The 72,089-nt window shown below is 44.1% G+C and overlaps 1 protein-coding gene and 1 non-coding gene across 2 annotated transcripts; one reads left to right on the top strand and one right to left on the bottom strand.

The window, feature by feature from the left end:
* Nucleotides 1-2,464: 2,464 nt before the first annotated feature.
* LOC119933875 lies at nucleotides 2,465-2,602 on the bottom strand. The gene has a single exon (XR_005452743.1). It is a non-coding gene; the product is annotated as a small nucleolar RNA SNORA7 (small nucleolar RNA).
* A 24,372-nt stretch (nucleotides 2,603-26,974) lies between these two features.
* Nucleotides 26,975-70,283, top strand: PPP1R3A (protein phosphatase 1 regulatory subunit 3A). Its single transcript, XM_038752899.1, has 4 exons — nucleotides 26,975-27,756; nucleotides 64,431-64,489; nucleotides 64,600-64,706; nucleotides 66,792-70,283. Exons 1-4 carry the CDS (start codon nucleotides 26,975-26,977, stop codon nucleotides 69,387-69,389), a joined length of 3,546 nt encoding a protein of 1,181 aa, XP_038608827.1. The 3' UTR covers nucleotides 69,390-70,283.
* Nucleotides 70,284-72,089: the final 1,806 nt, after the last annotated feature.

Below are 72,089 nucleotides of genomic sequence, written 5' to 3'. Positions count from 1 at the left end.
TGACTGAGTCTGACTTTCCACTTTTACTCCCTTCTGCATCACTCTGACTTGCTCCCTTCATTCTTCCCCCCTCCCAGCCCCACGGTACTTACATACATATCTGTAATTTATTCATTTATACTGATGTCTGTCTTCCCCTCTAGACCATTGTGGGGAGTGTATCTGTTTATTGTTGTATGGTACTCTCCCAGGTGCCTAGTACAGAACTCTGCACACAGTAAGCACTCAATAAATATGATTGACAGGCAAGAGAGCAAGAGCAGCCCCTTGCTCCCCCCACCTTATTCACAGGCTGCCTTCATGCCCCACATGTCTCACACTGAGAAACCCCTTAGCATCCATTTGAAAGTACTCCAAAAGCTCACCAAACACTCCTTACCTCACTGTCCTCCTACTACATCCCAGACTACATACTTCCCTCCTCAAATGCTCACTGTTCCCCGATCTCGTCTATCTCACCACCAACTCCTTTATCACATCCTCCCTCTGGCGTGGCACTCCCTCTCCCTTCCTATTCACCAGACCACAACTCTTCCCCACCTCAAAGCCTTATTAAGATTACATCTCTTCCAAGAAGCCTTCCCTGATTAAACCTTCTTTTCCCTAACTTTTTCTTCTGTCACCTAGTCACTTGGGTCTGTTCCCTTTAAGCACTTGTTATTCATCCCACTCTCAGCCCCGCAGCATTTATGTACAGATCCATAATTTATTTATTTATGCTAATGTCTGTCTCCCCCTCTAGACTATAAGTACTGTATGTGGACAGAGAACATATCTATCAACTTCGTTATATCATGCTCTCCCAAGCACTTAATACAGTGCCCTGCATGCAGTAAATGCTCAATAAAGACCATTGATTGGTTGGCTGAAAAGCAGCCCTGGTAACCTTTGCCTTCTCTCAGGCAACTCCTTCCCCACCAAGACTTTGAGCCTATTTTGTATATTTGTGTTGTGTTTTAATGTTTCATCACTCCTGATAAGTCTGTCTCCAATACTTTCTCCCTACTTCTACTCTTAGTTTGTGAACTCCCTAAGGGACAAGGACCATCTCTAATTTTTACGTGTGTATTCTCTCCCAGTACTTAGTACAGTGCTATGCCTAATGGTGATGATGATGATGATGGTATTTGTTAAGCTTTTACTAAGTACTGGGGTGGATATAAGCGAATTGAGTTGGACACAGTCCCTGACCCAAGTGAGGCTCACAGTCTCAATCCACCTCTTACAAATGAGGTAACTGAGGCCAGAGAAGTGAAATGACTTGCCCAAGGCCACACAGCAGACAAGTGGTGGAGCCACTATTAGAACCCAGGACCTTCCGACTTCTAGGCCCATGCTCTATCCACTACAACTTGCTGCTTCTCTGAAAACCGAAGTCCTTTGAGCCAGAACCAAAACAGTGACCTAAGGCATGCCTCCTGGTTAAAATGAAAAAAGAGTATGACAGTCAGCATGTCTGGACTTAACATTCCTTAAATTCATTATTGGTTTCCCAGCCTTTCTCTGTTTGCCTGTGGCAACTGCTTTAGCAAGCCTCTTGGAATTGCCAAAGTTGTGTACATTGAAATTGAGAATCTCATTGGAGAATACTCCTCAAACTGGATCTGGGCAACAGGAAAGTTGTAAGCCATCTCTCTTTCTATGTGTCCTTCCAGTGGCCCGACTCCTAAAAGTGTCTTCTGGGGATTCAGGTTTCTTCTGCTCCTGGCTTCTTAGTGTGTCACAGAAGGGGTTAACATTTCTCATCCTGCTTCTTCACTTTGAGAAGCAGTGTGGTTCAATGGCAAGAGCCCGGGCTTTGGAGTCAGAGGTCAGGCGTTCAAATCCCGACTCCACCGCTGGTCGGCTGTGTGACCTTGGGTAAGTCACTTCACTTCTCTGGGCCTCAGTTCCATCTGTAAAATGGGGATGAAGACTGTGAGCCCCGCGGGGGGCAACCTGATCACCTTGTAACCCCCCAGCGCTTAGAACAGTGCTTTGCACATAGGAAGCGCTTACTAAATGCCATTATTAGTATTATTATCATTATTCTTTTAGACTGTGAGCCCACTGCTGGGTAGGGACTGTCTCTATGTGTTGCCAATTTGTACTTCCCAAGCGCTTAGTACAGTGCTCTGCACATAGTAAGCGCTCAATAAATACGATTGATTGATTGATTGATTCACTATTTGCAAGTGTCGCTTTCATAGTCTATCCTCTTCTGACTGGGCCACAGTGTAGTCATGAGCATGTGTTTTGTCTTATGCTGTTGAGTTGTTTCCTACACATAGCAGACTCCATGGAAACATCTCTCCCAGAACACCCCACCTCACCTCCTCCTGCAATCATTCTGGTAGCGTATCCATAGAGTTTTCTTGGTAAAAATTCAGAAGTGGTTTATCATTGCCTCCATTGGTGCAGTATACTTGAGTCTCCGCCCTCATCTCTCTTCCATGCCACTGCTGCCCAGCACAGGTGAGTTTTGACTTGTAGCATATTGCCTTCCATTGGCTAGCCACTGCCCAAGCTAGGAATGGAATGGGTATGCCTCTGTTTGACTCTCCCTCCCATAGCCGAAACTAGGGGAGTACTGGAAACTCTCCAGGTATGATCCTGAGAGGGTACATCAATCAATCAATCAATCAATTGTACTTATTGAGTGCTTACTGTGTGCTGAGCACTGTACTAAGCACTTGGGAAGTACAAGTTGGCAACACATAGAGACGGTCCCTACCAAACAGTGGGCTCACAGTCTAGAAGGTGGACTGACCATGGTGGCATCTGTAGCTAGTGAATTGACCAGGCATGGATTTGGTACAGCAGTGGACATGGGATCTGGATGGGCTTGGCTTTGGAGAAGACATATCCCATCTTATTTTCCTCACTAATGCCACTTCAACACTTCCTGTTTATACACTTGAGTCCCCACCCTTTAAGCACTTGTTTTTTTGTGGCATTTGTTAAACGCTTAAAATATATCAAGTACTATTCTAAGCACTGGGGTAAATACAAGTTAATCAAGTTGGATACAGTCCCTGTCCCACACAGGGCTCACAGTCAGAACGGTTGTACTGTACTTTCCCAAGCAGTTAGTACAGTGCCCTGCCCACAGTAAGCACTCAATAAATACAATTGGATGAATAAATGAATGAATGAATCCCCATTTTGCAGTTGAGGAAAGGAGGCACAAAAAAGTCATTCAGCTGGCAAGTGACAGAACCAGAATTAGAATCCATAACCTCTGGCTCCCCAGTCTGTTCTTTGCCCCCAGAGAACTTTTGTGTACTGCACTTCTCTCCGACTCCCGTAACACTTATCGATATACCTTTAAACTTCATTTTAATTTGTTTTAGTGTGTCACCTTTGCTAGATTGTATACTTTGCCCCCAGTTTTGCTCAGTATGATTGATTGAATGAATGAATGTCTATCAAGCTGATTTGCCTGCCTGACCATGTCTCAATAATCCACTGCTATGTCACATTTTTTGAGATGATGCTGCAATATCATTAAATCCATCTTCCTTCTCCCACCCTGCAATTGTCCTGTTTCAGCTTACCATATAGAGGGGGAAGACCAAGAAGTCAGTATATTTCCTATTTTGTCTTTCAATCGTATTTATTGAGTGCTTACTGTGTGCAGAGCACTGTACTAAGCACTTAGAAAGTACAATTCAGCAATAGAGACAATCTCTGCCCACAATAGGCTTACAGTCTAGAAGGTGGGAAACAGATATCCAAACAAGTAAATAGGCAACCCTGTAAACAGGTAACCAGTGGACATTCTGCGTGTGACCAGGACGGGAGAACTAAAGTGAGGTGCAGGTGGGCATAGGGTAGTTCAGGCAACAAGCTGTTTTATACAGCTTCAGGGTAGCCTACCTGGAATTGGAACCTCCAAGAAGCCTTTCTCTCCTCCAAGAAACCTTCCCTGACTAAGCCCTCCTCTACTTTTCTCCCACTCCATTCTGCATCACCCTGGCTTGCTCCTTCATTCATCCCGCCTCCCAGTCCCACAACACTTATGTATATATTATTTATTTATATATGTATATTAATGTCTGTCCTCCCCTCTAGAATGAACTCACTGTGGGCAAGGAATGTGTCTATTGATTGTTATACTGTACTCATCCCCCTTTCATTTGGGGCCAGGATAGGATGCATTATCATTGTGTGGGTGAAACGGAGCAAGCCCTTGGGGCCCTTTCAAGCTCTGACCCAGGGCTAGAGCTCCTGGAGATTCTGCCTCCAGTCCAGCCCTGGCCACCTTGTTTCCTGCCTGAAGTCTTTTCAGCATTCTGGAAACAGCCCCTTGGGAAACAATTAAGTGACAGCTGGAGAAACCAAGCCAGCTGCAGAGGGATTCAGAAACCAAACCAGCTGCAGAGGGATTCTCTGCTTGAAGAAAGTTTTTGCCAAATTCTGGCTGAGAGCAAGGGGGGAAGTCTGCTCTATTTTAATCCTCCTCAGTCCCTCTTAACAATCCACTTCCTTTTTTTGTTATATTCGTTTGCACTCTTTATTACTTTCAATCTAGCTTACTCACTGTGCATAATTGTCATCTTTCCTCTTCCAACCTCTTGCACCCGCCCTCCTTTCATTCATTCATTCATTCAATCATATTTATTGAGCACTTACTGTGTGCAGAGCAATGTACTAAGAGCTTAGAAAGTACAAGTTGGCAACATATAGAGACAGTCCCTACCCAACAACGGGCTCACAGTCTAGAGGGGGGAGACAGACAACAAAACAAAACATCCTTCTCCCTTAACCACCAGTAGACCACAGCTCTTCAAAGCCCAACTGCCATCACACCTCCTCGAGGAGACCTTCCCAGATTGATTTCTCATCTTCCCACCTTCTATCTCCAACTGTCTTTATAGCACTTCTGTGCACCCTTTATTCACCCCTCCCTCAACCTCACAGCACTGTCATATTTGTAATTTATATCAATGTCTGTCTCCCCCTCTAGACTGTAAATTCGTCATGGGCAGGGAACATATCTACCAACCCTGTTATACTGTAGCCTCCCAAGCGCTTAGGACAGTGTTCTGCATACAGTAAGCCCTCAGCAAATACAACTGATTGATTGATTGCACTAGGCACTCAGACACTCATAGTCACTTTAGCATTTAAGTACAAAAGTTTTATTCTCTAACACTAGCCTCCCATTCTTTCACTGAATCTATTTGTTGAGCACTTACAGTGTGCAAAGCAACCTATCTGAAATTCATTTTAGTGTCTGTCTTCTCCACTAGACTGTAAATTCCTTGTGGGTAGAGATGTCTACTAACTTTATTGTGCTCTTCCAAGTGTTCAGTAAAATCTTTTGTATACAGTAGCTCCTCAATAATTACTACTGATTGATTGCAACAGATCACTTCAATTCTATTTCCTCAATAGAGCAACTAGTTTGGGCAATACTAATTCAATTCAAAGTTTTCGTCTAAAATGTCTCCCATTTCACTATCACCTGAGGTTAGCGTCTATGTTTATCTAAAACTTTCCATTCAATCCACTAATAATAATGATAATAATAATAATGATGGGTTTTTTCAAGTGCTTACTATGTGCCAAGCACTGTTCTAAGCACTGGGGTAGGTACAAGGTAACCAGGTTGTCCCACGTGGTGCTCACAGTCTTAATCTCCATTTTACAGATGAGGTAACTGAAGCACAGACAACTTAAGTGGCTTACCCAAGGTCACACAGCAGACGAGCTGCAGAACCAGGATTAGAACCCACGTCCTCTGACTCCCAAGCCTGTGCTATTGTCACTAAGCCATGCTGCTTCAGTCAGTGATATTTCTTGAGCACTTAATATGTGCAAAGCACTGTACTAAAGACTGGGGAAAGTACAATAAAACAGAGTTGAAGACAGAGAACTTACATCTTCAACTCCCGCACTAACGTAATGTGTCTAAATCTAAGATCTAGGATGAAATCTGAGATCTAGCAGGACTTGGGTTCTAATTTGGCTCTGCAACTTGTCTGCTGTGAAAACTTGGGCAAGTCATTTAACTTCTCTGTGCCTCAGTTACCTATAACTGTAAAATAGGGGTTAACATTGTAAGCCCTGTGGGGACAGGAACTGTGTCCAACCTTATTATCTTGTCTCTACCCTAGTGCTTAGTACAGTACCAGGCACAAAGTAAACATTTAACAAATGCCATGAATAATAATACTGATAATAATAATATTTAAGTGATTACTATGTGCTAAGCACTGAACAAAGGGCTGAGTAGATACAAGATAATCAAGTCAGGCATAGTCCCTATTCTACGTGGAGCTCACAGTCTAAGTAGAAGGGAGACCTGGTATTGAATCTTGATTTTACAGATGAGGAAACTGAGGTAAAGAGAAAATAAATGACTTGCCCAAGATCACATAGCATCATTTTGGTAATAGGCTGTTGTAGTATTCAACCACATGATTCACTTCTATAATTTTCCCTGGTGCTGCTTTTTTCATTTAATTGTTTTTTGTTTATTTGTGGCAGTGAAACAGTAAAAATAATTAAAAGAAGGTAGGGGGAAGGGGAAGGAGAAAGGACAGAAGGGACTGTGAAGGGGAAATGAGGGCTTGGATTTGAGGAAGCAGGAGAGGGGCCTGGAGCACACAGAAGCTGCAGGAAAATGGGGAAAATTATTTTAAAGCCTTTGTGGGAAGGGAAAAAGGAGGGAAAGTTTAAAAGACTATTTGGGGAGGCAAAGCTGATATGGGCAGGAAAAAATGGGTTTTGGGAGAAGATGGGCTTAGCTAGTCACTAGCTGGTGATACCAGAATGGGATGAGACAATTTTACATTTTACAATTTTACTTTAGGGAGAATTAAATGTTGCTGCATTGTCCATCCCCATGTCAATCTCTATCCACATTTCCAGTACAGTGGTCTGTGCAGTCAGTTAGGAGGCAGCCAGTACAGTGGTCTGCTAACAGTAGACTCCAAAAACAGTGTTCTGCATAAAAATGGTGTCCAGTGGTCTGCTAACAGTAGACTCCAAAAACAGTGTTCTGCATAAAAATGGTGTCCAGTGTATCCCCTACAGTTTCCCAGGAGAGTGCCCTGCACACAGAAAGGGGCCAATCTCCACAAAACAGGTGTCCAGTACAGTTCCCTGCAGCCTGTAGGTGCTCAGTAAATGCCGCTGCTGCTGAATACTCTGCTACTCCTTGCTTTTCCAGGGCAAAGGCAAATTCTTGTAGCTTTCAATTGCTCCTCCTACCATTCATCAGTGAGCCTGCCAAAGTTTCAGAGAAGTCAGATTTATCTTGCTATTGTCATCCAGAAGTGGTTTTGCATCTTCTTTTCTTGGACTTCCTTGCCTCTTCTTTTATTTTCTAGCAGTGTTCACATATTTTATGTAAAAATGAAAAATCTGGCAGAAAGAGAAGCGTGTGACCTAGTGGAAAGAGCATGGGCCCAAGTTTCAGAAGACCTGGGTTCTAATCCTTGCTCTGCCACTTGCCATGCTGCGTGAACTTGGGTGAATGACTTAACTTCTCCGAGCCTCAGTTTCCTCATCTGTAAAATAGGGATTAAATTCATTCATTCATTCAATCATATTTATTGAGTGCTTACTGTGTGCAGAGCACTGTACTAAGCGCTTGGGAAGTACAAATCATCAACATATAGAGACAGTCCCTACCCAACAATGGGCTCACAGTCTTGAAGTGGGAGACAGACAACAGAACAAAACAAGTAGACAGGTGTCAGTACCATCAGAATACATAGAATTATGGCCATATGCACATCATTAATAAAATAGAGTAATAAATATGTACAAATAAAATAGAGTAATAAATATGTGCAAATATATACAAGTGCTGTGGGGAAGGGGGTAAGGCTGAGGGTGGGAGGTGGGGAGAAGGAGAGGAAAAAGGTGGGCTCAGCCTGGAAAGGCCTCCTGGAGGAGGTGAGCTCTCAGTAGGGCTTTGAAGGGAGGAAGAGAGCTAGTTTGGCGGATGTGTGGAGGGAGGGCATTCCAGGCCATGGGAAGGATGTAGGCTGGGCATCGATGGTGGAACAGACAAGAACGAGGCACAGGGAGGAGGTTAGTGGCAGAGGAGCGGAGGGTGTGGGCTGGGTTCTAGAAGGAGAGAAGGGAGGTGAGGTAGGAGGGGGGTGTGTACAGTAAGCACTCAATACATACCATCGATTGACTGATTGACTCAATCTCAATTAACAAATACTCTCACCTATATGAGTTCCAGCCAGACTTTCAAGCATGACATAAGCATTTATCGGTCATATATTCTCTCCTGTGTGTGATTAGGATTCTTGCTGGGTAACTTATTTTATTGCATTTCAGAATTGTCCTTTGCATTCAGGTTGGTATTCTGCTATTTCACTTTATCTTATTTTTCCTTTTACTGGGTGGGAGCTATTCAGCTGTCCATCATTACATTCCTTTCCTGATCTCTCTCTGTTCAACCATTTCAGTTATTCTCTTGTTCTCCCGATTATTTTATTCTAACATTCAAGACCACAATGAAAGAGGGCCAGAAGCTTGAATTTCAACCACAGTAGGGTGACTCCTGATCCCCAATTCCATAAAGGGATAATTGTGTCCTCTCTCTGGCTTCAGAACTGTTACGATCAAGGTGAGACTGAAGAAAGGAATCAGTTGATCTGAAATGGCCAAAGAAATCACTGTTTCTGTCACTGTAGCATTCCAAACATTCCTCTTTCCGGATGGGTGGAGGAATCATCAAGGGCGCCTGCAAAGATTCTGCATTCCAGTTCAATCTCACATGAAAAAGTTGCGAACTTTCCCTCAGCTTATTGCAAAGTGACAGCATTTGAGCTACTGGGAAGTATCCTGGTGTAGTTGAAAGAGCATGGGCCTGGGAGTAAGAGGTTCATGGGGTCTAATCAGATGAGGTAGCCGAGGTACAGAGAAGCGAAGTGATTTCCTCATGGCCACACAGCAGAAAAGTGACAGAGTGGGATTAGAACCCGTGAATGTCTGACTTGAGAAAAGTTATGGGACACACCCAGAAGAGTAGCCCTAAGTGTCCTGTTCAGAAGCAATTGTACGCTGCCTGGATTTGAGCACAGAAAGAAAGAAAGAAGACCTGAAAAACATTTTTATTAAAGCAAAAAGTATAATTGGCCATTGTCTGCCTTCACCTTTTCCCGGTATCGGCTCTATTCAAACCAAACCATCTAGAGAGAAGTTGCATGCCAAACGTTTCTTACAGACCTACTTCTCAAACCATGTGAGAGGTGATAAACAAGTTACAAACAAGAGGGTAAACAAGTTCCAGTCCGCGATGGAAAGCCAGGTCCTGCTGCAGACCAGCTTTCTGGAGAGTTGGTGACTATGTATGTCAAAGAGCTTTAAAGAAAAATTAAGGATGTTGGTGATTGGACTTCCCAGTGAAGATGCTTTTTCTCTAAAGATCTGTCAATTCATCACCACGATCTGCCATAGATATACTTTTGCCTGTAAGATATTATCACTGAGCATTTTTATCTATACAGAGTTGTGGCTTAAAACAATTCTGTAGCAATTCTCCATTATTTCCAACCCAGAGTTTTAGGTCCCTAAGACTACAGATGCCCAACTGGAATTTTGTAAAAGATTTTGAAGTATTGTGGAAGGTGACAGCCTGGTTTTGCAATTGCTCTTAATCAATGAAGCAGCTTGGCTCAGTGGAAAGAGTCTGGGCTTGGCAGTCAGAGGTCATGGGTTCTAATCCCGGCTATACCACTTGTCAGCTGTGTGACTTTGGGCAAGTCACTTCATTTCTCGGTGCCTCAGTTACCTCACTTGTAAAATGGGGATTAAGACTGTAAGCCCCATGTGGGACAACCTAATTACCTTGTATTCCCTCCAAAGAACAGTGCTTTGCATATAGTAAGCACTTAACAAATACCAGTATTATAATGGCTTATTAATCAATGAATCAATAGTATTTATTGAGCACTTACTGTGTTCAGAGCACGGACTAAGCACTTAGGAAAGTACAATATAACAAATTTGTTAGATGTGTTTCCTGCCTACAACAAGCTCATCTATCTCCTACCTCTTGTTCAGATCTACCCCACCCTCCATTTCAGAATTACTCCATCATCCATGAAATTATTATTATTCCATAGCATTTGAGCTAGTACTCACAAGCAGCTTTAACAAGCAGCTGAGGGTGAATGGTCAGGTGTCCTGCTTAGTTATGGGTGGAAAAAGCAAGAATATGGTTGCATATTTAGAAAGCCAATCGCTGCTGTCCCTGAAGAAAGGGGTGCTCTCCAGCCCCCTTTGGGGATACCCTTCTCTGTTTCACATGCCATGCCCAGGGTGAAAATGCAGGTTCAGGAGGATGAGGGTTGATTCTGTGTGTGATGTCCTCGGTTTCTAAAAACCTTCTTAGGGTGTGGCCTACATCCAGTGCTGTCTAGCTCAGGTCCAGAAAGCAGGGATACCATGGTAAACTGAGGCCGGCAGTAAACAAAGAGGAACATGTCACCACAGGGGGCAGACACCCTTTCCAAGAACAGATGATGCATCTTTTCTCTGCCCTTTCTGATGGGACGTTTTGTGTTGCCTAAAATCTCCATGGAGAAAATGCTTCTGGCTCTCTGGCTTTATGCTTCAGTATTTCCGCTTCCCATCTTCACACTTTCCCGCTTTGATGAAGCAGTCATTGAGGGAAAGGTTGTGTTTCACACTGTTCCTCTAGCCCTGACCCTGACTCCTGTAGAAAGGAAAGTGGGCCTCGATGTATTGGTAAATAGATGCTAAATTCAGCTTGTTGGAAGGAGAGGAGAGGATGGCTTTGGTGATGAGGACGATGCGAGATAAAGGTGGTTTCTCGGCAAAGCTGTATTTCTTCGGGCTGCAGGAATGACACTGGTTTGTGCAGTGCTGGAATCTCTCTGGATCACCTGCAACTCCTCTCTTTCACCCAAGTTGGAGGCTCTGACCCTGTCTACATATGCAGTTTCAGCCATCATTTTAGCCAGAAGGGTTCTGCAAATACTGGCCACTCCGGGAGCTTATCGTGGACTGTGCAGATAATTGATCCACAGCTTCGAAAAGCTGGCAGAATTCAACATTGAAACTCTCACTGACTTGCTGAAACTAGTGCAGATTCCTTTTCATACCCAGGCTAAGTCAACCAGCTCAACAATAAAGACAGAATGGCCTGTATTTGAAAGAATCAAGGCAGGAATCATAACTGAAAGAAAAAAAAATTAGCAAGAATTACCAGTCACTAAGTACGAAGATAAACAGACCGTGACTGTTGGCCTTTCACTTTGTTACAGTCTTGGAAAACACCCCTCAGAGGGCCCCATTGAAATCTAATGATTAATGAAAAAATGATTGTGGTTAGATAACACCGTGAAAGGACTAAACCCTTCACTGATATGCAGAACAAATTGAAATCATCATCTTGGTCTCTGCATTCTACACCTAGTCAAACATGTTGCATTTAGTACAATAAATGTTTGCTTTAGGCACCAAAAGAAAGCCAGGATGAAATGAATCATCCCATTAGATCACCTAAATGTAGGGTGTCAGATAAACACAAGAGATTGTCTAGTTCATCCTGTTATCTACTTCTTACTGGTGTTGGTAGGTTGATTCTTGAAGTATGAACCCCAGCTGCAATTGCACAACTGCACTCAATGTCAGATAACATTGAAAACTTGAAGAAGACACTGCTGATGGTGAAGTTTGACCTTTGGGTGCATATGTGGCTGAAAAGGCCAACACAGGACCTATAGTCCTGAACACAGTGTATATAAACAGATTCTCCTTTTTATGCTGATGTTTGCTGGTGGAAGTGACCAGCAACAATTTCATTTAGGCCTCCTTGTTTTATGATCCTTTTGCTTCATAAACACAGCAGTGTGGTCCAGTGGAAAAAGCATGGGCCTGGAGTCAGAGAACCTGGGTTCTAATCCTGGCTGACCACTTGCAGACTATGTGACCTTGGGCAAACCACTTAAATTTCCTGTGCCTCAATTTTCTTGACTGCAAGATGGAGATGAAGATTGTGATCGCCATGTGGAACATGGATTATTTCCAACCTGATTAGCTTGTATCTACCCTGGCATTAAGTACAGTGCATGGCACATAGTAAGCGCTTAGCAAATACCATAAAAAAACTCCTCCTTTTTCGATAGGCACTTGTTAGGTTAGTCTGCTTCCACACTTAATCTGATAGTCTTCCCAAGGGATATTTCACCTTCTCAGTTTAATTTTCTACTTCCTCGTCTATCTTTGCATCATTGAGAAGTATGCTGCCTCAGTAACACAGTGACTTGAGCTCCTCTGGGAATTCTTCAGGGTTCCATAAGCTGTGGAAAACCTTGGGTGGTATTTAAACAGTGTGATCCCTCTATGTTTGTAGGTCTCAGTAGGCATATATTATTTACTTTGCCCTTTTTTGTGCTTCTAACTGTAGTCGGGAGCAGTTGAACCTTTGGGACAAGTTTGATGTCTCCACATGCTAGGTTTCTATGCTTTGCAGGGCCTTTGCTTCAGTGGTAGAAATCATATTGAAATGGTACTGTAGAACTGTAGAATCCTCAGAATTTCAAGGTCATGGTCTAACAATGGCCCTCCCTGAAGGTGAGGAACGTGTTGGTGGTCTTGAATTTCCCTTTAGCCAACAATGCTCTCTAAAAAGAGGTGGGAGAAACAAGATTTCATTATCACCCAACTGGGGTATGCCATATGGTCGGCTCTTTTGATCTTTCCCTCCCATTCAATCTTGCCATTGTATTGTACTCTCCCAGGTGCTCAATATAGTGCTCTGCACATAGTAAATGCTCAATAAATATGGTTGATTGATTGATTGCTGTCCTTCCCATAAATGCTTAGCTCCTTCTCAGGGCTCTCTGGAACTTCTCAATCCTGCTGAATAAACTGCCCCATTCTCATCAGGAGTAGGTTGAGAAACATCACCACCCTGTTTTCATGAGGGGAATAGAGCCTTTACTTTGCAGTCCCAAAATAGCCCTGTCCTTTGTGGCTGGCACTTGTCTACCAGGAAACAAATGCTGAGTAAAGGTTAGCTAGGCAAGACGGGCAATGGGAATCAGCTACATTCTGAAGGAATCACTGAAGCTATTAGGGCCTGGCAAGGCTAGACATTGCTCTGACTTTAAATCGAATGAATACCCTATTTTAATAAGGTTCTGACTTTCATTCCTAAAGGTGACAACAAACAATTTTCTCTAGGGAGCAGGAAGAGGTGTGAGAAGCAGTATGGCCTAGAGGAAAAGCCACAAATCTGAGTCAGGGGATCTAAATTCTGATCCTAGCTCTGCTGATTGTCTCCTGGGTGATTTAACTCCTCTGAGCCTCAGTTTTACTCAACTTTTAAATGGGGATGCAATGCCTGTTCTTTCACCTATTTTGACTGTGAGAAAGGGAGTATGTCTGACATGATTATGAATCAATTGCATTTTCTTAACGCTTACTGTGTATACAGCTCTGTACTAAACACTTGGGAGTTCAATATCTCAAAGTTGGTAGACATGTTCCCTGCTCACAAGGAGCTTAGAGTTTAGATGGGGAGAATGACATTACAATAAAGCATGGATGTGTACATAAGTGCTATGGTTGTCGATGGAGGGGTAAGTAAAGGGTGCAAATTCAAGTGCAAGTGTGATGCAGAAGGGAGTGGGAGAAAAGGAAATGAAGGCCTAGTTGGGAAAATCTTCTTGAAGGACATGTGATTTTAATAAGGCTTTGAAGATGGGAAAAGTGATGGTCTTTTGGTTATGAAGAGGGAGAGCGTTTCAGGCCAGAGGCAGGGCGTGGACAAGAAGTTGGTGGTGAGACAGATGAAACTGAGTTTCTGTGAGAAGTTTGAACATTACAGCAGCAAAGTGTGCCAGACAGATTGTAGTAGTAAATCAGCAAGGTGAGGTAGGAGAGGCTAAGGTGATTGGAAGGTGCTTTACAGCCTATGACAAGGAGTTCTGTTTGATTCAGAGATGAATGGGAAGCCTCTAGGGGTTCTTAAGGAGTAAGAAATCACAGACTGAATGGTTTTGTGGAAAAATGATCCAGACAACAGAGTGAAGTGTGGACTTAAGGTGGGGAGAGACAAGAGTCAAAGGAGTCAGCAAGGAGGCTGATGCAGTAATGAAGGTGGAATAGGATAATGGCTTGGATTAATGTGGTAGCAGTTTGGACGTAGAAGAAAGGGCAGATTTTAGTGTTGTTGTGAAGGTTGAATCATCAGGATTTGAATATACAGGTTGAATGAAAGATGTGTCGAGGATAACTACGAGGTATGGACTTGTGAGACAGGGAAGATGGTGTTGTGTACAGTGATGGGAAAGTCAGGTGAAGGACAGGGTTTGGGTGGAAAGATAAGGAGTCTTGCTTGGGGTATGTTAAGTTTTAGGGACATCCATGTAGAAATGTCCTGAAGGCAGGAGGAAATGTGAGAGTGCAGAGGAGGACAGAGATTTGAGAATCATCTATATGAAGATGGTAATTGAAGACATGGGAGCAAATGAGTTTTCCAAGGCAGCGGGTGTAGATGGAAAATAGAAGGGGACCCAGAACTAAGCCATGAGGGACTCCCACAGATAAGGGGTGGGGGGCAGAGGAGGAGCCTGTGAAGAGACTTTATATTCACCCCACCTTCTCCTCCCAAGCACATGTGAATGTATTCATAATTCATTTTAATGTGTCTCTCTCTCTTAACTCTAAGCTCCTTATGGGCAAGGAAGGTGTCTTCCAACTCCGTTGCCCACCCCAAGTTCGTAGAATAGTACTCTGCCCAAAGTAAGCAATGAATAAATACTATTGATTGGGGTACCTACAACATAAGCAGATCTGACAGAGTACTTCATCCACCTGGAACTCCCAGCCTAAGTAAGGTGGAAAACTGATATTGATTCCTATTTCACAGCTGCGGAAACTGAGGCCCAGAGAAGTTAAATGAGTTGGCCAGGATCACACTCAGAAAACTCTACTGGGAACCTACTGTGTTCAGAGTAATTGCATTGGGTTTATTAGGGAAGCAGCATGGCCCAGTGGATAGAGCATGGGCTTGGGAGTTGGAAGAACCTGGGTTCTAATCCTGGCTTTGTCACTTGCCTGCTGTGAGACCTTGGGCCAGTCACTTTGCTTCCCTATGCCTCAGTTACCTCATCTGTAAAATGGGAATGAAGACTGTGAGCCCCATGTGGGATATGGACTGTGACCAACCTGATTAGCTTGTATCTACCCCAGTGCTTAGTATGTTGCCCGGCACATATTAAGTGCTAAATAAATACCATTTTTTAAAAAACCCCAAATAAGGATCCAGCTGGTAAGAACAAGATGATAGAGAATGAAAAAGATGAATAAGTGATGGAAAGAGTAGTGAGTTTTAACTGACATAAACCAGTCAAGAGCCAGCTGAGTTTCTGAAGCACCTGCAGTTGAATAAAGCACATTGCTGGCAAAATCAATTAATCAATCAATTGTATTTATTAAGCACTTACTGTGTACTTGTGAAACTACAGTATAACAGAGTTGGTATACAGTGTCTCTGCCCTCAAAGATTTTACAGTCTACAGGAGAAGCAGATTAGGATAGATTAGGGATGGGGAAACAGTAGAAAAAGCCCAAAATAAGTAAAATCTAGACTTCTTGTTGCATCCTGTTTTTCAGCACCGATCTCTGCCACCTGCCTCACTCCCAATCTAGTCTGCTTCAGGGTCGCAAGCACAGGGCAATGGTCCTACCCCCACTCCCACGCCTTCTTTGCACTGAGACTTTTCTGATCTTCCCAGAATTCCAGCCCAGACCCATGCTCTACACGTGGAGAAAACAGGGTCCCTGTAATTACTTCTATTTTATCACAAAGAAGCAAAAATGCTGAAAAATTAAGCCATTTGTGCAAAGCTATACCAGAAATAAGCATTATTGGTGACAGAGGCAGAAACCTTTAATCAAGAAGAGGTTAGAATGTCATTATTGGACATCAGAAATAGATGGTGTGAAATGGCAGATTCTTAGGAGAGAATAATTAAAGGAACTGATACTTCCATTGTCTCTAAGGCTATCCCTCCCTGTTCTGTTATACTGTCAACTACATAAGCGTTGAGCAGCAAGTTTCAAGCTGATCTTTTGTACACTGAGACAATCCAGGCGGAAGCTTCCTAAGGAGCTGGTGGAAACAGCTCTCGTGCCTGGCCTCCTACCTCCACTGCCCTGAGCAGAGGGGGACCAGTGGCCTTTCAGCTCAGCATAAGCCAATGACTCAGTCGGGTATTTTGAGAAATGCCATTTTGCCTGCCCTGCCCGAGCCGAGATAGATACAGGCCAAACTGAGAAGAACGGTTTGGAACATGGACACAGAGTCTGCCTTTGAGAGCCTGGGTGTCAGGCTGGGCAGATGCTTTGTTTCTCTCTTCTATCTTTATTCAGCCTCGTGTGAAGATTCTGAACATGCTATTTATAAAGACACAGGATCAGACCCTCCTTTCCTCCTGTTTTGTAGGGTCCTTCTAATCTTAGAGCTATGATGAGTGGAGTTAATGCCGTTTTACTAATGGACTTGCAGAATTCACCAATTGTCATCCCTCAGATGTTCCAAATAATCTTACTAATCGGAATCCCCTGTCCCTTCAATTATAACAGTATTTATTTAGTCTCAACTGAACTCAGAGTACTGAACTGGGTGCCCGCTGTGACTATGGCAATGTACAGAGCGCCTTCTGTGTGCAGAAAACGGTATCAGGTACTTGAAGCATACGATAAAAAAAAGACATGATCTCTGCCCTCAAAGTGCTGACAGTCTGATGGGGAATCGGGCAGATATGACTTCAGCCAGATTGGTCATTCAGGAAAGGACATCTACTTCTAAATTTCAATCCATCAATGGTGTGTATTGAGTGATTATTGTGGGCAGAGCACCGTTTAAGTAGTTGGGAGAGCAATTGTACTTATTGAGCACTTACTGTGTGTGGAACACTGTACTAAGCACTTGGACGAATACAATATAACAATAAACATACACATTCCCTGCCCAAATGGATTAGCTATGCAGGATACCTGCCCTATAGGAACTTGCAATCTAGCAGAGGAATTAGCAGTCTACTGGAGGATCCTCTAATCTTACAAACTTTCCAGCAGAGTGGAAGTTCTACCTATGTTAAGAAACACCTTGTAGTTTGACTCTAATTGTAAGGAATCATTGCCGCTTTGTTTCTCACTTTAAGTGGAGCTATGGGAAAAGAAACACCCAACGTAAGGCTGCCAGTAAGGGATTAGCGTTAGGGTTAGAGTAGAAGGGCAGGGGTGGAGCATTAAAAGCAGGGTTGACAGAATTTGGGCCAATAGTTTCATATGGACCTCATTTTCACCTCATTCCTTATTGCTTAAATGACTTTAAAGCATTTTATTTCCTTGGACCTCCAGACAGTAAACTCACCATGGGCAGGGACTGTGTCTACCAACTCTGTGGTATTGTACACTCCCAAATGTTTAGTACAGTGAGTGCTCAATAAATACTACTGATTGATCAATTGCTCCCAACATACATTCCCATCAGTGGTCAATTTTTGTTCTCACTCCCTCCCTTTGAAGGAAGGAGGGAGAGAGGCCCTGGAAAAGTTCTCTACATCTTACCGGCAGGGAGACTGAGACCCGGGCAGGGGAAGTGACTTGTCTGGGATCTCAGAGCTGGGGCCAGACAGGGACAAGAACCCAGATTTTCCCACAGGATCTGAGAGCCTCATGTCTACAGGAATAATGGGTTCTAAGGTCCAGAATCTCCTCAACTCCAGAAGCCCAGGAATGAGGATTGACATTGAAAGCCTTTCTTCCCCCATCTGCCCCTTCCCCCACTGCCACCTGAGAACACCTGTTACCACACAACCAAGGAGACCCCTTAAAGGAGTATTTCTAGCCTGTGAGCCCACTGTTGGGTAGGGACTGTATATGTTGCCAATTTGTACATCCCAAGAGCTTAGTACAGTGCTCTGCACACAGTAAGTGCTTAATAAATACAATTGAATGAATGAATTTCAAAACCTCCCCAACTCCAAGATGTGATCTGGGGGCAGATCAGCATGGCTTAGTGGAAAGAGCACTGGCCTGGGATTCAGAGGATGTAATTCTGTCTCTAGCACTTGCCTGCTGTGTGATCTTGGACAAGTCACTTATCTGTGCCTTAGTTTTCTCATTTGTAAAATGGGGATTAAAGCTTATTCACTCCTACTTGGGCTATGAACCCCAGGGATGGTGTCTGATATTATCTTGTGTTAATCCAGAGCTCAGTACAGAGTTTAGTAGAGAAACAGCATGGTGTAGTGGATAGCGCACAGGCCTGGGAATCAGAAGATCATGGGTTCAAATCCTGGCTCTGTGTGACCTTGGGCAAGTCTCTTCACTTCTCTGTGCCTGTTATCTCACCTGTAAAATGAGGATTGAGACTGTGAGGACCACATGAGACCACATGGGCTATGTCCAACTCGATTTGCTTGTATCCACCCCAGTGCTTAGTGTTCCTGACACATAGTAAGTGCTTAACAAATGTCATAATTATTATTATTATTATTGGCAAATGGAAGCAATCTGGGAGCCAAAGGACTTGGGTTCTAATCCCAGCTCCACCATTTGTCTGCTACGTGATCTGGAAAATGTGTGTTAAGACCTTGAGCCCTACTTAGGACATAGATTATGTCCAACCTGATTAGCTTGTATCTATTCCAGTAATAGTAATAATGATGGTATTTGTTAAGCACCTACTATGTGCAAAGCGCTGTTCTAAGTGCTGGAGGATTACAAGGTAATCAGGTTGCCCCACATGGGGCTCACAGTCTTAATCCCCATTTTACAGATGAAGTAACCGAGGAACAGAGAAATTGTGACTTGCCCAAAGTCACACAGCTGACAAGTGGTGGAGTTGGGATTAGAATCAATCAATCAATCAATCAATCGTATTTATTGAGCGCTTACTATGTGCAGAGCACTGTACTAAGCGCTTGGGAAGTACAAATTGGCATCACATAGAGACAGTCCCTACCCGATAGTGGGCTCACAGTCTAAAAGGGGGAGACAGAGAACAGAACCAAACATACCAACAAAATAAAATAAGTAGGATAGAAATGTACAAGTAAAATAAATAAATAAATAAATAAACAGAGTAATAAATATGTACAACCATATATACATATATACAGGTGCTGTGGGGAGGGGAAGGCGGTAAGGCGGGGGGATGGAGAGGGGGACGAGGGGGAGAGGAAAGAAGGGGCTCAATCTGGGAAGGCCTCCTGGAGGAGGTGAGCTCTCAGCAGGGCCTTGAAGGGAGGAAGAGAGCTAGCTTGGCGGATGGGCAGAGGGAGGGCATTCCAGGCCCGGGGGATGACGTGGGCCGGGGGTCGATGGCGGGACAGGCGAGAGCGAGGTATAGTGAGGAGATTAGTGGTGGAGGAGCGGAGGGTGCGGGCTGGGCAGTAGAAGGAGAGAAGGGAGGTGAGGTAGGAGGGGGCGAGGTGATGGAGAGCCTTGAAGCCCAGGGTGAGGAGTTTCTGCCTGATGCGCAGATTGATCGGTAGCCATTGGAGGTTTTTGAGGAGGGGAGTGATATGTCCAGAGCGTTTCTGGACAAAGATAATCCGGGCAGCAGCATGAAGTATGGATTGAAGTGGAGAGAGACACGAGGATGGGAGATCAGAGAGAAGGCTAGTGCAGTAGTCCAGACGGGATAGGATGAGAGCTTGAATTAGCAGGGTAGCGGTTTGGATGGAGAGGAAAGGGCGGATCTTGGCAATGTTGCGGAGCTGAGACCGGCAGGTTTTGGTGACGGCTTGGATGTGAGGGGTGAATGAGAGAGCGGAGTTGAGGATGACACCAAGGTTGCGGGCTTGTGAGACGGGAAGGATGGTAGTGCCGTCAACAGAGATGGGAAAGTCAGGGAGAGGACAAGGTTTGGGAGGGAAGACAAGGAGCTCAGTCTTCGACATGTTGAGCTTTAGGTGGCGGGCGGACATCCAGATGGAGATGTCCTGAAGGCAGGAGGAGATGCGAGCCTGGAGGGAGGGGGAGAGAGCAGGGGCAGAGATGTAGATCTGGGTGTCATCAGCGTAGAGGTGATAGTTGAAGCCGTGGGAGCGAATGAGGTCACCAAGGGAGTGAGTGTAGATTGAGAACAGAAGGGGACCAAGCACTGAACCTTGGGGAACTCCCACAGTAAGAGGATGGGAGGGGGAGGAGGAGCCTGCAAAAGAGACTGAGAAAGAACGACCGGAGAGATAAGAGGAGAACCAGGAGAGGACGGAGTCTGTGAAGCCAAGGTCAGATAACGTGTTGAGGAGAAGGGGGTGGTCCCGCACCCTCCGCTCCTCCACCACTAATCTCCTCACTGTACCTCGCTCTCGCCTGTCCCGCCATCGACCCCCGGCCCACGTCATCCCCCGGGCCTGGAATGCCCTCCCTCTGCCCATCCGCCAAGCTAGCTCTCTTCCTCCCTTCAAGGCCCTGCTGAGAGCTCACCTCCTCCAGGAGGCCTTCCCAGATTGAGCCCCTTCTTTCCTTTCCCCCTCGTCCCCCTCTCCATCCCCCCGCCTTACCGCCTTCCCCTCCCCACAGCACCTGTATATATGTATATATGGTTGTACATATTTATTACTCTGTTTATTTATTTATTTATTAGAACCCATGACCTCTGACTCCCAAGCCCGTGCTCTTTCCACTGAGCCACGCTGCTTATCCCAGTGTGTAGTATAGTGTCTGGCACCTAGTAAATACTTAACAAATACCATAAAAAATCCCAACAACATAGGGCTTAGCAAATATTATTATTATTACTTTATTATTATTAGTTGTAGTAGTAGTAATAGTATTGTTCTTCCTCTGTCTGAAACAGTGAGCCCCATTTAGGACAGAAACTGTCTGACTTGATTGGCTTCAACCTCAGTATTTAATACAGTAATTGGCACATAGCACTTAACAAATACCACAGCTACTATTATTATTGTCATTATTATTATTAGTTTGGGTAATTGACTAGCCTCAGCAACCCTGTTCGGCTCTAAGCTCCTGGATACCACTTTGCTTATAACCCAGTTGCATCTTCTCTGAATTCTATGTCATCAACAAACACTGATCCTGCTTCTCACCTTGGGTGTCCATTCAATACTCTCTGAGCAGTTAGGGAGGCACTGCTGTTGCTGTGGCCAGCAAAGCTGCAACAGTTCAGCCTGACCTTACTCAAAATGCCAGCCTAGATACCTGCTGCCACTCAAAGGCTGCTTTGACCTTCTGCCCTCAGCTTTCCAGGGACCCGCCCCCTCTTCCCCTCAACCAGCTCCTTTTGGAGAACTTCCTGTTACCCCCAGTTAGAGAGTGGAAGCCTGGTGCTGCACCTCAGAACAGGATAGTGAGGAGGTCTGAGGAATGGAGGCTTCATTCCTGCCACCTGCCACTATCTAAACATCGTTTATGCTACCAAGCAATGCAGTGTGTAGTGATGATATGTGACTGCCATTTTGCACAAGTCCACCAGATATGATCAGAATTGGCCTATAGCTACAACATTTCTCTTGGGGACCCTCACTCTCCCGATCGCTCCAGAGTCATTGTGATCCCCTCCCACATCTTGTTAAACCTGGGTGCTGCAGCTGAGCCATGGCACTCACCACAGGAGTTTCAGGGGAGGGAGGTTTGGGGTTGAAAATAACTATGGTGAATAGAAAAACAGACAGGACTATATTCGTACAAAACTGGGGGCAGTCCTGTTATAAATACAAATGAATGGCCAGCCTAGCTCCAATTGGTCCAGCCTAATAATAATGATGCCATTTATTAAGCGCTTATTATGCGCCAAGCACTGTTCTAAGTGCTGGGGAGGTTACAAGGTGATCAGGTTGTCCCACAGGAGGCTCACATTAATCCCCATTTTACAGATGAGGGAACTGAGGCCCAAAGAAGTTAAGTGACTTGCCCAAAGTCACACAGCTGACAATTGGCGGAGCAGGGATTTGAACCCATGACCTCTGACTCCAAAGCCCGTGCTCTTTCCACTGAGCCACCCTGCTTCTCTGGGCCTAGAGGCCCAGGGGTGCAGCTGAACAGGTGAAGTCCGATTTGTCCAGCCTCCTTTGCTCCAGTGACTCCCAGAACCTGTGCAGAAGGGAATCGGAAACCCAGATTGACTGGGGACAGCTGCAGTTCTAATAGCTAGTCTGGTGAGAGGCTAAAATTAGTCCTCCTGCCTCTTGTAAATCAAGGCTGCAGTAGACACCGGTTCTGGGTTGTGCTCAGAACCCACTTCCCTGGAGAGAAAGAGGCTGTCCAGACTGGTCCAGCCACCTCTGTTCCAGTGGATCGGGCCTGGATGGGTCCAACCTCCTTGTCTGGTTTCTAGACTCTACCTGATCCAGCAGATGGGACTCTGGTTCAGCCATCTCTGTTCCAACAGACAGGCCTTCAGGCCCAATCTCCTTCAATCAATCAATCAACCAATCATATTTAATAATAATATAATAATAATGGCGTTTGTTAAGCGCTTACTATGTGCCATGCACTGAACTAAGCATTGAACTTGTGGATACAAGCAAATCTGGTTGGACGCAGTTCCTGTCCCATATGGAGAACACAGTCTCAATCTCCATTTTACAGATGAGGTCACTGAGGCATACAGAAGTGAAGTGACTTCCCCAGGTCACACAGCAGACAAGTGGCAGAATGAGGATTAGAACCCATGACTTTCTGACTACGCCATACGAATGTTTACTGTGTGCAGAACCCTCTACTAAACCCAATCCTAATCTTAACCCACTAGATTGCAAGTTCCTTGAGGACAAGGATTGTTCCAAGTGCTTAGTACAGTGCTCTGAACAAAGTAAGCACTCAATAAATATGATTGAATGAATGAATATTGTACTTCCTACATTGCTTCCCAGTAGGCACTTCATAAGCATCATTGATTGACTGATTGAATTTTGTCCTTGGGTGCCTCTTCACCTGTTCAGTTTCCACTGCTTCAGACCTGCGAGAGCCTTAATCTGGGGCTGAGGGGCAGCATGAGGTGGTATAAAAAAAAATACTAAGAGAATAAAAAAAAGGCAGCAAGTTTTTTTGGAGAGTTTGGTACAAAGGGGGCTTCAAGCATCCTGCTGGTCTAGTGTCTGGTAGACACCTAGTGTTCTCAAACCTGCTTCTTGCTTGTTTTCCCCCACTACATCACCTGATTTTCTGGGCCAAAAAGCATGGGGGTAGGAAGTCCAGTACGCCCAGGACTTTGGGATGGGAAGGCAAATTTCCTCTGCTCAAACTCTCCTGTTTTCTGGGGTTCTTCAGGCTGCATGATCCACCCGCCCTGCTTCCTCTCTCCCCAAAGTTGTTGAACAGCATTGCCAGGGAGGCTCAGAGGAAAGGGCCCAGCATGCCTGCCACGTCATCAGTTGAACTGATGTCAGTCCCACCCCTAACCTTTCCCAAGGTGGCATGTGCTCCTCACAGATAGTAAAGCAGTGTGGCTTAGTGGATAGAGCACCAGCCTAGAAGTCAGAAGGACCTGAGTTCTAATCCCGGCTCTGCCATGTGTCTTCTGTGCAACCTTGGGCAAGTCACTTCACTTCTCTACGCCTGTTACCTGTAAAATGGGGATTAAGAGTGTGAGCTCCATGGGGGACCGGGACTGTGTCCAACCTGATTAGCTTGTATCTACCCAGTGCTTAGAACAGTGCTTGGCACATAGTAAGTGCTTAACGAGTACCATAGTTATTATTAAGAGGCCTGGGGTTAGACATTGCACATTCAAGGGCCAGCAAGCAGCAAGGTGACATGTTCTCAAAGGAAGAAAAGCAGGCTTTTGACTCTCAGAGCTGTCTGATTTGCGATTGTTTGCTCCAGATTTGGAAAGACTCCAAATATTGATGACTTTGACCCAGAACCCCTATTCCGTACATTCATCCACACTCCTTTATCAGGTGCCCAAATTTGTATTTTGATAACAGCACTGTGGCACGGCATGCTCCTGGGACAGTAGACCTACTTTCTTTTGCACTTGTAGAGAAGTAAATTGCTTGTGGGGTCTATGCATGAATTTCAATTATATATTCAGTGCCTTTTCACCCATAGTGCAGATAATTGAGAGGATACTCTATGGATTGCATATTGCGAAATTATGGAAAAGCTTTTGTTTTTGTTTAATTTGGGGGGTCTAATCTACAAATTATTTTTTGTGTGATTGTTTCTGTAGTTATTCATTTCATTCATTCAATCGTATTTATTGAGCACTTACTGTGGGCAGAGCACTGTACTAAGTGCTTGGGAAGTATAATTTGGCAACATATAGAGACAGTCCCTACCCAACAATGGATGGTTAAAATGAATTTATTTTGAAAAATAAGTTTCATCATCATCAGTAGTATTTATTAAGTACCTAAGGGACACTGTCCTAAGCGTTGAGAGAACATAAAAGAGAGGTATAAGAAGTAAACCCTGCCAGTGAGGAGCTTATAATCCAATGGAGAGCTAGTTGAAGTAAATTGTTGCATAACCCAACAGTTAACAGAGACAGAATAGGTAATAATGATGATAATAATAATAATTGTGCTATCTGTTAAACACCTATGTGCCAGGCGCTATACTGATTGCTGGGGTAGATACAAGGTAATCAGGTGGGACACTGTCTCTGTCCTATATTCATTCCTTCATTCAATCATATTTATTGAGTGCTTACTGTGTACAGAGCACTGTACTAAGCGCTTGGGAAGTACAAGTCGGCAACATATAGAGACAGTCCCTACCCAATAACGGGCTCACAGTCTCAATTACCATTTTACAGTTGAGGTAACTGAGGTGCAGAGAAGTGAAATGACTTGCCCAGGGTCACACAGCAGACAAATGGCAGAGCTGGAAATAGAACCTATGACTTTCTGACTCCCAGGGCTGTGTTCTTCTACTACACCATGCTTCTTCCTTGTACCCAGATAGATAAATCAGTGAACTACAAATGCAAAAAAGAGATGTGCATGCAAGAGGGCTGAGTGGGCTAATACTTATAGTGGTATTTGTCAATTGCCTACTTTATTCCAAGCTCTGCACTAAGCATAGATACAAGAGAAGTAAGTCAACACAGTCCCTGTCCCATGTGGGCTTAAAATCTAGATGGAGGGATAACAGATATTGAATCCCCACTTCACAAATGAGGAAACTCAAGCACAGGGAAGTTGAGACTTGGCCTAGGTCACACTGCAGGCCAGTAGCACAACCGGAATTAGAAGACAGGTCTCCTATCTCCCAGCCCTATGCCCTTTCCACTAGGCTACCCTGCTTCTAGGCATGACCAGAAAGATAACGAGGTTAATCTGGGAAGGCCTCCTAGAAGAGTTGGGTATTGTCAGAGAGTTTGGAGGCGTGAAACTATGTGGTTTTGCACCAAAAAGTAGGAAGGGTATTATACAAGGGAAGAAAAGCCAATTTAGTCAGATGTTCCTTAAAGTCCCCATTGTGGAAGGGACCTGGTTTTGCTAGATGCAGAGTTAGAATAGCAGCATAGTCTAGTGGAAACATCACATGCCTGGGAGTCAGAGGACCTGGGTTCTAATTCTGCTCCACAACTTGCCTGTTGTGTGAATTTGGGCAAGTTACTTCTCTATGCCTCAGTTTTCTTAACCCTAAAAAGGGGATTCAATACCTGTTCTCCCTCCTATTTAGACTGCAAACCCCTTGTGGTACAGTACTATGTCTTGCAATTAATTTGTATCTACCCCAGTGCTTAGAACAGTGCTTGATGCATAACAAGTGCTTAACAAGAAGAAGGAGGAGGAGGAGGAGGAGAAGCAGCAGCATGGCTTAGTGGCAAGATCATTGGCTTGGGAGGCAGAGGACATGTGTTCTAATCCCGGTTCTGCCACTTGTCTGCTGTGTGACCTTGGACAAGCCACTTAACTTCTCTGTGCCTCAGTTACTTCATCTGTAAAATGGGGATTAAAAATGTGAGTCCCACATGGGGCAACCTGATTACTCTGTATCTACCCCAGTGCTTGGAACGATGCTTGGCACATAGTAAGCGCTTAACAAATACCATCATCATTATTATTATTCTTAGAAGAAGAAATAATTTACCTGTGTGCTGTTCATGAGTCACTGAGATTGGGGGTTGGGCGGTAAGGATGCTAGGGCTGGGGGTTGGATAAACATACCATGCCATTAATACTAATACTGCAGGGGCATTATACAATGGGGCAGTCACTGCTCCACAGATTCCCCTCTTCAGGACCCCAACAGGAGTTGGAAGTTTTGATCTGCTTGGTTGGAAGATGGGTGTACGATCCTGGCCCAAACTTCCAAAGTACTCCTGAGCGGGGCCCTAGAGCAGACGGGGACCATGGGAACCAGAAGAGCAGCTAGTCTGTTGCTCTGGCCCCTGGAGAGGTCCCTGACAGTAACCTACGATGGAAGGAAGGTGATAGGGGCCAAAATCTAGCTGTCCCCACCCAGGGGTACGCCAGATACCTCCAGAAGCTACAGTCCTGCTCTCAGACATCCAGGCCGTCCAGACCCTTCTGCTTCAGGGACCTTAATCCTACCCAGGTGAGCTTCCGGGAAGATACAACCTGGCTCTGAGCAGATCTGGTTCTCCTCGGGCTGCAGAACGATCCTGGGATTCGCCCTGCAGGCGGATGTGGAAATCGAGTGCCAACGGTGCTGATGTTTATCCCTCATTGCCCCTTTGTCCCACGGGGAAGGCAGCCTGATGGAACTACCAATATCTTCAGAACTCATAACAAAGCCAAAACAGCACATCAAAAACCTCTGTAAGGCGCTACAAGTACCAAAGAAAGTGAATGTTCCACTGGAAAGTTACACTGAAAGGAGCAGCATTAATGCTATCAGATTTAAGGCCTCTGGAAAGCAGGCCAACATAGTTTACACGCCACTGCTCCTATTAATAGCCCTGACTCCCTTAGCAATGTCAACTGTAACATTAATCCTCGCTTTAAACCTCACTATCTCAAATATCAGCTGCTCCTAGCTGCAAGCCTGGCCCGGCTCTCCCTCTCGGAGGATAGCAGAGAGCCTAATGGAGTCTCTGGAAGAACCCACGCAGATTAGGAAGCCAAACTTGCTAGAAGTTCCCATTTTGTCCGATTCCCTTTTGGAAGATGAGGACGTTAAAGCAAACTTCAAGCCTCGTTTCTCCCCGCAGCCCCGGAGGAGGGGATCGGATTCTGAGGAAGACATGTACATGGAAGCCCCACCTTCCGTGGCAAGGAAGGTTTCATTTGCTGATGCCATGGGGCTCGATCTGGTGTCTGTCAAGGAGTTTGACTGCTGGGACGTTCCGATTCCAGCCCCAAATTTTGACCCAACGAATGAGATTTTATGCCGGGACGAATATATCCTGTGTCCACTGTTTGAGTTACCATCTTCCAAAGAAGATCTAATGCGGCAGGTTCAGATCCAGAAGGCGGTCCTCGAGTCAACCGTGTTCCTGCCTGGGATTACGTGTATGAAGGGTACCATTCGTGTACTTAATGTTTCTTTCGAAAAGTTAGTATATGTTCGCATGTCCTTGGACGCCTGGCACAGCCATTACGATATTCTAGCAGAATACGTCCCTGATTCTTGTGACGGCGAAACTGACCAGTTCTTCTTTAAGATTACATTAGTTCCTCCCTATCAAAAAGACGGTGCCACAGTTGAGTTCTGCATACGCTACGAAACCTCGGTGGGTACGTTTTGGGGGAATAACAATGGAGGAAATTATACTCTGGTATGTCGGAAGAAGGAGCAGGAGCCCGAGAAACCACCGGAGGCTCTTCCCAACAAACAGATCAAAGGCTGCTTGAAGACGAAATCCAGGTGAGGGGCATGCTACATTTAGCTGCCTTGAGGCAGCTGCGAAGGTTTTTGTGTCGGATTTCTTTACTAGTTCCTCAGGCATTTTCCCAGAGAAATGATGGCCAGTATATGAGAACTGTGTTTAGAAAACTCTCTGTACAACTTACTCCCAGAGCAGGTCTATTAACATAACAGTCATTACTCATTATAGCTGGTGTTTCCCTAAAATGGAAATTCAATTAGGTGGGAGTGTGGATGGGGGTGGGGAGGGTAACTTATGTGCTCATTTTTCAGTGGCTTTCTATGCTTGGAAGGGGATCCTCAATCCCTGACCAACTCCAGGAAAAACAGGGAGAATTCTACAGCACAATGGGATGGTGATTCCACCAACAGAGTGAACCCCAGTTTCACGTCATGCTGGAGGACGGTTTATGATCCGAGTGGTGAATTGCAGGCAAACTTGCTGGTGGGCACAGCCACCCTGGAGCCTTGTGACTACCGGGGGTTGGGAGCACCCTCGGCCTAGCCAACTCTTTAACCCTCATTATAGTCCAGAGCGGTGCCGACAACCTGTTGACTGAGCTCTGTGGGTGGAGACCTGACCAGAGGGAGCTGTGAAGGCCATGAGGTTGCGATTAGGGATTTTGCCATAGTTGCTGAGCTATAATGTTCGGTAGTTTTCCGGCAATGCTCTGGCAGATTCTTACCCAAATCCCAACCAATTAAAATCAGAAATGGCAGTTCTAGAATGGTCGAGATGAAAGCTCAGGGTTCAAAAATACTGGGTCTCCTGTCGAGACTCTGGTTAAGCTGTGGCCTAGTGGAGGTTGGAATATCTGCTTTCAGTCACTCCCAAAGCCTGTCATGGGGGCTATGGAAATCCTGTTCAAGATAAACAGAGAAACCACAAGGGAAATAAGTCAAAGACCAAGCCTTCCCTGGGGCTAATCAAGTGTCCATTTGGAAAAAGATACATCCCAAATCCATGTTTCTTAAAACCTGGAAACATTTTTAATCTCATTTTCAGTATGATGTAGGGTACAGTGCTGGGACCTGTTCCAAATCATGCCAAGCTGTGAAATACTCCTGATTTTTCTCTGCGGAGAGCACAAGCCCTCAGTCGTGGCTTCCGGTTGGTCTGGAAGTTCGCCTGACTGCTGACTGCTCTCCAGGACACCCTATGAGAGCCAAAGGTCATCTTGGCCAGGAAACTCACGCAAGGGTTTAAATTAAACTGAGACTTAAATAAAATGGACAGAGCAAAGTGTTCTTCTCAGAGTAAGCGATCAGTGACTCTTGATGATGACGTTGATGATGATGGGTGACAACTGCAGTGATGATGATACAAATGACGATGATCACGGAAAGGATGATGATGGGATCTGATTACAGGCAGCATAGTAAGACACAGAGAAGGGGGCAGAATGGAAGCTTGAAATATTATCAGGCAGATAAACGGACCAACAATGTTCTACCAGGCAGTGAGATAGGGTGGAGGAGAAATGCCTGTACAACAGTTTTTCTTGTCTGCATAGAGTTATTCCAGCAGGACCCGGAAGGTGTATTTTGTCCCAGGCAGATTTGGATCAAAGAATATACATTTTAACTGGGGAGATTACCTCCCAATTTCACTTACCTCATGCAGATTTGATGGACATGTAGAGGAATTGCAGAATAAAACTGAGATTGCAGTCGAGTAAGTGAGCATAGTGAGAATTAATCGCACTATAGAATTTTTTTTAACCAGAAAAACCAGGGAGCAATTTTTAAATTGAATTTTTGTAAACAGAAACAGGAAAATTTGCTATACAGATTTAAGTGGTATTTTATTCTTTAACAGCTGACTACTACTGCTGCAACTACTACTACTACTACTACTAATTACAATAATAATGATAATAACTGATGTTTACTACCTGAGTAGCTGCTAAATCCCTCAAATAAGCAAGGACTAAGATTCCTTCATGGTTCCAAAGTTTCTGTAGCTTGTGGGATCTCTCAGCTTTTTTATTCTTTTAACTCTTAACTCTTTTAACACTTTGAAGTCATTAGAAAAATCGGGGGACCTTATCTTCTCTATCCAGGGAAACTACAATTGTACATAATAATAATAATGATGGCATTTGTTAAGCTCTTACTATGTGCCAAGCACTGTTCTAAGCACTGGAGTAAATACAAGGTAATCAGGTTGTCCCATGAGGGACTCACAGTCTTAATCCCCATTTTACAGATGAGGTAACTGAGGCACAGAGAAATTAAGTGACTTGCCCAAAGTCACACAGCTGATAAGTGGTGGAGCTGGTATTAGAACCCATGTCCTTTGACACCCAAGCCCATGTTCTTTCCACTAAGCCATGCTGCTGCTTCTCATGCTGTAGGGATCCTGGTTTATGTGGAATATATATGTACATATATATTCCAATGTACTCTCTCTCTCTCTCTCTCTCTCTCTCTCTCTCTCTCTATATATATATATATATATATATATAGTGTATTCATATATGGAGACACGGAATTTATAAAACCCATGATTGTGACTCATCACTCATTGCCCTGACCTAACCAGGGCTCGGGGGCAACCAGGGACTTCCCTGGTCCTTCCTAAGTCCTTGTCAGAGACCCTCCCTGTCCCACCCTCCTTTTTCCTTCCTGGCTTGCCCTGCCCTTCCCTCCCTGCCCTGCTTCTCCCAGCCCTGGTTTTCAGCTGTATGACTTGCCCTGGAAAGAGTCTCCCTAGAGCTCCAGGGAGACAATGGGCATTTGATTTGGTAGTCCGAGGCACGTGAGCCCACTAGACAGCTCCTTGTAGGTAGGGAGAGAGTCTACCAGCTATTGTTCACTTCCAAGTGCTTAGTACATTAGTAGGTGAACTGGGAATTTAGATTCTCTTTAAAAACAACTGGTGGACAGAGCAAGCCCAGTTCTGTTGGAAATATCTATCTCACCTAAGAACTTCTAAAGGGTCCTCTCCAGGTAAATCGATTGAACAGTAACAGGGGAATAAGAAGTTACAGGAGCAGAGCAGATTCTCTGAGGGATGTGTCAGTCCCCTCCCTAAGGAAGTGATAGCTTCCTGAAAAAGTTCATCTGAAAAGTAAACAGGGCTTTTCGGGCATCCCTCACAGGTACATTCTGCTAGAAGGGAAGGTGAGAGAGGAAATTGCTTTTGCAGACAAAAATGCTCTTGACATCAAGAGCGAAAACCTGTTTAGGGCCTAGCCCTGCAGGGCTGAAACCTTTCCCCGGGGTAATGTTTTCCCTGTAAAGGAGCAGAAGACTTAGGCCACAATGGATCTCTGTGGAAAACCTGTCTTTGAACTCACTGCGGATGCTATTCAAGTCCCTAAGGGTCTTTGGGGGAAAACTTGAGGAGGACTAAACCACAAAATGGACTGAGAGCCTGTCAAGTTCCCTAATGAGTTATAGAAATGGAAAAAGGCATCTGCTTCCAGCCCAAAGAACACATTTTCTGCACTTCTTCAATGTGCAAGTGACCGACATCATTTAAACCACATTTGGAAAACAGCATTTGCCTCTAGAGGAGGCTTCCTGGTCTGAGTTTCAGCCAAACATGGATTTTTACATATGATTTATATATTTCTCAGGAGCGAGTGTATAAAGGAAATCCTGTTTGAGCTCTAGAAGAGCAAAGGCCGTGATAGACTATTTCTACAGCCTTTCCAAAATAATATTCCTATGCAATCATTCGTCAAATATCCCTCACCTCTACACAGGAGAGACTAGTCAAATTTGTAACTGTAATGTTGCTTTTCCCTGCAAAGATCTTTGACAGAAAAATAATAGACATTTACTTCATGAGTTGTGTCCCCCAAATTATGCAGCCTTAAAATAGAAATCAGATCTGATTATTTCCATCAATACTGCACTGTTTCCTAATATCATTTTAAATTTTCAGAGAAAAAATGTCACTCTAAAACTGCTATTACCTCTTTTTTTTGCATTTAAGTATCACTTTTCCTCAAAGTAACTCAATTTTGAAGTCTTTTTTCTAGAATATGAATACAAGAGATGAATGCATGTGATTTTGACCTCTCATCCACACAGACAGGCTAACAAGCAACAGTTGAAAGGAAAATTAAAATGTGCTGCCACAGACAGTGACATCTTAAGTTCTGTACTGTTAACTACAAGTTAATTTGCTGTTTGGTTCTTTCAAAATGTATCTCAGGAAGATGTCAGTCTCTCCAAAGGGAAGCACCTTCCATTAAGGGAAGCCCGGATTTTGTTTTGCCTACCACCAATCCCCACATGAAACCTGCCTCTCTTGTCCCCTCCCACAGTGACCTCTACCCCTGCTTTAGGCCTCAATTTCTATTTTCTTTTTTGATTCCAGTCTCAGTCTGTAAATCTGAATTTCAGTCTGGATCAGCTAAGGTTTTTGATATCTGCTAAGGTGTCTGCTTTAGAATGAGGAGTGAAATGAAGTGAGAGCAGGATATCGACTCCTGTGCTCTAGTCACTTGACTGGGAGAGTGTCAAAGCTATTTAACAGCAGTGAAAGACATAGGTGTCCCTGCTGTTATTCAATACCATTTTTGAAGTACCTTCTAAATACGTCAGTTGAGAACACATTATGCCGAGGTGCCAAAGGTTCCTGGTTTGATCTCATGTTTCTGAACAAGTGTGGTTACATTTTAGCTGTCCCTAAAGGCCATCTCCTTCAGGAGATTAAACCCTCCACCTTCGCAATCACATCACTCCCTTAATACTCCCAGCAATTTACGATTCAATCAATCAATCAATGGTATTTATTGTTTACTTTGTGCCAACCGCTGTACTAAGAGCTTGGGAGAGCTCAGTACCTCAGAATTATCATTATTTTCATTATTGTCATTATTACCACGGTATTTGTTAAGCACTCACTGTGTGTCAAGTACTGTTCTAAGTGTTGGGGTAGATGCAAGTTAATTAGGTTGGGCACAGTCCCTATCCCAGTTGAGGCTCACAATCTAAATTGGTAGGGTAGGCATGTTCCCTGCCCACAAGGAGTTTTCAGTCTAGAGGAGGATCATCATTTGTTATAAATGTATTTGAACTCTTGGACATGGTCAATTTGTTTTTGTCTGTCTTCCATAATATGCTGTAAATTCCTTGAGGGCAGAGGTCATGTCTTTTATTTCTCTAGATCTATCAAGCATCTACTACAGTGTATAGCCAATTTGAAAATGAGGAGGTGGATGAGGAGAAGAATGGTGTTTGGGTTGGGTAGAGTGGCGGTGATGTGAAAACTTGGCATGGCACTCTGCCATCAAAGCAAGTCAAACCACCTGTATTTCTAAATCAATTCGGGGACAAACCTGATGCCATTATCACAAATGTAACACTCTCAGCTCCATAATAATAGTAGTGATGGCTTTTGTTAAGCACTTACTATATGCAAAGCATTGATCTAAGCGCTGGAGGGATACAAGGTGATCAGGTTGTCCCACGTGGGGCTCACAGTCTTAATCCCCATTTTACAGATGAGGGAACTGAGGTCCAGTGAAGTGACTTGCCCAAGGTCACACAGCCGACATATAGTGGAGCAGGGATTAGAACCCATGACCTCTGACTCCCAAACCCGGGCTCTTTCCACTGAGCCATGCTGCTTCCATGGTGTAGTGGATTGAACACAGGCGTGGGAGCCAGAAGGACCTGGGCTCCAATCCCATATCTGCCACTTGTCTGCTGTGTGACCTTGTGCAAGTCACTTCACTTCTCTGAGCTTCAGTTCCCTCATCTGTAAAATGGGGATTAAGACTGAGCTCCACGTGGTATAGGGACTGTGCCCAACCTAATGACCTTGTGTCTATCCCGGTGCATAGAACAGTGCTTGGCACATAGTATTCACTTAACAGATACCATCACCATCATCGTCATTATCACCAAAATGTTTTTCTCCTCCTCTAGACTGTAAGCTCCTTGTTAGCAGGGACATATCTACCAATTCTGTTATACTGTGCTCTCCCAAGTGCTTAGTATAGTGCTTTGCACACATTGTGTGTAATAAATACCCTTGATTGATTGATAGGTTGAGTCTCAGGTAGCAAGGAGCTGCAACAAGCTCAACAATGACCAGAGCCCCAGTGTAATCATGTGATCCTACTTCCATGGACAATTGTGAGAAGTTCCATGAGAAAATTGCTAAATTTAACATATGGGGAAGGTGGTTGAAATCTTAAAGCTAAACAGTGGTTCTGGATTATCTGTATATATCAATAATCCATGCCTCCCTGACTCTTGTATTGTGGTTAAATGAGAGTTTTTCAGTCTCACCTGGTTCCCTACATACATCCTGGGGATGAAACTATTAAAAGAAGTTAAAATGAGGCTCCTGTCACCTATCTACCAGTTATGCATTTATTTTGAGGCAGGAATAATGCATTTGGGTACTGTAAACTCTTTGTGGGCAGGGAACTTGTCTACCAGTTTTGTTGCATTGTTCGCTCTCAAGCATTTAGTACAGGGCTTTGCGCACAGTAAGGATGCATGAAGTACCATTGAATGATTGGTTGATTCCTCAGCAGATTTAAGGTTCCTTTGTTATCAATGAACAAAAGTTCAGGATGTAATTCTTAAAGTTTAACCACTCCAGATATTTAAACTGCCACTCTAATAACGTCTCCCTGTTTAAACGGCCCTGGAGTGTTATTGTCTATTATATATAATAACTAGTTTTGAAGTCTTAATCATGCCATTCTGCTGTTAAAAGATTTTATGACAAATAGAAATAAGTTGTTAAATTGGACTCACAATCCCTATTGTTTAGTGACAGAGACCAATTGTATATTCAACACACCTGTCAGAGAAAACGTTAATGATCCTTTCTCCGTCACCCCTGCCTCTCCCACCAGGAAATTCCAGAAAAGGTCTCTGTGCACAATGCATCGTTGTTGCTCAGGTTAAAGTAAATATCAATGGACTTTTCAACATGAACATGATATATCACTGTCATAAGTTCACCTATGCATCTGATTTTTTTCTTACTCTTTGTAATTTTGGAGAGCATAAGTGAACAAAGTGTGAAAATGAAATGTGAAGGGCAGCATGCTACATGAATCAGGGATCCAGATAGGCACGCAGGACAGATCTCATTAGCATGTTTAACGCCAATGTTTTTCTGCTTGTTCGGGGTGTGAATGGAGTCATGATCCGCAGAATCCTTTGACCCCAAAGATGAGGAAAGCTGATTTCACCTGCTGCCTGATTATTGTTTTTGACATTACATAGAGAATAATCCTCCTTAATGTCAATTGCTGGTTCCTAGCCCGGACCAACAGGCAAAAACTGGGAAAACAACCTGTGGTTTTATCGGTTTCATCTGGAAATGGATTGTTCTTTAAAAATCATGATCTCAATAGAGACCAAAGTTGCAGAGTTGTTCATTCATTCAGTCGTATTTGTTGAGTGCTTACTGTGTGCAGAGCACTGTAATGGGCACTTGGGAGAGTTCAATACAACAATAAACAGGCACATTCCCTGCCCACAATGAGCTTACAATCTAGAGTATAATTGAGGTATTTGTTAAGTGCTGGGGTGGATACAAGCAAATAAGATTAGAATGAATCAAACCTTCGATTCCCTCTAGATGGTAAACTTGTCATCTAGACTCTAAGCTTGTCTTCCAGATGGTAAGATTGTTGTGGACAGGGAACATTTTTACCAACTCTGTTATTGCACTCTCCCCAGTGCTTAGTACAGTGCTCTATACACAATGAGTGCTCAACAAATTTGACTGATTGGTTGACATGTGCCCAGTTTGTGACTCAAACTCTGAAAGAAGGAAGAAGACTATTGTCCCATTATACAATATAACCACTTTTGCATTTTTAGATTGAATAAGGATGCAACAGTGCAGTGCTCAATTTGGCACTTCCTAATTTCCAGTTTCCTTAGCATCATATGACTGCGTTTTAAGACTTCATCTAATCAAATCTCCTGCCTTCTGCTTGATACATTGTATCACCCCAGACAGATGGGGTACATTCCTCTTGTTCACTATTTCCAGGGAAAGCTATTTCCCTTAGCGGTTAGATCCAGTTCCTAACCAATAGTACTGGTAGTAATTTCAAATTGGGGGCTGCATAACCATAAATAAGGATCAAAACCAGATAATCTGCCTTTAGGACTACCAATCAATTAAGTGCTTCCTGTGTGCAAAGAACTGTATTAAGTACTTGGGAAAATACAATACAACATAGTTGGTAAACATGTTCCCTGCCCACCAGGAGTTTACAGACCAGAGAGGCACTTACAATCTGGAGAGAAGATATGGAATTAGGAACAGTAACCAGGAGATAAGTGAGACTTCTGTGTGGGCCCCAAGGACCACTGCTGGACCCATCCCCAAACAAGTTAATTATTAAAATTGGGATTTAATTAGTAACAAATGGGGGAAAAAATCACAACAGAAAATACCAAAGAAAACACTATGGTTTAGGGCCAAGCTGAAGACTTGATGAACAACAATTTAACAGAAGTATTAACAGAAGAATTAGCAGAGATCACTCTATTGTACACCCCCTAGTACCTGTATTATTGATTGAATAAAGATGTGTGGTCGGGCCATGCAACCTACATGTAAGCTTTGCTTTGGGGAAAACACGAAGAAGCAGGGTTTAGTCTAAAATAACCCTACATTAAGATAATAAGCAGATTACCCACTCTAGCTTCCTTTTCAGTTCAAAGATAGCTTTGATGGAGAGAAATACGTTTACTGCCTGAAGTTCTCTTGTGGATGGGTCTCAGAGAAGCAGAGTAATAGCACTTCAGAGACGAGAGGAAGCTCCAGTGTCTGGCTTTCTCTGGCTTCTCCCTCAGGAGGACTCTTCCCCACCGAGAGAGGTAGGGAGGGGGGATTTCCCATTATTGGCAGGCTTCCCCCAGAATGTTCCAAACAATTCTGGTGGGGAAGATTCTCTTCCTCCCAGGACCATGGCCTTGCTATCTAATGAACGGAAGAACACCTTTTCCTTATATTTCACCTAAATTTCTTCCCTTTCCTTGCTGGAAATGGCGATGAGATATCAATCAATCAATCAATCAATCAATCGTATTTATTGATATGTTTTGATATGTTAATGTTTGATATGTTAAAACATATGAGATATGTTTTATTATTCTTATATCTCTATATCTTTCTATTGATTTGCCTTCGCATTTGGATTTGCACCCCTTATTCTCACCCCTCCCTCAGCCCCATAGTGCTTATGTACATATCAGTAATTAATTTATAGCAATGTCTACCTCTCCCTCTAGATGGTAAATTCTTTAAAAAAATGTATTTAATACTAATGATGGCATTTATTAAGTACTTACTATGTGCAAAGCACTGTTCTAAGCACTGGGGAGGTTACAAGGTGATCAGGTTGTCCCACGTGGGGCTCACAATCTTAATCCCCATTTTACAGATAAGGTAACTGAGGCACAGAGAAGTGAAGTGACTTGTCCAAAGTCACACAGCTGACAATTGGCGGAGCTGGGATTTGAACCCATGACCTCTGACTCCAAAACCCGTGCTCTTTCCACACAGCCACGCTGCTTCTCATTTAAGTGCTTACTATGTTCCAGGCACTGTACTAAGCACTAGGGTAGATATAGGTAATCAGGTTGGACACAGTCCATGTCCCACATGGGGCTCACAGTCTTAATTCCCATTTTACAGATGAGGTAACTGAGGCACAAAGAAGTTAAATGACTTGCTGCAGGTCATACAGCAGACAAATGGGTAAGGACTGTCTCTATATGTTGCCGACTTGTACTTCCCAAGCGCTTAGTACAGTGCTCTGCACATAGTAAGCGCTCAATAAATACGATTGAATGAATGAATGAATGAAGTGGCAGAGCCAATATTAGAACCCAGGCTCTCTAACTTCCTGGCCTGTGCTCTTTCCACCAGGCTATGCTATTTTTTGTTGTAGGCAGGAAGTGTGTCTACCAACTCTGCTATATTGTACTCTCCCAAGTGCTTATTACAGTGAAGCAGTGTGGCTCAGTGGAAAGAGCACGGGCTTTAGAGTCGGAGGTCATGGGTTCGAATCCCGACTCCGCCACATGTCTGCTGTGTGACCTGGGGCAAGTCACTTAACTTCTCTGAGCCTCAGTTACCTCATCTGTAAAATGGGGATTAAGACTGTGAGCCCCACGTGGGACAACTTGATCACCTTGTATCCCGCCCAGTGCTTAGAACAGTGCTCTGCACATAGCAAGCGCTTAACAAATGCCATCATTATTACAGTGCTCAGCGCACATTAAGCATTCAATAAATTTGACTGATATTTGAAAATTTTAACAGTCCCGAAAATCATACCATTTCCCCAACTACATTGCTCCAAAACCTAGGCAGGCCTGGATTTAAGTTTACCCCCCAAAATCTAATGCTTCAGAATGGAAAAATCAATATTATGTAGCACATCACACTATAAAATTTCAAACTATTTAATATTTGATCAATCTTTAACAGTATTTTTGAATGAATTCTAATAAAATATGACATGACTCCTTTACTGTCAAATCCATTGATAGATTTATTCACTCGGTTTCATGGAAAATCATACAGTGCCTTGTCTCTCGCTCATCTACCTTCTATTATGGAATCAACAGCAGCAGCATGAAGATTAGCGATTAGAAGGCAAGGGGGAGGAGCCTGAAGGGGCACAAGGTCACATAGATTGAAAAGGACTGGGAGTGGGGGAGGGAAGGAGATGAACTGTATTAACCACTTGGGAGAGTACAATACAACAGAGTTGGTTGGCACGTTCCCTGTCCATGGTGAGGATAATGATGTTTTGTGATAATGACCATAATGATGAAGTGGGTGGCTACAGGTACCCAAATAAAATTATCTTAAGCAACTATTCAGGGGAACTCCTAGCCTGGATACTTTTGTCAGTGGTAATCCAACCTCATTCCCCACCACCACCTCAATGTCAATCCCCCTAAGAGAAGGGACAGCTCTAAAGTGTTCGAGAGGGAGCCTCAGTGAACAACATTCTATCCCCATTTTTTCTAGGGGCTGAGAAAGAAAATCCACTTTCATATATTCCTTTCCCCAAATCGGCATACACATAGTTCCCAATGTTCTTATAAAAAGCGTTAGGCTGTGTGCAATCTCTGCTTCTAGAATGCACCATCAGGCAACTTTCTAAGGGCTAAAAAGAGCTGGAACTTTGTCAGATTAAATGTGAGTATCGTCTGGTCAGGGAGAGGAACTGGTGACACAAAATTCATCTACCCAAATGAATGGAGGAAGAAAACTTTCCTGTACATCATTTTGAGGCATGTAAACTCTCACTTCTCATGAGACCTGGTTGCTACCGATAATAATGCACGGAATAATGTCTTGGCACTCTCTGACCCTACCTCTAGATCCTATTCCCCCCAAAATAAACTCTTAAGTCAAATTTTTGGGGGTCATTTTATTGCCATGGTTTGTTTTTATTCCTCTGTGAGAGTGGATCTAGTGAAGTATTTATGCTGAACCCTTAATGGCCTGCTCTGTCCCTCAGCTAACTTCAGTTCTTTTTAAAGTGAATTTTAAAATCAGGTACCAGACTTCCTTTGGTTTTTTAGGCAACAGGAACAGGCCTTGCCCAAGGTCTCACGACAAATCCAGGATAAAGCTGGGGTTGCAATACTTGGCTCCTGATTCCTCAGAGCAGGGGTTGCCAAGCAAGAATAGCTGCTGGGTTGATAGGACCCTGTGGTTGGATTTCTTTTTTTTTTCTTTTTGATATTTGTTGAATGCTTACTGTGAGCGAGGGGCTCTTCTAAGTGCTGGGGTAGATGCAAGATAACCAGGTTGGACACAATCCCTGTCCCACAAGGGGCTCACAGTCTTAATCCCCATTTTACAGATGAGGTAACTGAAGAAGAGAGTAGCGAAGTGACATGGCCAAGGTCACACAGTGGGCAAGTGGCTGATCCAGGATTAGGACCCAGGTCCTTCTGACTCCCAGGCTTGTTCTCTATCCACTAGGCAATGCTGCTTCTCAGCATGGTTGGAAATGAGTTGGGTCCATAGAGGGAGATATGGGGACAGAGCAGTCACTGTTGCCCCCTTAGGGTCCATGACATCAAGGCTGATGTTTAGGGCACCATTCTGGACTCCCCTGGACTCAGTCTTCTGAAGGGGTCAGGGGGATCATTCAATCCAACACTAAATCCTGTCAGTCCCACCCTCACAACATCCATCCAAACTACTACCATGTTAAAAAATCATTTATCCTATCCCGCTTGGATTGCTGTATCAGTCTCCTAGCTGACCTATCAGCCTCCTTGCTGACCACCCAGCCTCCTGCCTCTCCCCACTCCAGTTCATACTTCATTCTGCTGCCTGGACCATTGTTCTACAGAAATGATCAGGACATGTCACCCTACTCCTCAAAAAACTCCAGTGGTTGTCCATCCACCTCCACATCTAACAAAAACTCCTCTTCATTGGCTTTAAATCACCTTTCCCCCTCCTACTTCACCTCACAACTCTCCTACTACGACCAGCCCTTGCACTTTGCTCCTCTAATGCTAACCTTCTCACTGTGCTTCCATCTCGCCTATGTCTCCACTGACCCCTCACCCACATCTTGTCTCTGGCCTGGAACACCCTCCCTCCTCAAATCTGACGGACAATTACTCTCCCCACCTTCAAAATCTTATTGAAGGCACAGCTCCTCCAGGAAGTCTTCCCTGACTCAGTCCCCCTTTCATCTTCTCCCACTCCCTTCTGTGTCACCCTGACTCGCTCCCTTTGTTCTTCCCTGCTCTCAGCCCAAGAGTACTTATGTACATATATGTAGTTTATTTATTTACATTAATGCCTGCCCCCACCCCCCCAGACTGTAAGCTCATTATGGGTAGGGAATGTGTCTGTTTATTGTTGTATTGTACTCTCCCAAGAGCTTAGTACTGTGCTCTGCACACAGTAAGCACTCAATACATACAATCAAATGAATTTAATGAATGTATGGTAGGGAATGTCTGCACGCTAGATTTAGGTCCTCTTAGGTCTGGGGCAGAAGAAGCCATTGTTTGCTTTCCCAGATCAAAGATCCTCCTCCCTATTCCTAGCAGCCCTGCCTTCAGGCCAAAGCTCTTGTCCCTGACCCAGCCAGCAGAAGTCTGGCTGGGAGCTGGGGGGTAGACAAGGAAGTGCTTTCATGACAACGTGGAGTTTCCTGGTGGTTTTGAGTGTTCCCAATAATGATGGAAGTTTCCTGCTGTGGGGTAGGGGTATTGGGATCTGCAAGCCTCTTCTGTTCAGTGGTTAATGTAGCCTTTGTTTGGGGGAATGGCATGGGTTTCCAAACCAGTAGTTCCACTGAAACTTCTTGAATCACTGCCAAAGCCAAACTCAAGAAACATTCACTTAATAATGCTTTGAAAAGATGAATGCTGGCACCTAAGTCATGTTGAGGGTGGCCATTTGTCCGGTTCTGTACTAGACAGTCCAGTTTTCAACAGGTCTGTTCTCTGTCTGGAACTTAAATGGCACTAAATACCTTTTTATTTTAAATACTCAACCCCTCTCTGTCACCTCCTACTGTTGAACACCACCTCTAGGATATTCCCCCCACCATGAGGTGGTGAGGGGGCATAATGAGTCTGGAACAAGGTCTTTGTCTACAGATTTATGCAAAACAGACTGCAGCATGGTCTAGTGGAAAGAGCACAGGCCCGGGAATCAGAGGAAGGGCATTCTCATCCCGGCTCTGCCACATGTCTGCTGTTGGACCTTGGGAAAGTCACTTAACTTCTCTGTGCCTCAGTGACCTCATCTGTAAAATGGGGATTGAGACTGTGAGTCCCATGAGGGACAAGGACTGTGCCCAACCTCATTACCCTGTATCTACCCCAGTGCTTAGAACAGTGCTTGGCATATAGTAAGCATTTACAGATACCACAATTATTATTGTTATTATTTTGGAATTAGAATTAGAACCCAGATCTTCTGACTCCCAGGCCTGTGTTCTTTTTATAGGCTATTCGGCTCTTTTGCAACCACTCTATCTATCACAGTTGTCTCCCAGTACCTCAATGTTAAAATCAAGGCCTCTATCAAGCAAGCACTTTACTATAGCTGGAGAAAACCCAGGAAACATCAAATCTAGTGAGTTCCTTCCACAGGCTCAAGATTAGCTTGGAATATTAGGTTGGCATTAGAAGGGCACTCATTCATTGCTGTATTTATTGAGCACTTACTGTTTGCAGAGCACTGTACTAAGCAATTGGGAGAATCCGATATGACAATAAAACAGACACATTTGCCCCCCACAGTGAGTATATAGTCTAGGGGGGAGACAGACATTGATATAAATAAAGTGAGATGTAGATGTACATGGCTGAGACTGCAATCTGCTTACCTGCCTGAAAACCAGACCTGAGGGTCCCTTGTTTCAAAGGGGATGATGAAGATGGTAATGATGAAGGTATTTAAGCACTTACTTTGTGCCAGGCACTGTACTAAGCGATGCGATGTGGAGCACTCTTTCCTCTGCCTACATCTTCCCTCCTGCCTCCTGTCTCTGTCTGGTAGATCATCACTCTAACCATTTAAAAGCCCCATTAAAATCAAGCATCCTACAAGGGGCCTTCCATGACTAAGCCTTAATATCTCCAATCTATTTGCCCTCCCTTCTGCATCACCTAAACACTTTAGTCTATGCTTCGCACTTTGATACTCACCCTACCCTTAGCCCCACAGCACTTATTATATACCCTTATATTCTGCCTTTTCCCTTATCTGTAATTTATTTTAATGTCTGGCTACCCCTCTAGACAGTAAACTCCTTGTGGGCAGGGATCATGTCTTCCAGTTCTCTGGTACTGTACTCTTCCAAAAACTAAGTACAGTGCTCTGCACACAGAAAGTGCTCAGTAAATACCACTGATGGATCTACTGATTGAAGGGATGACCCCAGTGTTAACAAAGTCCTCCTTGTGCTGACTTGAAAGTGTCTGCTCACTGACACACATATGTCTGTGTGAGACTCATTTGTGTCTGGAGGAGAGAGGTTTGGACCTGATTTCAGGCACTTACCCAACTGCACAAATTATCTGACTCAAATCAGGTCCCCAAAATACTCATAAAAAAACAAATAGGGAGATAAAATTGACAAATTCTGGAAAAGGGGGTGAGCAGGAATGCATTCTTGCAAGAACCTGCAATAACCCAACCAATTGAGAAAGAACAGGACAAGAATGGACCAGGCATTTCATATGAAATATTCTCTTACACATGATAAACTCAAAACACATTAAACTATCAGCATTCTCCACAAACCTGCATTTAAACCATTAAACTGCACACTCTGCCTTTTCAATAACTGTCACCTCACTGCTATTATTTTCACCTCAAGACTCTAATTGTTTCTTTTATGGGCGCTAACCTCCCAGTGTCCTTGGCAATCATTTTATGGCTCATGCATTTACAGTAATTGTTTGGGCAATTTGCCATGTAGTAGAACAACGGGAAAATAATTTGCCAGCATGGGTCTAAGTCTTCACAAATACCAATAGTTTTTGTAATTAACGGTATAGTTGTGTAACCTAAAAATAATGGTCAATTCTTATGGCAAACAGAGGGCATATAGGATCATCTTTGGAAAAAATAAAACAAATGTGAAAGCTTTAAAAATATGACAAAGTCATCCCCATGCCAAATGATTATTCATTGTTTGAACACACACGTGGATGTGAGAAAGCAAAACTAAGGAAACGGGAGACAGAGAGATTTGGAAGCCTTCATTTTTAAAGATGATGTGATGTCGTTAACCTAAGCAGAATGAAAGAGTCCATTGGATTCCCTCCCCATTATGATTGGGGTGTGGCAGGCCTCCCTGACAGGTCCTGTCCTGTTCAACCTATTATATGATGCCCTGCTTGAGGGTGCAATAGGGGACTTGGAGACTGGTATCATTGCTTGCTTCCTATCCACTAGGAAACTCTTCCAATGTTTTTTAATGGCATTCGTTAAATGGTATTTAAATGGTATTTGTTAATTGCTTACTATGTGTCAGACACTATACTGAGTGCTGGGGTAGATACAAGCTAACCAGGTTGGATACAGTCCATGTCCCACATGGGGCTCACAATATAAATCTCCATTTTACAGATGAGGAAACTGAGGCACAGAGAAGTTAAGTGACTCACCCAGAGACTCGCAGCAGACAAGTGTCAGAGCCAGAATTAGAACTCTTAATGACTAAGCCACATAGTTTCTCATTTTCCAGTTTCTTCTTCAATTCAACAAGCTTCATGTGCCATCAAAAGATTTCAAGGGAGTCTTTTAGGAATCCCTGGTTTCTCATAACCATACTCTAGAGGCACCTGCATGAGAAGATGTGCAAATTTTCTCAGTAGCTTATCATTCAGCATAGTGATATTGACTAACAATTTAGCAGAAATGAAAAAAAAAAACTTGGAGATAATACCAATTTTTTAAAAAAAATTGTACTTCTTAAGCATTTCCTATGCACCAAGCACTGTTCTAAGAACTGGGGTAGATACAAGGTAATCAGGTTGGACACAGTCCCTGTCCTCCATGGGGCTCACTGTCTTAATCACCATTTTACAGATGAGGCAATTTAGGCACAGAGAAGTGAAGTGACTTGCTCAAGCTCACACAGCAGAAAAGTGGCAGAGCTGGGACTAGAACACATGTCCTTCTGATTCCCGGGCCCGTGCTGTACCCACTAGGCAATGCTGCTTCTCATTGTATTTGTTAAGCCCTTACATTGTGCCAAACATACAAAATAATCAAATTGGACACATCACCCGTCCCACATGGGAGTAACAGTCCAAGGGGGAGGAGAACAGATATTTAATTCTCATTTTACAAATGAGGAAACAGGCACAGAACAGTAAAGTGCCTTACCCAAAGTCACTCAGGGGGCAAATGGAGGAACCAGGATTAGAACAGAGATCCACTGGCTCCCAGACTCATGCTTTCTCCAGTAGGTCATGCTACTTCCCCAGAATATCCAGTACACTCCCAAAGATTTCTGTTGGCAATGCAGAAATGAATGCTGTCACTAAAGTCTCTTACCAAGGCAATGGAGTCTCCCATCACTATTGACAAATGATTCTTGATTCTGGCATTTTGGGATGGAGAACCTCCTCCATGAAGGAACTAATTATATAAACAGTAATCCTCACTCACATTTTCTCTTCCCTGCCGGTCGTATTCCCACTGAGACACAGACTGCCAATGAGCAGGTAGGCAGGCAAAGGTGCAGCATGTTGCAGAGGACCCATAAAGGGTTTTCATGTGCAGAACCCATTTAAGACTGCAGAGAATACAACATCATGCCAATGTTGTGCCATAGCACTATTACCTTGCTGATGAGTGCCTTGGAACCACTGTTGACTTCACTAGCCCTGTTAGCCATCTGTTTTTCAGGATTTCCACCAGTCCTGTCCACCTCATGGTACAGTGTGAATTATTCTTTGATCAGAAACTCCCAGCAGGAAAGACTTCTGATTCCCGGAGCAGGGAGCTTTTCACTGGACCAAGTACAGTGCTTTGTGGCAGGATGGTCGAGAAACATGCACTCATCGTCAAAAAAGTAGGAAACAGAATTAAAAGGGCCAGCATCACTTTTGAGAGATGGACTGATAGCTGATAAAAGAGTAATAGTAAAATACTTGTGGTATTTCTTTAGTGCTTACTTGTACCAAGCACTGGGATGGATTAAAGATAGTCAGGACAAGATGATCTTGGTGATAATTAGTGTTAAGTTTCACACCAATTTGAAAGTATATAAAGGCATAGTGGTGTCCTTCTACATGACTAAAATTTAGACGCACCAGAAAAGGTACATCCAACCTCATGAGCCAATTCACAAGTCACCTAAGAGCCATGCTTTACTTCAAATGGCAGAAAATGTTTGCCAGCAATAATTACCAAAATTCCAACTTTGAAGCAATGCCCCCTGCAACCCACCTCAACTGGGCAAGGTATGCAAGGAGGATGCACTCCAATAGGATAGCTAAGTAACTACTGTATGGTGACCTGAAAGGGAATTGAACAAGCAGAGAGGGCAGAACCCACAATTTAATGACCCAGTCATCATCAATGGTATTTATTGAAGGCTTACCACATTCAGAGCATTCAATCAATCGATCAATTTATTGAGCATTCACTATATGCACTTTATTAAGTGCTTGGGAGAGTTACAATATAACAGAGTTAGTCAACACATTCCCTTAAATTCTAGAAGATCTAGCAGACCTCTGGGAGATAACTTTGACAGACTCAACCATCTGGCATGTGACAGTGAGGAGAATGGTTATTCTCCTCGAGCAAAGGATTCAGAAAGATCAGGAGGCCAAGACATAGGTTAGAATCAATCACAGACTCTGCAATTGGCAAATGTGTTGGCACAACAAAGAACTACCTGTACTTATGTTTTGTATAGGCTTTCACTGTCAATTACAGCTTCTTTGAAAATGAGCAACACATACACACTCACAGGCTATCCCTCTCTCTCTGATGAGTCCATCTGTATGGACATGAGGCTGAAAAAAACATACCAATCAGTCAACTGATCACGTATTTATTGGGCATTTACTGTGTGCAGAGCACTAAACTAAGTGCTTGGGAGGGTACAATACAACAGAGTTGGTAGACACATTCCCTGCCCGCAAGAACCTTACAGCCTAGAGGTGGAGACAGACATGAAGACATAAACTACTTCATCTTTTGTAGCAGCAATGTCAAGGGCAGTGCCTACCATGGTTTTCAAAGAAAAGTCTTCATCTCCCAGTCTTCCAAGGGAAGTGATACATCTGAAATCCACAGTTATTGCTGTTGAAGGCAGTCCAAAACTGAGGTTTTAGAAACAATGCCAAATTCTATTTAGCTCCAGGCAGCATGTCAGTGTTGCCAAGTGGATAGAGCATGGGCCTGAAAGTCAGAAGGGCCTGGGTTCTAATCCTGGCTCTTCCACTTGTCAGTTGGGTGACCTTGGGGAAGTCACTTAACTTCTTTTTGCCTCAATTTGCATCTGTAAAATGGGGATTGTCACTGTGGCTATGGTGTTTCTGATTGTTGATTCTGAACAGCCCTACCTGACCAGCAAGGAGTCTGAAACTCTGTCTCTTTAGTTGGAACAACTTTTTCGGCCTTTTGCTCTTCTTCTATCTATCGTTACCCTTATCTTGGATGTTGCTTTTGTGTTTTCATTGTTTCTCACCTTTCTTCTGTGTGTGTCTATTACTAATCCCCTGTTACCCTTTTACGGTTAGATTGTCAACTCTTTAGTGGCCAGGAGCTGATTTCATCTGTCTTCTTCATCATCATCAGAGGTATTTATTGAGCTCTCACTGTGTGCCCGAACTGCGTGCTTGACAGAGTACAACAGAATTGATAGAAATGTTCCCTTTCCACAGTGAACTTACAGTCTAGAGGAAATACATTATACTTTAATGTACATTATATACAAAGAGGCCACTGATAGTGAAATTCAGCTGAGTTCCTGGCCAGTGAGGTACACAAAGTCCTTTCCACGTTTAACACATGAAAAGATTGTCCCTTGCAATGCAGTTATGTGGCACTGTTTGCTCATTTGCCTCCTTTTTTCTAAATTCTTATGAATCTTCTGGTCAAAAAGAGCCACTCCTTTCTCAATAGCAGTTTACTATGCCTACCTATCACATTGGCAAGAGACTCTCAGTTTTCGGCTGGAAAGTAGCATTGTTCATGCCCCTAAAACGTTTCCTTTACACACCCTGCTTTTTGTTGCTCAATGTCAGCTTGACATTCAGCAGCCATTTGAGTAGCCTGCTATTGTCCATTCTCCTCACTTGTCTCACGCATCATAGCCACGTAAAAGTGAGCATAGGAGACTAACTTTGTTCCAGAAATGCATTATTTGTGATCCTGCCTTGCCATTTGATGCTGGGTACTGCTCATAAATGAAGACGATGGGACTGCTCAAAGAGCAGGCTGTGACATCTGTTTGGATCCAGGTCTTACAGCAGTAGAGAAGGTTGGACAACTCTATAGCTCTGTCGACTTTTAGTTCAAGCGCTTAGTACAGTGCTCTGCACACAGTAAGCGCTCAATAAATACGATTGATTGATTCAGCCTGGAGCCCAGTAGCATGCTCTGCCCTCCTTTTGACGGTCTCCCTTGTTGAAGCCTTGTTGAATCAGTTTTCAGCTGGCTTGTCAATTTTTACATAGTGCTGCCTAAGTAGCAAAATTCTGTCTTCTCTCCTTGAGCAGCTATGTCACAAACTTTGCACCTTCTCTCTCTAAACAATTTGATGAATTCATCTCTTCTCTTCCTTGTGTCTCCTTTGCCGATCCTTTTTTCTTCCTTGTTCTTTTCTTCTAACCTCACAGGGAAATGATTGCTTCTTGTTACTCCCCTTCCCCCCGAATCTCACACACACACACACACACACACACACACACACACACACACACACACACACACACTTCCTTTTCTTCTTTTCTTCCTCTTCTGTTTTCCAACCTTGGTCCAGAGGTAGGAGATATGAATGGGGAAAGGGTGGATCACTTAGGACCCTCACTTAAAATGACAGGCAGGGATCAGATTTTGTGTAGAAATGGGAGACTGGCAAAGAGCAGAACTGGAGGAGGAAGGTAGGAAGGCAGAATTCCAAAATTAAGACATGTGAGAAAAAACCTCAACCCTGATGTGCTACTATTCCGTGTATTGAAAAGTCACGAAGCTAAACATTAATGAGTCCTTAACCAAGCTCTGACGTGATAGACTGATATGTCCCAGGAGGAGTCGTTATGGCCTATCGTGTCAATGATCTGCATATTAACCAGGCTCGTTCATACTCCTCAACAGGTATTGACTGGCATACTCCCATTGAGTTCATCTGCATCTTTTTAAATGTGCTCTCTCCACCTTCATTTTTGTAGTAGAGTTGAGAAGAAAAGACATAATGGTGCATTAAGATAATTTCAATACAGGATGCAAGTTCACAGAAGCATAAAATTCAGAGTTAATACTTTAAGACTTGATGATGGTGCCTAGAAAATTTTGCAGTGGGGTTTCTAATGGAGCCAATCTAGTCATTTTGTAACACATTTGGATTGTGTTTAGGCCACCCCATAGTATTTCAGCATAGCGCCGACAGAATCCTAGTGCTTCTCATTTACCTATGTCCATTTTCAGTATGACTGTCACTAAAGAGAAGAGCAATTACATAAAGACTGTCATGAAACCTGGTGGTTTCAAAACTGAAAATCCCACTGCAATATACTTTAATATTTTAGTTGCTTGAAAAATCTTGTAAAACTGAAAAAAGTTGCAATTATGAAAAATTAAAGTACAGAAAGATATGAAGAGCCCAGATGCCCTACTTTTCTGGTCTCTGTCCTGTTAGAAGGTCTCTCAGCACAAAGATCATTAATATAATATCATCTTCCCATAGTCTCCTCTTGTCCAAAACCCATGGTTACTATTGTGTGTATGATCAGTACAGACCTCAGTGCAGGAATAATAGCTTGGAAAAGTGCCTATGGTTTTTGTTATGGTATTAAATGCTTATTATGTGCCAGATACTGTACTAAGTGCTGGGGAAAATACAAGCTTATCAGGATGGACTTAGTCCCTGTCCTACATTGAGGCTCACAGTCTTAATCCCCATTTAACAGATGAGGTGACTGAGTCTCAGAGAATTCATTCATTCATTCATTCAATTGTATTTATTGTGCACTTACTGTGTGCAGAACACTGTACTAAGCACTTGGAAATTTGGCAACAGATAGAGACAGTCCCTACCCAACAATGGGCTCACAGTCTAGAAGGGGGAGCGAGAAGTTAAGTGACTTACCCAAGGTCATGCAGCAGACAAGTGGCAGATCTGGGATTAGAGCCCAGGTCCTTCTGAATCCCAGACCTTTCCTCTATCCACTAGGCCAGGCTGTTTCTCTACCACAGTTGTGAACAGGTATACTTTCAGCCTCTCACCTTGGATATAAGAATATGGTGCTGGGGTAGATATCCCTTTTTTAAAATAATCAATCCATATTATTTATGAAAGACCTACTATGTGCAGAGCTCTGCATGAAGTGCTTATTTCTGGCTGGGTAAGATCATGAGCAAGAGGGACTTGAGAGGAGTCAAGAGGGCAAGCAGGGAAACAGTAGTTCATTCATTCATTCGTTCATATTTATTAAGTGCTTAATGTGTGCTGAGCACTGTCCTAAGCACTTGAGAAAGTACACTACAACAATAAACAGTGACATTCCCTGCCCAGTCGAGGGGCAGGGAAGAGCAAAGGGAACAACTCAGGGTGATGCAGAAGGGAGTGGGAGATGAGGAAAAGATGCAGGACATGGGCCAGGGATTGGCGGTGAGACAGATGAGATCAGGGAACGGTGAGCAGGTTAGCGTTAGAGGAGTGAAGTAAGTGGGCTGGATTGTAGAAGGAGAGAAGGGAGGTGAGGTAGGAGGGTGCAAGGTGATGGAATGTTTTATTGAAGAGAGTTGATAGTAAAATGAAGAAGGCTGTTGGGAAAGGGTAAACAGTTTTTTGCTTGATTTAGAGGGGAATGGGTAGCTGCTGATTGCTTTGAGGAGGGGAGGTGAATGTTGAGAAATGCTTCAGGAAGACGATCTGTTCAGCAGCACGTGATTTAGACTGGTATTCAATCATTCAATCGTATTTATTAAGTATTTACTGTGTGCAAAGCACTGTACTAAGCCCTTGAGAAAATACAATGCAACAATAAACAGTAAAAATCCCTACCCACAATGAGCTCACAGTTTAGAAGAGAGAGAGCAGCACGTAGACCAGAGGGGAGGCCAATACAGTCATCTCATTGTGCTACCAATTGGCCAATCAGTAGTGCTAAATAAGGCCTCTTGTAGCTGACCCCTGTACTGAGCACTTGAAAGCATCCAATAGAGTTAGAAGACATGATCCTTGCCTTTGAGGAAGGAACTTACAGTCTATGGAGAATGACAAGCAAAATAATTTACAGGTAGGAAAAGAGAAAGGAAAAACAGATGTGTAGCTGGAATAGTGCTATACTAGTAGCAGCTTGGCTCAGTGGAAAGAGCCAGGGCTTGGGAGTCAGAGGTCATGTGTTCTAATCCCAGCTCTGCCACTTGTCAGCTGTGTGGCTTTGAGCAAGTCACTTAACTTCTCTGTGCCTCAGTTCCCTCATCTGTAAAATGGGGATTAAGACTGTAAGCCCCACATGGGACAACCTGATTACCTTTTACCTCCCCCCTCCAGTGCTTAGAACAGTGTTTGGCACAAAGTAAGCACTTAACAAATACCATTATTATTATGATTATTATTATTAGTAGGGCACATAAGTTGACATGTACAGAAATGATACAGGTGGTTCTGAAGCTTAGCAGTTGGGCAGAAGTTCTGAAGAGGTAAATGGGTAGTGTGACCTGGGAAGAAGAAAAATTAAGAAGCCCTCCCAGAATTGATGATGTTTCATAAGGGTTTTGAAGATGGAGTTGCTGGGATCTGGCAGAAGAAATGGCTGAAACAAGGGTCAGACATGTGAGAGATGAGAATGAGACACAGTGAATAAATTAGCATCAGAGGAATGAAAGTTGTGAGCAGGACTGCAGTGGGAGAAGAGAGTAGATATGTAAGAGGGTGAGAACTGATGGAGTGCTTTAAAGCCAGTAGTCAGGAGTTCCTCCTTAATGTGGAGAGGAATGGGAAACCAAACCACTGGAGGTTTCTGAGGAATATAGAGATGTGAGCAGAATGATGTTTTAGAAAAATAATCCAAGCAGTGGAGTGAACTATAGAGTGAAATGGGAGAGGCAAGACACCAGAAGTGAAATGAGGTGAATGGGAGATTCGTTAAAGTGGGAATTTTTTTTGCTGGTACTTGTTAAGAGCTTATTATATGCCAGGCAGTATACTAAGGGCTGGGGTAGATATATACACATCAAGTTGGACGCAGACTGTGAGACAGTCTAGGTCCCATTTGAGGCTCACAGTCTTTCATTTTACAGATTAAGTTTTATAGGCCCAAGGTCTCACAGCTGGCAAATGGTGGAGTCGGGATTAGAACCCAGGTCCTCCTGGCTCCAGGCCTGTGCTTGTGCTCCAGGCCATGCTACTTCTCTATTTGAAAAGTGCCTGAACCAAGATAGTGGCCATTTGGATTGAGAGGAAGGGGCAGAACATAGAAAAATTGTGGAGAGAATTAAACAAGATTTAGCAGTTGATCGAATGTGAAAACTCGAAGAGAACAAACAGCTCCCGATGACACCAAGTTCATAGGCATCTGTGCCAAGAGGATGATGGTGTTATTGACAGAGGTGACAGAGTTAGGAGGAAGAATGATTTTAGGAGTGAAGATGAGAAACTCTGTTTTTTTTAGGTTAACTTTGAGATAGTTGGATATTCAAGGAGGGAATATTCAAGTGGAGGCATGAGGAAATGCAGGATTACTGATTAGGTGAGAAGTTGGGTCCCCTCCCCTCTCAGGGTTGCACCTGGAGAGTTTCCAGTACTCTACCAGTCTCAGCTACAGGAGGGAGAGTCAAGCGGAGGTTTACCCATTCCATCCCTATCTTGGCTAGGCAATCTGCTACAAGGCAAAACTCACCCATGCTGGGCAGCAGCAGCGTGGGAGAGAGTTGAGGGTGAAGTCTCAAGTTTGCTGCGCAGAAGGCAGCAATGGTAACCACTTCTGTGTGTTTACCAAGAAAACTCTATGGGTACACCACCAGAATGATTGCAGGTGGAGAGTGGGGCGTTCTGGGAGAGATATGTCCTTGGTGCCGCTATGGGTCGAAAACGACTCGAAGGCATAAGACAAGAAAAGAGAAGTTGGGGCTGGAGAGGTTAGGTTTGAGGTTCATCTGAGTGGAAGTGGAAGCTAAAGCCATATGATCGGATGAGGTCCCTGAGAGAATTAGTTTAGAGCAAGCAGAGTAGTGGACCTGAAACAGAGCCTTAAAAGACAGCTGCAATTGTGGGACAACAAGTGGATGAGGAGTCAACGAATGATACTGAGAATGAGCAGTCATTGAGATAGGATATCAATCAATCAATGGTATTTATTGAGCTCTTACTGTGTGCAGAGCACTGTACTAAGAGCTTGGGAGGTGGTAGAATATGAAAACCTAAGTAATTTGTCAGTAATACCAAAGTATGAACATGTTTCGAGGAGGAGAGAATGATCCGTAGTGGTGAAGACAAGACAGAGGTCAGAAAGCGAATAATGAAGTCACCGGTGATCTTGGGGAATACTGCCTCAGCCGAGAGAAAGGGGTTACAAAAAGGGAATTTCTTGAAAGAGAGTCAAAGCAGCGGGTGAGATTGATCAAGAATGTGAGGACAGAGTTGGGGCCATGGTTGGAGGGGGCTGTGGGATCCAGAGAAGGGAGATTTTATAAATGCATTTGTTGGTTGTAGTCTTTGGCTGTCGAGTCATTTCTGACCCATAACGACGCTATGGACACATCTCTGCACACAGTGCTCTGCACACAGTAAGCGCTCAATAAATACGATTGAATGAATGAATCTTTTCCAAAATGCCCACCTCCGTCTGCAGTTGTTCTCGTGGTGTATCCATAGAGTTTTCTTGGTTAAAAAACAAAAAGGAAGCAGTTTACCACTGCCTCCTTCCGTGCCGTAAATTTGAGTCTCCGCTCTCGACTCTCTCCTGTGCCGCTGAGGCTCAGCATGGGTGAGTTTTGACTTGTAGCAGCATGACTTAGTGGAAAGAGCACGGGCTTTCCATATCGTACTTTTCCAGTCTGCCCCCAAATTGAGGTGCTCTGCTCCCAGTAGGTTTAGTCTGTATAATTGTTGATGATAATGGATTTTCCTATGAAAAGTAGAAATAAAGGAGAGAGCTTAGTGGAAAGAAAAACAGCCTGGAAATAAGAGGACCAGGGTTCAAATACTGACTGCCACTTTTTCAAATGTATATTTTAAGTGATTACTCTGTGCCAGATTCTGTTCTAAGCACTGGGGTAGATACAAGGCAATGAGGTTGGACACAGTCTATGTCCCACATGGGGCTCACAGTCTTAATCCCCATTTTACAGATGAGGCAATTGAGGCACAGAGAAGTGACTTGCTCATGGTCACACAGCAGAAAGTGGCAGAGCCTCAGGAGAGTCATTTAACTTCTCTGTGCCTCAGTTCCCTCTTCCGTAAAATGGGGATTAAGACTGTGGTCCCCAGGTGGGACATGGACTATGTCCATCCTGATTATCTTGTATGTGTGCTTAATACAGTGCCTGGAACACAGTAAGTGCTTAACAAATACCTTTTAAAAATAGTAAAAGAGAACACAACACCTAAACCTACCGGAGTGTCTTCTTAATGGATATGTTCGAGAATGTTTTCTGTCCATGTACTAAGTGCTGGTTTGTGAGGTTCATGTCTGGGTGTCTGGGTCCTTGGAGTTGAGCACTAAGTGTACATGTGTTTCCTGGTCTTTTATTACCAACGCAACAAGTAAATCGTTCCAAGTCTGATGCCCCTCCCAAAACTGTTTTCAGATCATTAGATTCTAGAAGGCATGGATTCCATCTCTATGGGTTTAGTAAACATCAATTGGTGATGATGATGATACAGCTTTAAACTGGGAATCCCACTTTGGCAGAATCATCACTATAATTAAGCAAGAGTTGTTGCCACTATCATTAGACTCTAATTGTTTCACTGGGAAAAGTCCCAATTATGTAATTTCCCAATTAGTCATGTCCCAATTATGTTTATAGGATGCTCCACTTATGAAATATAAGAAAAATAATTGGGTAAATTAGTCTAACTAATCGCTGCCCAATAATCAGGAATGTTATTTTTAATGCTTTTTCCCCATGACTATTTGACTTCCCCTGACTCTTCCCTATGCGGCCTTGAATTGACACATTTCTTTTCCTGATTCCTTCATGGAAGTCCTTTGTCTTGCCATCCTTCCCAAAGACAAATCTATCACCTCAAGCCCATCCCTGGCCCCCACTGACATTTAAAAGAGCATGTGACCCTGCTAAATGTTGAGCCCTAATCAGGAGAAGAGCTTTAGACTCTGCCCCCTCATAGGGGCAGCTCTCTATCCTTGTGCCTCCTATTCATACCTGGCTCTCAAGGTGAGGACAAGGAGTCCTGAATGTGTGGGACTGACAGAAGCCACTGCTCCCTCTGAGGAACTTGGGAATTTCACTGTATCATTAACAGAATTGAACAATGCCCAGTGGGGAACTGTTTACCCTTGGAAACATTTTTGGCCCAACCTTAAGGAGCCACTTGTAAATTTCACAGCCGGATGAATCACACAAGTCAGGAGTAACCTCCTTATCTGAAATTGGTTACTTATAGTTCTGATTCTTTTCTTTCTCAAGCAGGTCACTCAATTTTAGTGGGACAAACAGATGAGATCCCTCCCAAGATCTAGGCAGGCTGATGGTGCCATATTTCTTGAAATGTTTAACATTCACTTTTTAATTGTTTATTGTGGTGGGAGGGGTATAGCCAGGTATTCCAGGTGTGTTCTATTTGGGTGGAGCTAGGTGCTCCCAGATTAGGTTTAAAGAAACACAAACACAATGATGAGAACTGCTTAGAAATTATGATTATGATTGCCAGGTGGGGATTTCATTTGAAAAACGTTGACCTTTGTGCCTTAAAATTTACATTATAATGGTTATAATCTGATTATAATGATTATTAAATTATAATGATTATAATCTGAACATTTACGCATTACTTTCGAAGCGCTGTATTTGGGACTGTTTTAACTTTTTTCCTGTTGTTCAGACTTGTCAAACGTAAAAGATGCATTGACTTTTTTCTTCTTCATCACCATCATCATCATCATCATCAGTATCACAGCAGCACCACTCTCATCAATATCATCAACTTTAAGACATCACTAGAATTATCACCACCATTGTGACAACATCACTATCATCAGTATCAACAACCATCATCCCCATCACCATTATTATGGCCTGGAGAATCATCAATCTTGGCTGGGATCTTACTTAGAGTAGGGCATTTTGCTAGTTTCTCCTGGGAATTATGAAGGAAGAAGACATAATCCCTGCACTAGTTGACCCTCTAATGATTTGGCAGAAGCTTCTGGAAAGAAATGTATCACTTGATGACTCTTGTATGTAGACAAATGAGGTGTTAATTGTAATGCCTGTCCTGGAGTACTGTGTAAGTACCTTGAGGCAGGACCATGTTTTCTACTTTAATTGGATGCCTTCAAGCAACTAATACAGAGTCTCCAGTACTCAGTATTGAGTACTACATGTAGGGACACTCAATACAAAAGTACACACTTGATCTCATCATCTCTAACCACTGCCCAATCTCTACCCTCACCAACTCTGAAATCTCTCTACCTCACCACAACCTCCTCCCCACAAATCTGTACGATTCCCCCACAGAGACCTCCGACCTTTAGACCCCATCCAATTTTCTCAACTCATCATACCCCACTTAGCCTCCACACATAAACTTCCTTCCCGTGATGACCAAATTGGCGTTCTCAATACCACCCTCTCCACTGAACTGAACTCACTTGCTCCCCTATCCTTTCGTCGATCTCTTACTCATAGTCCTGGGTTACCTGCACACTCAGCCTCCTTCACTCTTGCACTAGAGCTGCAGAAAGTTGCTGGCAGAAATCTAAATATCAGGTCAACTTGGTCCACTTCAAGTTTATCTTTGCATTCTTTAATTTTTCCCTCTCCTCTAGCCGACAAAACTATTTCTCTACCCTTATTGACACCCATGCCCATCGCCCGTGCCAGTTATTCGAGATATTTAACTCCCTTAATAATAATAATAATAATTGTGGCATTTGTTATGTGCTTACTATGTGTCAAGCACTGTTCTAAGCACTGGGGTAGATACAAGGTAATCAGGTTGTCCCTCATGGGGCTTACAACATGGCTCAGTGGAAAGAGCACGGGCTTGGGAGTCAGAGGTCATGGGTTCTAATCCCAGCTCCGCCACTTATCGGCTGTGTGACCTTGGGCAAGTCACTTAACTTCTCTGTGCCTCAGTTCCCTCATCTGTAAAATGGGGATTAAGACTGTGAGCCCCACATGGAACAGCCTGATCACCTTGTATCTACCCCAGCACTTAGAACAGTGCTTGGCACATAGTAAGCTCTTAACAACCACAATTATTATTATTATTATGATTTTATTATTCATCCCCATTTTACAGATGAGGGAACTGAGGCCTGGAGAAGTCAAGTGCCTTGCCCAAGGTCACAAAGCAGACAAGTGGCAGAGCCAGGATTAGAACCTATGTCCTCTGGCTTCGAAGTCAGGGCTCTTTCCACTAAACCACACTGCTTCCCTTCTCAAGCCCCCTCTCGCCCCGCCCCTTGCCGCAAGTGACCTGGCCATTTACCTTATTAAGGAAATTGACACCATCAGGTGTGAGCTCCCTAAAATCACCCCGATCTTCCTCAGTCCCTGCCCCTTCCAGCCCCCTCTTCAACTCTCCCATCCTTGCCAGCAGTATTTCTAGGGGCGATCTCCTGCCTCTTCTCAAAAGCCACCCCCTCCACATGCACACCCAACTCCATTCCTTTGCACCTTATCAAAACTCTCACCCCATCCCTTCTTCCCTCCCAAACAGCCATCTTCAACTGTTCTCTCTCCAATGGCTTCTTCCCCACTGCCTTCAAACATGCCCATCTCTTTCCCATCCTAAAAAAAACCCACATCTCCTTGCAGTTATTGCCCCACCTCCCTCCTATCATTCCTCTCCAAATTCCTTGAGTGAGTTGTCTACAAACCGCTGTCTTGAATTCCTCTCCTCCAATTCTCTCTTTGACCCCCTTCGATCTGGCTTCCATCTCCTTTGCTCCACAGAAATCACCCTGTCAAACATCACCAATGATCTTCTTGCCAAATCCAGCGGCCTTTACTCCATCCTAATCATCCTTGACCACTCAGCTGCCTTTGGCACTGTGAACCTTCTCCTGGAAATGTTATCCAACCTTGGCTTCACTGACTCTGTCCTCTCCTGGTTCTCCTCTTATCTCTCTGGACATTCATTTTCAGTCTCCTTCATGGGCTCCTCCTCTGCCTCCAACCCTGTAACTGTGGGAGTTCCTTAAGGTTCATTTCTGGGTCCATAGTTCTCCATCTACACCCACTCCCTTGGAGAACTCATTCACTCTCATGGCTTCAACTACCACCTTTATGTGGATGATACCCAAATCTACATCTCCAGCCTTGATCTCTCTCCCTCTCTCCAGTCTCGTATCTTCTCCTGCCTTCAAGATATCTTCAGCTGGATGTTCTCCAGTCATCTCAAACTTAGCATGTCCAAACCAGAGCTCCTTATGTTCCCACCCAAACCCTGTCCTCCCCCTGACTTTCCTATCACTGTAGAAGGCACTACAATCCTTCCTGTCTCACAAGCCCATAGCCTGGGCATTATCCTTGACTTGTCCTGTCATTCAACCCACATATTCAATCTGTCACTAAATCCTGTCGGTCCCACCTTCACAACATCACTAAAATCTGCGCTACCCTCTTCATCCAAACTGTTACCATGTTAATACAATCACTCATCCGTTCCCTCCTGGATTACTGCATCAGCCTTATTCCTGACCTAGCCTCCTGTCTCTTTCCACTCCGGTCCGTACTTCACTCTGCTGCCTGGATCATTTCTCTATAAAAACATTCAGGACATGTCACTCCACCCCTCAGAAAATTCCAGAGGTTGCCCATCCCACCTCTGTATCAAAAACTCCTCACCAATGGCTTAAATCATTCATTCACCTCGCGCCCTCCTACCTCACCTTACTTCGCTCCTTCAACAACCCAGCCCACATAGTTCGCTACTCTAGAGCTATCCTTCTCATTGTGCCTCAATCTCCCCTGCCTTGCCACTGACCCCCTAACCCATGTCCTGCCTCTGGTCTGGAACGCCCTCTCTCCTCAAATCTGACAATTACTCTCCCCCTCTTCAAAACCTTATTGAAGGCTCACCTCCTCCAAGAGGCCTTCCCAGACTAAGTCCCACTTTTCCTCATCTTCCAATCCCTTCTGCATTGCCCTGACTTGCTCCCTTTGCTCTTCCCCTTTCTAGCCCCCCAGCAGTTACGTACATATCTGTAATTTTATTTATTTGTGTTGATGTCTGTCTCCCTCTGCCTCTAGACTAAGAGCTCTTTGTGGACTTGGAATGTCACTGCTTATTGCTGTATTGTAGTTTCCCAAACGCTTAGTACAGTGCTCTGCACAAGGTAAGAGCTCATTAAATATGATTGATTGAATAAATACACCTAGGAGGGTGTAGGAATCAAAGCGTGCTCATCGTCACCTATCTTAGACCAGAGCCGGTTTCTGTCCCCAGACTCTAGGAGGTGCAGAGGGGGAGAGGAGCAGATCTGTGGCCCAGTGATGGTGGTAGTGGTGGGGCTCTATGAGGGCTAAGAAAAGCAAATCCCCCAGGAAATGTGGGGAAGACCCCTCTGAACACTTAACTGCCCACTGCTGATGTGTGCAGCGTGGTATAGTGGAAAGAGCTTGGGCTTGGGAGTCAGAAGTCGTGGGTTCTAATCCCAGCTCTGCTGCTGACCAGCTGTGTGACTTTGGGCAAGTCACTTGACTTCTCTGTTGCCTTAGTTCCCTCATCTGTAAAAGGGGGATTGACTGTGAGCCCCACATGGGACAACCTGATCACCTTGTATCTACCCTAGCGCTTAGAACAGTGCTCGCCACATAGTAAGCACTTAACAAATGCCATCATTATTATTATTGTGTACCCTCCTCAGCCTGGACCAGAGCCCAGCTCTATCACCAGCCCCAAGGGGGTGTGGAGGGGGAGAGGAATAAGTCAATCAATCAATCAATCAATCGTATTTATTGAGTGCTTACTGTGTGCAGAGCACTGTACTAAGCTCTTGGGAAGTACAAGTTGGCAACATATAGAGACGGTCCCTACCCAACAGTGGGCTCACAGTCATTCATTCATTCAATAATATTTACTGAGTGCTTACTGTGTGCAGAGCACTGTATTAAGCACGTGGGAGAGTACAATACAGCAATAGACACATTCCCTGCCCACAACGAACTTACAGTCTAGAAGTGCGGAGACAAGTCCAGATTCTGGGGTGGGTGGGGAAGCTGTGGAGGAGAGGAAAAGAGAATCCCCCCTAGAAAGTACAGGATGGCCTCTCTGGACCCCAATAGTGGCCCCTAGACCTGGCTGTATAGGGAGTCACACCCTGCTCTCTCCCTCCCACCCCACCCTCACCTCCATTAGCGGTGCTGAAACTGTGTCTTAGTACATTTAAGACAATAGTAGCTCTGATAAGCCGACTGGAAGACCACCAATCTTAGAGCAATTTGCCAAATAGGAGAATCTGTGCCTCTAATCATCAGATTGTCTTCATGGCCTCCTCCGTCTGCACCAAGCAGGCTCTTAGCACAGTGTTCTATGCATAGTAAGTGCCCAGTACAGCACTCCAAAGCATTCATTCATTCATTCAATCATATTTATTGAGTGCTTACTGCGTGCAGAGCACTGTACTAAGCACTTGGGAAGTATAAATCGGCAACATATAGCACTCAGTACATGATAACCTTCCAGTAGAATACGCTGCACACAGTAGACAGTGAGTATAGTGCTCTACACACTGGGCACTCCATAAATGCTGATGATTGACTGACATTTGCTGGGACAAAGATGCTTTATCAAGGGACTTTTGCCAAATAAAAATCCATTTTTCTTCCTCAATTTTCCCAGAGTCAACTCCTCGTTAGCCCTTAGAGTTCAGATGGCTGGAGGTTGAAGGAAGAGCAGAGGATCCCTGATTCTCCTTCTCAGGTTTGGAGGAATCAGAACTGAGATGGGGTTGGGAAATCTCTGACACAGCTGCTCTTTCCTTCAGTGCCGGGAGCAGCAGAGTACAATGTCTCATATCACTAACTGGCTCTGAGATCCTTCAGATCATTGAAAGTTTGGGTGCCTGACCCTGGCTGGTTGGATGAGAGTGTGGGTTTCAGCAGAAGGCTGACCCTGTCTTTGTGACTCCATGTAGGTCATGCTAATTTCCTATTTAACTTCTTCTCTTCCTCTTTACAGACTCATTTTGGCTTTGCTAAATGCATCACGATAGATGACATGACCAGCAATTGGCTTCTTCACTCTGTACCCCTTCCCCTTTTCAGAGATAAGCTTAGGGGAGCAGTGGCTGAATTAGTTTCCAAAGGAGGGACTTCAGGACCCAGAATTCTCCGGGTGGATTTGCCCAGGGAAATTCTTCTTTCATGAAGTCCACTGTGTTCAAAGTCACTTGTTAAAGGCCCTAGAAGAGCTGATGCATTAGCACTTCAATTGTACCATTAAAATAGCAAAGCTTTGGGATGAGGGAAGCTGAGCCCGGTGGCTTAATGGGGAAAAGCACAGGCCTGAGAGTCTGAGGATCTGGGTTCTAATCCTGGCTTCACAGCTTGTCTGCTGTGTGACCTTGGGCAAGTTACTTAATTCCTTTGGGCTTCAATATCCTCATCCACTATGTGGAGATTCAATTCTTGTTCTCTCTGTCCATTAGACTGTGAGTCCTGTGTGGGACAGAAATTTTTGCAACCTGATTATCTTGTATTTACCCAGTGCTTGGCACACAGTAAGTGCTTAGTGAATTCCATATATATATATAATAATGATGGCATTTATTAAGTGCTTACTATGTGCAAAATGCTGTTCTAAGTGCTGTCTATACCATAGCTATAGTCTAAGCTGGTTATGGGCAGGGAACATGTCCACTAATTCCATTGTGTTCCACTCTCCCAAGGCTCGGTACAGCACCCTGCACTTAGTAAGTACTCAATAAATACCATTGATTGATTAATTGATTGGTAGAGTTGGCTAATTTTCATTTTCATAGAAGCAGCATGGTATAGAGGATAGAGCATGGGCCTGGAAATCAGATGGTCATGGGTTCTAATTCTGCCTCCATGATTTGTCTGCTGTGTGACCTTGGGCAAGTCACCTAATTATCTGGGCCTCAGTTACCTCATCTGTAAAATTGGGAAAAGAGTGTGAGACCAATCTGGGACAGAGATTGTGTCCAACCTGGTTAATTTGTATCAACCCAAGCACTTAGAACACTGCTTGGAATGTAGTAAGTGCTTAACAAGTACTATAATAATTATTCATATTATTATTATTATTATAATATGTTGAGCAGCTTCTAGTCAGCTTTAAAAGGGGATTATGGCCATTTTCCATCAATGCTTGCTAATCAACTCTGCTAAAGAACATGGGGTGGGGCTGGGGAGGAAGCAGGAAGAAAAATAAAATAATTCCACTGAGCCTCTGGAGACCTGGAGCCTCTCGGTGGGTGAGGGAGGGAAATACAGTGAGAGAGAGTGTCCCCGGTAGGAGCAGATTTGGGACAAAGGTTGTTGTCACCTTCCCTCTCCTAGACATCTCCCTCAGGCTTGGACTTGAACCCTCTACCCTTCAATTTTTCATCCCTCCCCCATGCCAACCTGGATATGTGCTTGAGGTAATGAGGGAGTTGGGAGAGGAAGGCCCAGGCCAGGGCTCAGCAGAGGTAAGTGCTGAGTACAGTGTTCTGCACACAGTAAGTGCTCAATGAATATGATTGAATGAGTAATAATCCCATTGGAGCTGGAGGAGGAAGAGGAACTGTGGGTGGCAGTACTGTTAGGGAGCAACTCTTCTGAGCCTGGGCAAGGAGCTGTTTCCCCACCCCCTGCCCTATCCCTTACCCCCACCTCTAGCCCGACCAACCTGAAGCAGAGCAACAGCAGGAGAATGCCAGAGTGGGGCAGAATGATGAGCAGGGAAAGAAACCATTTGGGAGTGCCCCGGCTGGATCCCCATTCTCCTCATCCCACTAGACTTCTTGATTGTGCCAGTGGAGAGGGCACCAGGGGAGACAGCAACATGACTGACACCTTACAGGGAGGGTAGGCACAGCTATTAATAGGGCATTAACAGACAGTCAGACAGAAGAGAAAGGTGCTTGCCTGGAATTTTAGACTGTGAGCCCACTTTTAGACTGTGAGCCCACTGTTGGGTAGGGACTGTCTCTTTATGTTACCAATTTGTACTTCCCAAGCGCTTAGTACAGTGCTCTGCACATAGTAAGCGCTCAATAAATACGATTGATGATGATGATGATGATGGAATGAATTTGGCATTGAAAATTAACTTCAGAAGCAGCATTGCCTTGTTAGAGAGATCACGGGTCTGGAAGTGAGAGGAACTGGGTTCTAATCTAAGCTCTGCCATTTGCTTGCTGGGTGACCTTGAACAAGTGGCTTCACTTCTCTGTGCCTCAGTTTCCTCATCTGTAATATGGGGATAAAATCATTGTTCTTCCTTCTCCCTAGCCCGTGAGCCCCAAATGGGACAAGAACCATATTTGATCTGCTTGCAGTGTCTCTGTTCCACAAAGGGCTCACCGTATGAGGGAGAGGGATAATGGGGTAGTAGATCTTCATTTTACAGATGAAGAAAATGTGGCACAGAGAAATTAAGTGACTTGCCTAAGGTCAGACAGAGGGCTAATGGCAGAGCTGGGATTAGAACCCAGGTTTCCTAGCTTTGAGTCCTGTGGTCTTTCCACTAGGCCAGTCTGCTTCCTCATGATGTTGTTGAACTGAGGTCCAGATGGTTGGAGATTCCATGAAAGATCCATAGACCACTTGCCCTGGGCCAATCATCCTGAATTCCATTCAGGAAAATTGTCTGATGGCACAAAATGCGCAGAAAAATGAAAAATTTAGGAAATTAAAAATATTCAGTCTGGAGATGAGCAAAAGGGAGGAGGGAAAAGAGCAGGCCTGTCTTACTAAGACGTGCAGATTGCAGTAGGGGGTGGGATGCATCTAAAATAACTTTTTTTTTAGGAAGAAAAATCCCCTCTAGCTTCTGAAAGTGTTGAGGCCTCAACTCTAACATTAGCTGGGAGCAATTTGTTATCCGTTGTCTAGATTTAGCTGCCACCTTCATCTCTGAGTTTTATCTTTTCTTTCCTTGGCAAGAGATAGGTTATATCACTTCAGCTGAATGAAATGTGAATAATGAATTAGAAGAGAGCAATTTCTAGTGTCGTAAACCGTCTTGCACTTAATGGAATTTCATCAATAAAAGCAACTATAGATATTGATCCAAAGCTCCTTGAGGGTAGATATCATGTTTACTTTCTCTTGTACTCTCAGGAGTACTTAGTACAGTGCTTTGCACAGTCAGTCGTCAGTAAATACTATCGAATGATTGATTGATTGATATTTTCCCTTGTGAGTACTAAACCCATGACGAATGATCTTCTGCCCACACAGCCACAGTGGAGTGCTGGATTCAGATTTTACTCTGTTAACATGAAGGAACAAAATCCTTGGGAAGCAGCATGGCCTAACGGACAGAGCACTGGCCCAGGAGCCAGAAAATCTGCGTTCTAATCTCATGCCCGCCACTTGCCATCTGTGACCTTAGGCAAATCACTTAACTTCTCTGTGCCTCAGTTCCCTCAACTGCAAAAATCAGATTTCATACCTGTTCTTTTAAAATCAAGATTCAGCAATGCTCCATTTCAAATGTTTAATTTAATTTAATAACTTTATATGTAAATATTTGAAATGCATCAAATGGGCGACAGTTGTTTTGATGCATTCTTTTTGAAAGATGTCACCAGCATCTAAAAATATTTTATAGCAAGTGTTCTAGAAGAGTACACAAAGCTTCTTGTTCATTTTGCAGCAAGGAAGAGACGTCGGAAACATCCGAGGAGCTAAACTGTGATAATTCAAGGATGGCAGGTACCACGCTTCTCCTTTATAAAAATCCCCCTTTAACCCTTAGTTATATATAGGCTTTGGTGGAAAATAGATGTGTGACTTTTAAACAGGTGAAATTCTGTTCCTTTCAGATCCAAATCAACCTGATATCATTCATTCTCATGAGGACAATGGAGACAGTAGCCAGAATGTAAAAGACGTTGGTGGCAAACAAAATTACAAAGGATTGGAGCTGCTGGTAAGTGCTTAAGTTTTCCTAGAGCTGCAGGACAGGACTCTTGTTAGGTATCCACACTGGCGATGTGTCCTCTTCCCCATATAATTGCTGAATGACATATACAGAGGGGAAACCATGTTCTGGACTTCTACTGAAGCTCTGTTATGAGAGCAGCGTACTGTAGTGGGAAGAGCATGTGCCTGAGATTCAGAGGACCTGGGTTCTAATTCTGGCTCTGCCACTTGTCTGCTGTGTGACCTTGGGCAAATAACCTAACTTCTCTGTGCCTCAGTTATCCCATCTGCAAAATGGGGATTAGCACTGGGAGCCTTATATGGGACAGGGACTGTATCCAACCTGATTAGCTTGTGTCTACCCCAGAGCTTAGTTCAGTGTCCTGCACATAGTAAGCACTTAACAAATACCATTTAGAAAGAAGGCATGCTGACCTTAGGCTGGTGTAATAATAATAATAATGGCATTTATTAAGCACTTACTTGAGCAGTCCCATTCCTTATTTCTTTTCTAGAAGGGCGAAGGAATGATCTCCAGGAGTTGGAGGAGAGGTTACCTCTTCCTAGTCCCTAGGGCTAGGTGTACTCTATGTGGCTTTTCTAAGCTTCCTAACATTTCCTTCTGTAATGTTCACTGCCTGAGGTTTTTGAAGGTCTACATTCCCGATTAATGTCAAATTCTCCAGGAGGAACTAAGCACCCTTTTCCCTAATTTTCAAATTGGAAAAAAAAACTACAGCATGCAATTTTGTATCAAATTTGCTGTCATAAATTTCACACTCAGTGAACATTCAATCTATCTGGGGTTTTGGAGGGTTTGGCTGGCGTTTTTCATCCTAAAGGCAGAAAGAGCAGTAAATGAATCACATAATGCAATTTATCCTTCCGTTCTTCCCCTACTCCATCCTGAGCTACTATCAGTGGGTTACGTAGATTTGTGATCATCTGGGGTGACAATGACTCTTACCTCTGCATGTGTCAGTGTACAAAATGCAACTAAACAAAGCCATTTCTCCCTCATCCTCACCCCCAGTTCTAGCTCCTGTCTGCCCCCTCCCTTTCAGGGGTTACAGGGAGGCTGGATCACACAACTGAGCCATTTATGCAACTCCAACTTTTAAAAAGTAGAGAGTTGTCACCCACTGTGCAAATTCTCAATAGCTAAAAGTGAACATCACCATTTTTCTTTTCCAAACCACAGCTTGTAATGAAAGGGCCATAGAAAATCACACACACCCCTAGAACACCTCATTACAATGAGCAAGGCTTACATAGAAAAGTTTGTTTAGAAGTCACTGAGATTGCACATCCCATAAATGATCGGGGAGCTGTAATTTAGATGCTAATTTGCACCATCCCGATGTTAATGCATAAAACAATGAAGCTCTATAATAGATGGAAATGCAACCAAATCTGTGAAACCCACAGGCCTGGGCTCACAAGACAGCTGTGCAGTTGACAAGTAACATGAGCCTTATGTGAGAAGAAGGGAAAATCGTAAGATTTGCATATAATTATTGAGATCATGCAAATGTCAGTTATGAGGAGGGGAAAAAAAACCACAGGCATCTCACTGTTAAATCCTGACAGTTGGCATCACTGAAGAGCTCAGATACATTTGAGTACCAGTTGGCAGAAGGTCATTAAAACAGAATTTGCAGAGACATTAAATTCCCTCACTTTTCTTTGAGTGACGTTTTGCTATTAATAGTTTGCAGAGGCTTTGCAGAAAACATATTAATAAGAGAAACTCTAACAGGGGCACCTAGAGCGAGTGTAAATGTAGCAAGGGGCACCTAGGAAGCTACTCTCTAATTGCTGAGCGTGGCACCATGAGTGTGTATCTCCCCAGTGAGGAGAGAGGGCGATGACAAGGAGGAGAAGTGGAATAATATGATGTGATATTTAGAGGCTGGGAAAGAGGGTGATTAGTTTGGGCCCATTTCCCAAATCATGCCACACAGGTATCCTCAGAGCCTTAATTGCAACCGAACTCCTCACTGGCTCTGGTTCTTGGGAGAATGGAGGTCCTCCCTGGCACCCCATGTTTTTTTGACTACCATTTTCTATCTTCTCATTTGTTCTTTTCAAGCTAAATGAGCCCTCAGGTGATGCTCCAAGCACTCCCTCCAAAGATGAAAGGAGCGCATCTGCAGCAGAACCACCCACTTTTCTGGGTGCCACAGGAAGATCCAGGAATGGCCACTCACCCATGGGAGCCAGTCCACACTTGCTGATGCAACCTGCCTCTCCCATCCCATCTGCAGAAAACATGCTTGGTGGAGAATTGTGTCACCCTGGAAACCACTCGACCAGTGGAGAGTTTAGCCCTCCCTGGTCAACAGCGGGTATAATGTCAGATCCAATAAACAACAGAGAACAACTTTCGGAGGGCCATCTTCCTTCCCACAGAAGGGCTCCTGGAGCCCGGAAGAGAGTCGGGGTTAGTTTTCCAGGAAGGTTAGGAGGTAAGACAGAGAGGGCCAGAGAGGGTGAGACCCTTGAGCAGTTAGCCATCAGCCAGAATCATGTTGACAGGCACCAGGAGGCCCTGGAAATTGCGTGTGAAATTATGCCTTTGGGACCGGACAAAGAACAGCAGTCAAGGTCACACGAGATGGACGTTCTGGATGACAATGCTAATCCAGCTGCAGGGCAGGCTGGGGCACAGGCTTCTTCCCTCCCTTCTGGTTCACTGCTGGTGGGCAGCTTCGATTGCAAAACGAGAGGAGAAAGAAGTCCCAATCCTGGATATTCAAGAATGGATTTCCATAAGAAGTTGTCAATATGCATGGGTGTCTCAGTGGAGCCTTCTAAAAGGCCAGAAAAGGAGGCTGTAAAAGTCACTCAGGAGAAAGAGGTTGGCAACGCTAATGACCAGGAGGAGCAGGACATCCAGCTGGTTGTAGGTGAATGGCAGAGCAGAAATGTGCTGCCAATGTCTCCTGAGGAGCCAGGTGCCACGGAATCTCCTGAAAAGTGGGCAGGGGTAGAGGGGGCCAGAGATAAACTCCACCCCATCCTTCAGAGGGAAGGAATTTCCAGTCCTGCTGATGCTTTGGGCCCACCTGGAGAGCTTCACTCTCCTGAGACTGTTTTAGTCAACCAGGGAGGGGGGCCGAATCCCCAAGAAATGTGTCCATTCTTCTGCAAAGAGTTTGCTTCCAAGGAAAACCCTGGTCTCATCCCCTTCCCAACAAATGAAAATAGTTCATGGACAGACAGTCCCCCACTCCCTGCTCAATGGGAGACATCAGACGGGGCTATACTCGGTGATCAGATGAAGGTCATGGCTGGAAATCAAAGTGGGAATGCTTTGGAAAGTCAAGGAAAAGCACAAGAGCGTGTTGTAAATGCTGCAGAATGGATCAGAGACCAAGCAGGGGGTGAAGGCGGGTGGGGAAGAGGAGTTAACACAAAGAGTTGGAATGCCACTCCAACAGAAGAATTGTTTACCTGCCAAGAAACAGTGAGATGTGAACTGTCTTCTGAAGCTGATCATAGTATTACCGGGAAACCAGAAGCTGAAGCCGCTTATATAATTAAGACAGCATCAGAAAGCACTCTAGAAATCTTGCCTGCTGGAGAAAGAGCAATAATTGCTCAGCTACCTCCAGAGACTCCTCTAAGTGACAAGCCCACAGAGGAAAAGGAAACAGCATTTGATCCACATGAAGGAGGAAATGATGGTGCACATTATCCTCTTTGTCAATGGGAGATAGTGGGTGAGAGGAATGACGCCGGTTCGGAAAAGGAGTCACGTTTCAGCATTTATAATGAACACCAAGGAGAAGGAACTATGTGCAACACTGAATGGAAATCTGAGAGAGCGGGACAAGACACTGGAAATGTTTTACCCTTGGAAAAGAGCTTCCAGTCCACTGCCGAGGGTAGAGAAGCCACTGGAGAAGAGGAAGCACGTTTGAGAAAGTTCATCAAAACCCAGAGTCACCAGCACGGAAACGTGGACATCAACGAGCCCCAGAGGTCCATGGAGAAAAATGCTCTTTCTTGGGCCTTTCCATATTCAGACTTTAACTCTGAAATCGAGGACGGGAACCTCATTTCCAATCAGTGTGGCCCAGGCCCCTCCTCGTTCCCTTCCAAAGATTTTCCCGAGGCTGCTGCCAAGCATCCGATAGCAGGGGGAGCCCCCGGGACCGGGTCCCCCGGGTCAGAACACGATCCTCGTCGAGCTAGAGAGCTCCTAGTGATAGACAAACACGCGGGTCCCGAGATGGCTGCTGATGGTGGGAGCCCCAGGCTAGGGCCTCTGCTCGCTGGGAAGGAGAGAGCGAGCTCCGGGGAACTGGGACTCTGTCAAGTGGAGTCTAGTCTTGGGAAGACCTTCAGGCCATTGATCCTGATCAGTGAAGCGTCGGAAGATGCGGGAGAGACGGCCTCTGAAACAGAAGTGTTAAGAGCCTACCATCCTGACGACGACCAGCCGAAGGACCATCCCAATCCAGATTCTGCCTCTCTCCCTGACCAGGGGCAACAAGATTTCTCTGTGGAGTCTTCCTTTCTAAAGCACATCAGCACTAAAATACTCTATTTCCTCCTGTTCCTGGTATTCCTTCTCACCACCTACTATTATGACTTAATGGTTGGGTTTGCGTTTTACCTGTTTTCGCTGTCCTGCCTCTACTGGGAAGGAGGGAAACGCAAAGAATCTGTCAAAAAGAAGTAGCTGCACAGATCTTTTATTATCCCTTCCCTTAAATTCTAAAATATTTAGCCCCAAACATTTCAGTCATTAGAAGGGAATGGTCATTGCTCATTGTTAAAGAACCAGTGCAGATTTTCTCTTGAAGGATCGTTTAAAAAGGGACGCGGCTGAAGTTTGCTCCTTCGTATAAGTAATTATCCTATATAGGACCATTATGTTTGGATCATTAAATACCTATATGAATATGAGATCTGAAGCACGTCAAGCTCAAATTAGGTACAGCTGTTGCTCCTTAGCAGGCTATGAAGAAGCAATGCTTCATGTCTCTTCACCATGAAAAGAGCCATTTCCTTGCATTCATTTTTTCGCAATAAAAGCTTCCTTCTTGGAGAGTTTTTTTTTTTTTTTGCTCCCCAAGGTTTTATATAGTATATCCAGCCCAGAGAATGGAAATGTGATTTACCCCATCTCCTACTGCTGACGCTGTGATGTGAGATTCACCAGAGTAATTTATAAATCCTCTTCGGAAGGAAAATCTTTTGGTAGATTCCATTCTTTCCATTTTGGTTTCGTTGCTTTATGGCGATGTTCCCCATTGGCAGAGTTTGGGTTCAGAATGCAACGTTTGACTATTTGGGGAGAACCCGAGTGAGACAGAATGAGTTCTGTCCCCTCACCCCAGTGCTGACAAAGATGGGGTGGTGATGAAGAGTTTGTTAGTGCTCATTAAGGGGGTGGGAGGTGGGTCCCCAAATGACATTTATATCTTTTTGTAAATGAAGCCAATGTAATACGAATGCTGTACGTTCCCCCATGGAGAATTATTTCGGGTAGCAATTCCGAAGTGGGTTTTCCACTAGCATTGCTTTCACCAGCATTTGCACCTATGAAATAAAGACAAAAGGATTTCTCGAGGAAATCATCAGTTTTTGGTGTATTCAGGAATGCTTCAGATCTGTTTCTCCACTTCCTTGCTCCCAGTTTATAAGCAGACCTTTGCGTTTATTCAGAACCTCTGGGTAGACCCTGGGAATACCTGTTGCTTGCAAGTGAAGTATACGGGCCAGGAGGCAGATTGAAAAAGATGTTGGGTGGAGGGCTTGGCAAAGACTTTGGAGCCCATACCAGATTGACCTAGAGACAGCTGCCAGGGCAGGGTTGGGTTAGGAACACCATGGAAATGATCCCACTAGTGGAGGGGGAAGGAGGAAGGTGCAGTGCCCAAAGGATCCTGTGCTCTGATTAGTGCAGAATAAGAATCACATTGTCTTGCAGAGGATTCCATGTGCCAAAGAAATGCTAATCAGATTCATCTCAATTTACTGCTGGGCAGGTACACGGTAAACCAGATGGCAGGTGCAAAATGGTTGTGAAATTCTCGGGCCCTTGAGGGTCTTGCACAGTATCTTCCCCTGTAGGTGAGGACTTGATACTAGTTCTTGTAAAAGGCTATGGTTGAGCTCTGCAGGATCTTGAAAGGGTAAGGCTAAAGTGATGCAATTCTGGAATGAACTGGCATGAACCCAGTTCCATGTTGGAGACTTCCCTCGAGATAGCAGTTCTCCATGGGTGCTGGTAGATTTCTGCAGCTCCTCTAAGCCTCTGCTAGCCTGGACCGAGTCTTGATGGCCCTGAGGGCTTGGAGAAGGCAATGGGGCTGATAGAGGCAGGGAAAAGAAACATAAAAGTCCATGATTCAACCTATCTAGGAGGTAGAAAAGCTGATATCAGGAGTCCCCATGTGGAGGTGGGAGTGTGCGTGGCTAATTTTATTGGTTCTGAGTTCCAAAATCACTGATTCTGTCCACCTGGTGAAATCTCTAACAGTGGACTCCCCAGTAAATGTGGGCAAAATTTCCTTTCCAAAACTATACCTGGCCAACTGGCTAGTGAAAACCCTGTTCACATATTTTCTGGAAAGGTGAACTTCGATTTTCTGCCCTCCAGCAGTATGAGATTATAATTATAGACATCAAATTAGGACTAAATGACCATCCACACTTAATCTCCTTTCACACTGAAGGGTTGACTTCAGCTTCTTAGAGAACATTCACAAACATACTGAGTTAGAACTTAGGACAAATATTTGATTGTTTGAACAAACATACTTAAGCACAAGAATACTGAAGATGATATCTACAATATTATCCTTTAATTGCTTGCTGATAATTTTTTTGACTGCCCTACAGAAAGTTTGGAGAAACAGACTAGTTCATTGTAGCATTTCATAGTTTCTCAATAGTATGATTTTCACATTCTCCATTTAAGGATTTTAGTCAATATATCTTATGATTGCTCAACAGTAGCAGTGCTTCATTTGTGAACACAGTTGACTGCACTGTAATTATACACTCAAATGGACGAAGGGACCCAATTGTACACTTTTTATTTATTTTTTGATAATGCATCCTTTCAAAATCTCTCCTACTTGTTTATAGGAGGGCAACAGCATTCTCTTAAAGAAGAGAAAGTACACTCGTGTGTTTCACCATTACAGTAAAAAACCCCCACAGTGGATTAAATCCTGGATTTTCTTATGTCACTCATATAATGGTGTTTGTGAAGTATGAGTTTGAGTAGGATGCCCCAAGAAAAGCCCTATTTGGGTAGGGATCATCTCTATATGTTGCTGACTCGTACTTCACAAGAGCTTAGTACAGTGCTCTGCACATAGTAAGCATGATTGAATGAATGAATGGAGAAAGATTCTTCATGTTGAGC

Source organism: Tachyglossus aculeatus, chromosome 10, assembly GCF_015852505.1.
Source record: "Tachyglossus aculeatus isolate mTacAcu1 chromosome 10, mTacAcu1.pri, whole genome shotgun sequence".
NCBI classification, from domain to species: Eukaryota; Metazoa; Chordata; class Mammalia; order Monotremata; family Tachyglossidae; genus Tachyglossus; species Tachyglossus aculeatus.
The sequence above is the reverse complement of the archived record's forward strand: the minus strand, read 5'-3'. Positions and strand labels throughout refer to the sequence as shown.

Excerpts from the sequence above, each read along its gene's own strand:
- PPP1R3A (XM_038752899.1), top strand. The coding sequence starts at position 26,975 with ATGGAGTCTCTGGAAGAACCCACGCAGATTAGGAAGCCAAACTTGCTA. Across the intron at positions 27,757-64,430 it reads TGCTTGAAGACGAAATCCAG|CAAGGAAGAGACGTCGGAAA; the intron begins GTGAGGGGCATG and ends TTCATTTTGCAG. Across the intron at positions 64,707-66,791 it reads ACAAAGGATTGGAGCTGCTG|CTAAATGAGCCCTCAGGTGA; the intron begins GTAAGTGCTTAA and ends GTTCTTTTCAAG.